Source organism: Terrapene carolina, unplaced genomic scaffold (genome assembly GCF_002925995.2).
Source record: "Terrapene carolina triunguis isolate 2854851 unplaced genomic scaffold, T_m_triunguis-2.0 Scaffold419, whole genome shotgun sequence".
NCBI classification, from domain to species: Eukaryota; Metazoa; Chordata; order Testudines; family Emydidae; genus Terrapene; species Terrapene triunguis.
Window position 1 is genome coordinate 411,385 of NW_020664770.1, and position 72,089 is coordinate 483,473.

At 44.2% G+C, this 72,089-nt stretch overlaps 3 protein-coding genes across 3 annotated transcripts; all 3 read left to right on the plus strand.

Moving 5' to 3' along the window:
- Positions 1-11,454: 11,454 nt before the first annotated feature.
- LOC112116753 (putative olfactory receptor 2B3) lies at positions 11,455-12,390 on the plus strand. The gene is given in 1 exon segment (XM_026658226.1): positions 11,455-12,390. A coding segment is annotated over 1 exon segment (936 nt).
- A 10,636-nt stretch (positions 12,391-23,026) lies between these two features.
- On the plus strand, positions 23,027-38,589 carry LOC112116752 (L-amino-acid oxidase-like). The gene is made up of 7 exons (XM_024214447.2): positions 23,027-23,039; positions 28,223-28,446; positions 30,625-30,731; positions 33,149-33,350; positions 35,982-36,035; positions 36,934-37,067; positions 37,776-38,589. Exons 1-7 carry the CDS (start codon positions 23,027-23,029, stop codon positions 38,587-38,589), a joined length of 1,548 nt encoding a protein of 515 aa, XP_024070215.2.
- A 5,681-nt stretch (positions 38,590-44,270) lies between these two features.
- Positions 44,271-70,832, plus strand: LOC112116754 (L-amino-acid oxidase-like). The gene is made up of 7 exons (XM_026658231.1): positions 44,271-44,334; positions 63,125-63,348; positions 64,395-64,501; positions 65,825-66,026; positions 68,237-68,290; positions 69,181-69,314; positions 70,022-70,832. The coding sequence occupies exons 1-7, from the start codon at positions 44,271-44,273 to the stop codon at positions 70,830-70,832; spliced, it is 1,596 nt and encodes a 531-aa protein (XP_026514016.1).
- The last annotated feature ends 1,257 nt before the right edge of the window (positions 70,833-72,089 follow it).

Sequence of the window (72,089 nt, forward strand, 5' to 3'; positions counted from 1 at the left end):
ATAAGGTAGGAACAGTCCAGTGGGGACTTTATCTGTCTTGACCTGGGGACGCCCAGTGTCTGTCTGTTTTGACCTGGGGACGCCCAGAGTCTCCCTCAGTATGGGGCAGGGACAGAGTACAGCCGGCAGGGTACAGTGTACACCCTTAGAATGCATTCTGGTGAACTGGAAAGTGTTTGGATCTGATCAGTTGATTAAAAGTAAATTGAAAAGGTTCTGTACAGTTGATTGGCCTCAGTACCAGCTGGAGTGCCAAGAAAGGTGGCCACCGGAAGGATCACTTAATTACAGCATGATCCTTCAATTGCTTTTGCTTTGTCAGAGAACAGGTAAATGGAATGAACATCTCTATGCGTATACGTTTATGGTATTAAGAAATAGGACTGATATTTTACTCAAGTGCCATTTGACTCCGACAGGCTCGGTAGTATGTGCTGCTAAACCCCAGAACCCTCCCACTGTTGTAATGCCAGAATCGGTGTCCTCTTTGGCTCCTCCACCCCCACAGGCTTCAGAGAGTACCCCGCCCCCCGTGGGATTGTATCCGTTGATTACTGAGAGTGTGGTAGCCCGTCCCGGAACACAGGAACGGCCAGCACAGATAGTGTCAGTGTATTCTCATGTTGCTTTTAACATCTGGCTGCTTTTCAAGGCAGAGGCAGGAGAATTCTCAACGAATCCAAGCAAGTTCATTTCTATCTTTGAAGGTTGTCTAGCTAGCCATAAGCCTGACTGGGATGATTGTAATATACTTATGAGAACCCTGTTGTCTGAAGTGGAGCGAAATCAGGTTACAGCTAAGGCTAAGGAGAAGGAAGACAGAGAAGGCATTTAAGGTTTAAAGGGAAAGCTATTGGACACCAGAGGTTGTACAGAGTGGAATCCTCAGAAGTGAGTGTGCTCGTCCTGGTTTGTTGCTTCAAGGCTGTGTACAGAAGTTATGTTACTGGAAAGATGTATGATGGCAATGAGTATGTGTTAATGGTTGGAGGAAAGGTGTATGAGTGAAGAGTGGAAGGTTCCTTTGGAAGTTAGAAGAAGCTGAGAAAGGGAGAAGAGGAAAAAGCACAGAATGAGTTAACTGAGAGGAAAATACAGCTAGCAGGCTCATCCAAGGTCACAGCTAAGACTTGGCTGACCCCCAAGAGAAAGGGGGGCCTGAATGTGCCCAAGCAACTGTGAGATCTGCAAAATACTGCAAGGCATAATGAGGACAACAAAAGGGTTAAGAAGCAGTTTTGCGGGACAGTATTGGCTCAAGGATTTAAAAATTCCCGCACTCTGTTCGGCCAGGCTTTGGCCAGAGACTTGGAGGAGTGGGATAATTCAGACAGAGCCCTCCTGCTGCAATATGTAGATGACTTGTTAATTGCTGCTGTGGGTCTAATCCCTTGTCTCAGAGCTACTGTGAGTCTCCTAAACTTTATTGGACTGCGAGGATATAGGGTATCTCAAAACAAAGCCCAAATTGCTCTTTCAGAGGTTCAATATCTGGGATTTCACATCAGGCAGGGAGAGAGACAGCTCTCAAACGAAAGGAAGGAGGCTATCTGCCAAGTTCCCATCCCCAGCAACCGTAAACGGCTTAGGGCATTCCTGGGCATGGCAGGCTTTTGCAGAATATGGATTCCAGAGTTTGGACTGTGGGCTAAACCTCTGTATGAATGTGTTAAGGGAGTGGAACATGACCCCTTTCACTGGTCCCCAGAAGCGGACAGGGCATTTAAAATCTTGAAAAGGAAGCTAATGGAAGCTCCAGCCCTCGGCTTGCCCGATATATCTAAGCCGTTCCAACTGTATGTGCATGAACGAAAAGGGGTAGCTTTGGGAATGCTTACCCAGCTATTAGGTGCCTGGAAGCGTCCTGTGGCATACTTTTCTAAACAACTGGATCAAGTTTCAAAGGGATGGCCAGCCTGTTTGAGGGCGGTCGCAGCTACTGCTCTGGTGCTTGGGGAAGCTGTTAGAGAATCCTGAAGTCACCCTGCAGATCTGTCCCTCCCTTAATCCAGCTACACTGCTACCAGAGACAGAAAAGCAGGAACATGACTGTTTAGAAATCATAGATGTTCAGTATTCTAGCCGCCCAGATCTAAAAGATCAGCCACTCTCAAATGCTGACTTGGAATGGTATACAGATGGAAGTAGAACTGTTGTGGATGGGCAAAGGAGGGCTGGTTATGCTATTGTGTCTCTTCATGATACCGTGGAAGCTGAGAGTTTACCGGCAGGAACATCTGCCCAGCTTGCTGAACTAGTGGCCCTGACCCGTGCCCTTGAGCTGGCAAAAGACAAACGGGTTAATATTTTTACTGATTCGAAGTATGCTTTTGGGGTATTGCATGCTCACGCTGGTTTGTGGAAGCAAAGGGGAATGCTAACAGCCCAAGGCTCTCCGGTCAAGTATGGGTTTCAAATTTTCCGGGTTTTAGAAGCAGTACAACTCCCCTCAGCAGTAGCAGTGGTGCATTGCAAAGCCCATCAGAGGGAAGATCAAGATGTAGCCAAGGGCAATGCCAGAGCAGACAAGGAAGCTAAGCGAGCTGCTACCCTGAAATCACCAGAGGAGAATGCCCAAATGCATGCCCTCATCCCATCAGTGGGTGAGCTTGCAGCCCCTCAGTACTCCCAAGAGGACAGAAACCTGGCTGACAGTCTCGGTCTCCAGGAAAAGGAGGGATGGCTTTATTCCACAGAGGGAAAAATCCTCCTGCCCAAGGGCCTGATTCGACCAGTGTTGCAGAAACTGCATCAAACCACACACGCAGGCAGAGAGGCTCTTACCCAGCTCATGAATAAATATTTTCTAACCTCTGGACTTAAACCCCTAGCATCACAGGTACAAGCTGAATGTTTAATCTGCCAAAAGAATAACCCTCGACCAGGAGTAGCAGTGCCACCAGCCACCCTGGAACCTACCCCAGGCCCAGGATTGGTGTGGCAAATAGACTTTACTGAGTTTCCCAGGACCCAAGGGTACAGGTACCTCCTTGTCTTAGTGGACCGATTCAGCGGATGGCCTGAAGCCTTCCCATGTCGCAACAACACTGCCAAGACAGTGGCTCTTAAGTTTGTCAAGGAAATCATTCCTCGCTTTGGCCTTCCTCAGTGGATGGAATCTGATAATGGTTTCTTGGCTCAGTACATGTGCCCTCTGGCTGCTGTTCTTTCTTCTCTTCACAGGTACACCAAAGATTCACAGCCTCTTCTGCTGGAAACTCCGGTCCACTCCCTGCAGCCTGGTGACTCCGTTCTCATGCGGACCTGGAAGGACGAGGCTCTCCAAGAGAAGTGGAAGGGACCCCACACCGTCCTGCTTGTCACCCATACAGCGGCAAAGGTTGAAGGACACAAGAACTGGATTCATCACTCTCGACTGAAAGCAGTGCCCACTCCTAAACAGTGGACCGTCCAGCCTGCGGAGAAGACGGCTAATGACGATTTGGGACTTAAGCTGCTATTCAAAAGACAGTAAGGATCACTGGGAATGCGTTGTGATCTTTCTGAACAGTCACAGCATACTCCCCGCGAGAACCCTGGGCATTGGTTTTATTTTCTCACAAAAGGCAGACCTGGCCTATGTATTTGGTCTTGTTATTTTTTTGACTTGTTTAGTGTCAATAGTTCTTATTATCTTCTGGGTATTTGGGTTTGTGGTACTAGTGCCTACAAATGGCTTCCTAATGGTTGGCATGGTAGCTGTTACAAAGGCTATCTTGCTCCTCCCCTCCGCATTCTACCCAAGGCTCCCTCAGGTCATCCCAGGTACTATCGGTCCTTGAGAGCTACCTTAGAACCCATCAGTGAAGGAGACAGGTTTGGGATGATAGCCCTCCCTTCCTATGGGGTGGGACGGCTAGCCCAACTTTACAGAAGACTGTCTAAATTTCTCACCCAGTTTGCCAATGATACCCTAGCCATAGAGAAAAGCATAAGTTCTGAGCTGTACCAGCTTCGACTGCTGCCTTTGCAGAACCGTCAGGCCCTAGATTATGTGTTAGCCTCACGAGGCGGGGTCTGTGCCCTTATTGGAGAAGAGTGTTGTACCTATGTCCCAGAGTTTTCACAGGACAGTAACAAGCACATCTTGTCAGCTGAACGGGCCTTTAACCAGTGGAAGGCCCAGGAAGGGGAACCCACTATTTTGGATTCCCTTTGGGGTTGGATACCTGGTTTAGGGGAACTAGGGGATGTAGGGGGAAGCATTGTTCGCATCTTGCTCACAGGTGTGGTGATATGTTTTGTTCTTGTTCTTATGCTCATTTGCTGTAAAGTGCTCATAGGTAAGATTTGTACCTCCCCCTCCCCAGAGGTTCCTTTATACTCTCTCATTGATAATCCTGATTGTATGGAGCTTAATCGCATTTTGTCTTTCGAGTATGAGAAAACTCTGACAAAGGTTTGTTGAGTGTTCTCAAAGGAGGGATTGTTGGGGTCCACTAGGCATAGCTACCAGGTAACTCGGGAGAGTGGAAGGCCAAAGTGTCAATGAAACTCTTTTGCTCTGGGCCTATCTGAACCCCCAAACTCCATCTTGTGAACTCTCACCTACTTTTGTGTTTACTGCTTTATATGCTCTGTAGCAGGCTAAAGCAGAAATGTATTGGTCAGCGTTTCTAGCAGATGGCTGCAGTTTCACTCACACTAGCAGAAATAATAGAGATAAGGAGGAGAGAACAGAGGGGTAGTTAGTTTGCAGATTTCTAATTCAAGGTCGCAGAGACTGGGAAAGTTTTCTCACAAGCTTTTGTAGAGCTTATTGTAACAGTTGTCTGGAAGGGAGGGGTGGGGGAATAGCCAGACCAAGAGATGTATGCAACCAGTTTGGGGTATAAAAGGTAAAAGTTATTTGTATTTGTTGCACTGGATTTGAGACATGCTGGTCTCCTAGTGCCATTTCAGAGCTCTGAAATAAACTTGGCTTGCTTTCTCCCCTCGATGTCTTTATTGGTGCTAAGCACACCGGGCCACGGACCATTGAAGTCCCCTCGAGACCCTTAGGCAGTAACACATAGATTCCAAAGCCAGGAGGGATCACTTTAATTGTCTAGTCCAGTGGTTCTCAAACTTTTCAATAAGGCGACCCCACAACTGCATTTTCTCTTTTGGGGGGATCCACCCTTACCCCTGCTCCCCCCTCTCCAGCCCCATATTTCCCCCTCCCCTCCCCAGCCTCCTGCTTCCCCTGGCCCAGCCCCCAAGCCCTTTGCTTTCACTCTCCCAAACCTGCCCCTTCTTCCAGCACCGGCCTGATCCTCTCTCCCCATGGCCAGGGCCAGCTTTAGGCCAATTCCCCCGATTCCCCGGAATCGGGCCCCGCGCCTAAGAGGGCCCCGCGCCTAAGGCGCCTTTTTAATTTTTTTTACTCACCCGGCGGCAGTCCGCTCCGGGTCTTTGGCGGCACTTTGGCAGCGGGGGGGTCCGCTCCGAGTCTTCGGCGGCATTTTGGCGGCGGGGGGGTCCTTCAGTGCCGCCGAAGACCCGGATTGCCGCCAGGTATTCGAATCAGGCCCTGCAGGTCCTAAAGCCGGCCCTGTCCATGGCCAGGCCATGATCCTTACCAGGCTGCCAACCGTCCACGTGGCTGGCTCCAGCCACTTCCTCCACACTGCTGCAGCTGCCCAGATTCCGCTCCCCACTCCAGTGCCTGATGCCCAGAGGAGGTGAGAGTGGGGTCCAAGGCAGCCAGAGCCAGTGAGCGGACAATCGGCAGACTGTCCCCACCCTGCATGTGTCCCAGTGGTGCTTCCCCACCCCCTCAATCCACATGCAGCAGGTAGCAGTGTGGGGAACGGGATTCAGGCAACAGAGCACTGCTGCCTGCTGCCCAGGGAAACTGAGAGAGCAGGGGAACAGGGGACTGCCCCTGGGGCATGCATGACCCACCTAGCCCCTTCCCGTGGAACATTGATCTAGTCGGACTACCTGTAGAACACAGGCCAGAGAACTTCCCCCAAATAATTCCCAGAGCAGATCTTTCCGAAAAAACAAACCATCTTGATTTAAAAATTGCCTCTTTTAACCCTCCCCTTTTGTTATTAGTTTAGCGTCTTCCTGACAACTCTGGCCAGGCTGTCCCTGAGTAGATTAGCTCCCCTTCTACTATTTATCCTGCCTTTGTGCTTCTCCATCCCAGAGGCATAAATTAAAGTAAAAACATAAGAATGGCCTTACTGGGTCAGACCAAAGGTCCATCTAGCCCCATAGCCTGTCTTCCAACAATGGTCAATGCCAGATGCTTCAGAGGGAATGAACAGAACAGGCAATCATCCAGTGATCCATCCCCTGTTGCCCACTCCCAGCTTCTGGCAAACAGAGGCTAGGGACACCATCCTTGCCCATCCTGGCTAATAGCCATTGATGGACTTATCCTCCATGAACTTATCTAATTCTTTTTTGAACCCTGTTATAGTCTTGGCCTTCACAACATCCTCTGGCAAAGAGTTCCACAGGCTGACTGTGCATTGTGTGAAAAAATACTTCCTTTTGTTTGTTTTAAACCTGCTGCCTATTCATTTCATTTGGTGACCCCTAGTTCTTGTGTTTACTTTCTCCACACCAGTCATGATTTTATAGACCTCTATCATATCCCCCCTTACTCGTCTTATTCATCCCAACCTTATTCATCTCTCCTCATATGGAAGCTGTTCCATAGCCCTAAGAATTTTTGTTTCCCTTTTCTGAGCCTTTTCCAATTCCAATATATATATTTTTGAGAGGGGGGCAACCAGATCTGCACACAGTATTCAAGATGTGGGAGTACCAGGGATTTATACAGAGGTAATATGATTATTATTCTTATTACAGCAGCAGCTTCAGGGCTATTCTAAGCTATGCCATCTGCTATGCTCCATAGGGCTGGGGAAGGCATTCTAATGGCCAAGGTCACCAGAAAACAAAGCATTCCAAACCTGAGACCTCTTAATCCTAGAATATCTCCCCTCTATGGTGGGGAAGAGCAGGAGAGGATGGTACAGAGTTGGTCAGTTTGGCTTGATGCCACCTGAGGATCCCTGTGCATGAAGACAATTCCAGTGAGAGCTGTGTGAGTAACTGATTTTTTTGGTTCATTGGTCATTTTGAAAGATTGGGGGGAAAACATAGTTTTGGATCATCCCAAAATAATATTTAAAAAAAATTGGCAAAATAAATAGTCAAAAAATTTCTTTTGGGTCAAGCAAATCATTTCATCTGACCCCAAAAGCAAAATGTTTTGTTTTAATTCTGATCTTATTTTTTTAACACTAAAATTTTTTGAAGGGATCTTTGAAACAAAATCTCATTTTGAATCAAAAAATCATTTTGAAACTATCAAAACAGAACTTGATTTTTATTCAATTTTTTTCTTAATGTTGTAGTCTAGTTTTTGTGGTTTTGAGTGAAACAATTTGGCAAAATTGACATGAATATGCAAAATGTTTCACGTGATCCAAATTGTTTGTTTGGTTTTTTTAGTGAAAAAGAGTTTTGTCTGAAAAATTTTGCCTGTGTCTATTGCTATGATTGCTATCATACCAGCTCTCTGGCCTTTTGGCAAGCATCTGTTGTGAAATGCTGGCAGCAATGGGAGATGAGATTTCTCACATTTTTGTAAGATCTGTCCCCATAATTTCTTGGCAACTGAAATTAATTAATAATAATCCAGAATAAAAGTAAGTAAAAGTAGATTAAAGAAAAACCCCTTTGAAGCAGGATGGCCTTTTGGTTAAGACACTGGGCTGGAACTCAATAAAGCTGGGTTCAGTAAGGAATATAAGAACTGATGCACTGAGTGAGACCCATGGTCCATCCACTCCTGCATCCTCTCTGCTTCCAAATCCCTGTGCTACACTGAGCAAGTTACTTCATCTCTTTGTGCCCCATCTCCCCATCTGTAACGTGAGGCTAATAGCCATCTCTTTTCCTGCCTTTTCTTTGTCTTGTCTATGTAGACTAAGATCTTCAGGGCAGAGACTAAAGCAGGGCCCAGCCCAGTGTGCCTTTAGGTGTTTCAATAATCCATATAATAAATGATAACCAGACAATACTCTTGAGTGGTGTCATAATTTAATTTCATCCTTCAACTCTTTCTCCTCTCCCACCTTTTGTCTGTTCTGCTTATTAAACTGTAGTTTCCCAACACAGGGACTCTGCTCAGCATCATCATCATCTGGGTTTGTACAGTGGCTTTTACAATGGGGGCTTGCTGTTGATTAAGAACCCTGTTCCACCATCTCTCTGTGCCTCAGTTTCCCCCATCTGTAAAATTTGGATAATAATCCTTACTTACCGAGCAGGTAATGGTGAAGATAAACACATTAGTATGTTTTAAGCAGTCATATCCTGGGGACATGGGGTGCAGATAAGTAACTTTTTACATTGTGTATATTTTCTGCTAACAAGTTTGTTTTAATTGAATGGCTAGAGGACAAAACCCCTGAGAGACCTGAAAAATAACAAGTTGTTTTTGCCTTTGTTGACTTTATTTAAAAACAAACCAAAGAAAGGCCTGGGATTTAAAGCCACCTTTGAAATATCTCAAACCTTTTTGCAGGCAACCCTTGGAATCTTTGGGTTTATTCATAGGGCAGTGGACCTGAGAAGTGAACGAATCACTCTTAACCCTTATTCTTTTAGTTTATTGATCTTTTCCACACAGTGTTATATGGACATTTTTATTATTTTAGCCTTTGCTTATGTCCAGTGTATTGTGTTTACCTTTTTGAAGCTGGGACAGTGAATCAGATTTACATCATGGGACAAACAGCAAATACTCTGTAATCTGCTGAAGAAAAATAAATTAACAATTGCTATGCGTGCATACACGACCAAAACTGTGGTTCACAAAAACTCCAGCCCATTTATAGTCTAACCTAGTGAAAATCTGTAACAATGTAGCATTGTAAATTCATGCCTCCTGTATCATATCAGCTTCAGTTCAGTTAGAAACACATTTTCATTAAATTTATCATACACTGGCAAACTATTTAATTTATCTTTGTTTTATTCGTTTTTTTCCCACCACACCTGGAGCCAGTGAGAGGTACCCAAAAGTCTTCTACAATACCTGGCACTGTTCTGCAACTTTGCCTGAGGAATTAGCTTAAGTGATCCTTTTGATTAATAAATCCGGATCCTGTACTTTTACAACTGAAGACACTATGTTGTTCTCTCACAAATGAAGGTAAGTGGATTTTATAATGAATGTTGTGGTGATGAAAATACCACACTGAGGAATTTGTATATATATTGGTGAGAATTAATGACCAAATGATTGGAAAGGATATAAACTCTCAAACTTTGGAACCTAAACTAACTTCCAAGTCTTGGGGTTTAGGAGGGAAACTTTCCTTGTGGGCTGGTAATTGCATAATTAACCACTAGGGGGCTTCCTACACTTTCCTTTAATTCAAAGCTGATACTGGCCACAGCTGTAGATAGGTGATTGAACAAGATGGACAAGTAGTTTGTTACAGTCTGGAAATGCCTATGTTCCTAGAAATAAGAATTAAGAGACTAGAACAAATGGACTACTGGTTAAATCCAGAATGAGGGGAGGACTAGAGAAGGTTTTGTGGCTAAAAGAACAGGAGTACTTGTGGCACCTTAGAGACAAACACATTTATTTCAGCATAAGCGTTCATGGGCTAAAACCCACTTCATCAGATGCATGCAGTGGAAAATACAGTAGGAAGATATATATATACAAGGCACTGGACAGAGATTCAAAAACAGAGATAGAAAAAAAGATGCATAGACGCAGCCCCTACCCCAAGAGCTTAAATGTGCATATTGATGCCCCGCAAACACACATTTTTGGATTGTTTGGGAATCTATATAAAATACTACATAATACCAGGGTGGAACTGATGTTCTTCTTTAGCGATCACTGTTTAAATTGGCAATGTATCAGATTTAGACTGAGATTTAATTTTAAGCTGTTGCATTCTTTTCTGCTCCATCGTGGGCTATATTAATAACTTCCTCTCACTGGTATGTTCCTGGCCAAAGAAAAGAACAGTGTGCACCAGAATCACTGGTACGCTGGGCGTGCTTTACAGCACTCTGCAGCAAAACGGGGAAAGCAGCCAAGGAAGCCATACAGCTCGTTCACCTGTCTGTTTAAGCCAGGTTGATGGCTGCTTTGCACGACTGGACCAATGCAGCTCTGGACCCCACAGCATAGCAGTAAATCTGGGGAGGTGATTGTTCCACTCTGTTCAGCGCTGGTGGGGCCTTGCCTGGAGTATTGCATCCAGCTTGGGCACCACAGTTAAAGAATTTGTGAGCAAATTGGAGAGAGTCCAGAGGAGAGTAATAAAAATGATAGGCTGTTTAGCAAACATGAGCTGTGAGGAAAGGTTGAAAGAACTGGGCATGTGTACTCTAGAGGATAGAAGTCTGAGGTGCAGGGGGAGCATACATAATAATGGCCTTCAAATATGTAGAAGGCTGTTACAAAAAGGACAGTGATCAGTTCTTCTCCACATCAACCTAGGATAGGACAAGAAGTAATTGGCTTAGCTTGCAGCATGGGATATTTAGGTTGGGTATCAAGAAAAGCTTTCTGGGGCTATGGCTACACTAGAGAGCCTACAGGGCGTAACAGCAGGCAGCTAATGACTGCAGAGATAACTGCGGTGCCAAGTGGCACCAGACTACAGCATCAGCAGCATTGGTCAATGTCCTTCCCCTCTCATTTTCAGGGATGAGAGGTGAACACATCTCCGGATCTTTGCTGACCAAGGACAGCCAACCGTGAGCGGGGTGCAGCGGAGGGAAAGGGAGTGGCGTGTTAAAGGGACTTTCGTTCGTCAGATTTTCTCTCCACACAGTGGGAAACTGAGGCAGAAGATACTGCCCAATGCACTGTGAGGTGGGTGTTTGCTTGGGGTTACATGCTTTGGAATCATGGTTGTGGGTGTTTCCCAAAATTAATGCCAGGTTCCCTTTCCCTTGTAATAAAAGTTCGCTTTTGTTACACACAGACTCATTGCTTGCTAGTGGGGCAGTTATTGCCTTTTAGAAGTGCCCAGGGGTGGTGTTTAGTTTTCTCAGATTATTGGGTGGGGGCTGGAGCCAGCTCTGTTTTGTATTGTTAAGAGGAACCTCTAGATATTGCTGCCAACTCCACCTGGTAGAAGGGTTACATGTACAAACAGAGCCTAGTATGATGCTGCCCTGATGTTATCTGGTTAAAGAAAAGATGTCCTTGAGTAAATGACTTAATCTAACTTTTGCCTCAATTTTCCCAACTGTAAATTGGAGATAGTGTCTGCTTCCTTCATGCACAGGGCTGTCATGAGGCTAAAATCCATTGCTGACTGTGAGGTGCTCAAATACTACTATGATGAAGATCACATATGTGTGGAGATAGATGGAACCTATGAACCTTCTGTGCTTTATCCCCCTTGAATGTGTTTTTTATCATTTGTCTCTCCCCACCCCATCCCACCCCCTGTCATGTAAGACATGATGAGAAATCTTACATGGCAGAACAGAAGCTCCGTGTCAGAGTTCATCCTGCTGGGATTCTCCAGCCAGCCCGGGATGCAGATGCTACTCTTTTTGGTCTTCCTGGCGATCTACCTAGCCATCCTCTTTGGGAACAGCCCCATCTTTGCCCTTATCAGGATCGACTCTCGTCTCCACATGCCCATGTACTTTTTCCTGGCCAACCTCTCTTTCCTGGACATCAGCTACACCACCACCACTGTGCCGCAGATGCTGCTCCACCTCCTCTCCAAAAAGAAGAGCATCTCTTACACAGGCTGCATCATCTAGATGTACATCTTCCTCTTCCTGGGGATAACTGAGTGCATCCTCTATGCTGTGATGGCCTATGACCGGTACGTGGCCATTTGCCACCCGCCGCACTACACCCTCATCATGAGCAGGTCGGTCTGTGTCAAGATGGCCGCCAGCTCTTGGGTGGGTGGTTTCTTCTTTGCCATGGTGCACACCGGCGTCACCATGAGGCTGCCCTACTGTGACCCAGATGAGATCAACCACTTCTTCTGTGAGGTGCCAGCCATTTTGAAGCTGGCTTGTGCAGACACACGGGTCACTGAGGTGGTGCTCTTCGTGATGGGCGTGATACTGCTCATGACCCCGGTCTTCTTGATCCTGGTTTCTTACGGGTTCATCCTAGCGGCCATCTTGAGGATCTCCTCAGTGGAGGGGAGGTTCAAGGCCTTCTCCACCTGCACTGCGCACATCACCATGGTTACACTCTTCTATGGTGCTGCCATGTTCATGTACATGCGTCCTGTCTCCAGCTACTCACCCGAGAGGGACAAATACTTCTCTTTGTTTTACTGTGTGGTGTCTGCCCTCCTGAATCCTCTCATCTACAGCCTGAGAAACAAGGATGTCAAAGGAGCTCTGGTCAAATTGATGAGTAAAAAATGACCTTTGCATCAAGGGGGAAGAAGAATTGTCATGTGGTTCAGGACTCCTGGGTTCTGGTCCCAGTTCTAGGACAGGAGTGGGGGATAGTGGTTACAGCCAGTAGGAGTAGAAGTCAGGACTCCTGGGTTCTTTTCCCAGCTTTCGGAGGGGAGAAGTGTCCAGTGGCTGGACCAGGGAGGGGTTGGGATTCAGGACTCCTGGGTTCTATTCACCATTCCGGGAGGGAAGTGGGATCTAGTGAGTTAGAGCAGTGGGCACTAGGTATCACAACTCCTGACTTCTATCCCTCGCTGTGGCCCAGAATAACTGTGTGACACTGGGAAAGTAAGGCACGGAGAAAGGGAATGAGCTGTGTTCAAAACCCAGGACTCCCCCTGACTGCCTGCCATACTGCCTCTCAATTTTGAGTTGTTTAAGTTAATAGAGCTGCCCTGTTATACGCCAGGGAGCTAATGACAAGACATTTTAAGTGAAGGCTCCTTAACTATAGAAATCACTGCTCCATCCATTGCATTTGGACTGACATCCTTAGATGGTTTAAGGCAATACAAGGTGTATCTATTCCCTAAGGTGAAATTCACTCCTGTGTAAAGATCCAGCAGAAGACCTATGTACCATGAAAGGACAGAATTTGCATTGTTTTAAAACTGGTGCAAACGCCTATGTGGACACATTTATGTTGGTTTATAAGGCAGATGTATACTAATAGAATGGTGTCAATACACAAAAGTAAATGCAGAAGTAAATGCTTCATTAAATTATGTGCCAATCAGAATCATAGAATCATAGAATATCAGGGTTGGAAGGGACCTCAGGAGGTCATCTAGTCCAACCCCCTGCTCAAAGCAGGACCAATTCCCAACTAAATCATCCCAGCCAGGGCTTTGTCAAGCCGGGCCCTAAAAACCTCCAAGGAAGGAGACTCCACCACCTCCCTAGGTAATGCATTCCAGTGCTTCACCACCCTCCTAGTGAAATAGTGTTTCCTAATATCCAACCTAGGCCTCCCCCACTGCAACTTGAGACCATTGCTCCTTGTTCTGTCATCTGCCACCATTGAGAACAGCCGAGTTCCATCCTCTTTGGAACCCCCCTTCAGGTAGTTGAAGGCTGCTATCAAATCCCCCCTCATTCTTCTCTTCTGGAGACTAAACAATCCCAGTTCCCTCAGCCTCTCCTCATAAGTCATGCGCTCCAGACCCCTAATCATTTTTGTTGCCCTCCGTTGGACTCTTTCCAATTTTTCCACAGAGCTTAATTGAACTTAAACTCTCAAAATAGGATGTAAATGATGCATAGGTATTTTCCTGGCCCTTTGCTTGGCTGTGAGTTTCAGCCCAAATCTTTGGGAAAAGGTTGATTTTGTGGAGGATAAGTGGGCCAGTTATTAGTAGGGCTGGATTGCATGGGCAGGGACACATTCATTAACAATGGACCAATCCAGTTTATGTTTGTTGGCTTGTATGTTTTTGTTAAATATGTATATAGAGACAGAGACACTTTATATAAATAAAACTAATTAATTAATATCAATGACGAGATCCAATAGGGATCTTTTTCATCCCTACATGTCAAAGCAGGTAACTATTATTAACCACCTTTTACAGATGGGGAAATTAAGGCACAGGGCCCTGCGGTGTCTAGCTCTAGGCAAATCTACCAACCAGTCATATAGCCAGGAATAGAACCCAGGGCTGTTGAGACTAAGTTCAGTGCTCAATACATTAGGTGACTTTGCAAGTATTTACCAGTGATTGAACAATTTTGATTTATTGCCACACTTACCAAATAATTCCATTTAACTTTTCTTCAAAATTGCTGATCTCCCTTCAAATCTCTCCCCAGGCAAGTCTGTTCTGCAGAGTTCACTTGACTGACTGGCACCTGGGTCTGAGCACAATATGAAAAGTAAAATAAAAATTTAAAAAATGTAAACGTGACCCATTTTTTTTCTTTTTCATAATTTACCATTTGGAACAAAGAAAAGAAGTGTGAAAGAGTATGGTTGACCTACTTTCTTACATATTTTATATATTCTACCTTTTGAAGAAGTAAAAAAAGCAAGGTAGGAGCTTGGGGAAAAATGAAAATTCAAAATCTGAAAACAGAAAACAAAAATTTGGCAGGTTCCAAAAGTCAAAATGAAATGATATTTTTAATTCCAAGTTTGGAATGTAGGACATTATTCAAAATTCGCAATTCATAGCAGAGCACATATTCTCTTTCAAGAATATGAGTGCTAACAATAAAATAAAAAACATCAAATGTTTAGAAACTCAGGAAATGCAGTTTTAAAGTTGTGTTTCTCAAACAAGGCACCCAAACGGTCTAAATTCTGACCCACTAGAAATGCCTGCTGATTACATTCTCTTCTTTGTAGAATATAAAATGTATGTATAACAGAAAATTGGCTTTGCTACTTGTTTAATATAAACTTGTCTCATGCTGAATGTACTGCAAATTCACTGCACTAATCTTTGTTATTTACACACATTTGCTCCACTTTCATGATCTGAATTATTGGCAGTATATGCAGCCAATCTAGCTTTTCCTCATATGACATTTAGACAATCGGAAGCATAGCGCCAGAAGGTGTGATGCAATGAGGTACTTTGTGTCATGAGCACCTTGCAGGACAGATACCTTAATAAAGACTGGGTATTGTGTGCCTTTGTTATGCTGCTCATCTAAGCAATTTCTTGTATGCTGCGTACTGTCAATGTCTGTGAGCTTGTCTACATGTATAGTGCTGCACCGGTTCAGCTGCATCGCTGTAACGCTTAGTGAAGATGCTAACTATGCTGACGGGTGACCTTCTCCCATACTCCACCTCCCTAGATTGACCAATTTAGGTTGGACATATTCCTGGAGGTTTCATCACATGACATAATCTTTAATTAAAGCTTCACCTTTAATTCCTGGAGACTCCAGGACAGACCCCGAGAGACAGTAGCTGTGTTGACGGGCGAAGCCCTCCCGTAGACCTAGTGCAGTCTACACCAGGAGTTTGGTAGGTATAACTGCATCCACACCCCTGAGCAATGTGGTTATACTGAGATAAATCCATATTGTAGACTAGGGCTAAGAAAAGGGCCGTAAAGCACCATGACCATTATTCAATTCAGCAAAAGTGGCGTAAAAGACTAGAGGACATGAGGAAATGGTGGGGAAAGTGAATGCTTTTCAAGGAAGAATAGAGGGCAGCCAGATTCAGATGTGTCTGATGGCAGATGAAAGGGGCAGGGCCTCCCAACACCCTCTTACAGCCGCAGCAGGTCTCCCTCTGTGTCTCTTTACAGCAAGTCCAGCCAAGCCAGATGGAGATGTATTCTGGTTTCTGATTATTCTGGTCTCCAATCAGCTGTCCAACCTTGTCTCCTCCCTTTGCACTCAGTGCATAGCCGTAAAAAGCACCGAAGGAAACTGAGGCACATGACTCACAAAAATATTGCCAACATTTCCACATTCATCACACACCCGTACTTCCCTTGTTCCCAAGTCCCAAGTGTCTGGAAGTTGTTGACTCCACCCAGAGCAAGCCTGGACTGTGCTCAGCATATCCTAAAATAATGCTGATGATTCAATGTGTCAGCCAATTCCCCATATTTCATCAGTCACACAACTAGGACTTCCTTGTAGGAACACCCACACTACCTTTGTTCCCAAATCGCACTTATGCTGCACCTGGCCCCTGTTGTATTAATGACGATGGAATAAATGGGTCCGAAGAGCCAAAGGTGTCAACATGACCCTAAAACTGTCCAACATTAAACAGCTTTAAACAAGGTCTGGGGTTTGGTATATAAAGACCTTAGTTTGCTTAGCACCATGTCAAACACACCATTAAACAGCCTTTTGACTTTTTACAGCAGTATTGCAAAATATATTGTCTCAGCCAGCTAAGCCAGACTTTTTATAAACAGAAGACAAAAGATGGGTAGGAAAAAGAAGAAATGAGGTGGAGAAGGTAAAGGACACACGGGAGTGAGGGTGGTCATGGGTCCACAGGATTGGTGCTACACCCCCAGCTTTGGAACAGTCTCTAGGAGGAACCCCTTCAGTATGCCAGACCCCAAAGGGTTCTCACTCCTCCCACACAGGGTAGGCCATGTGGCCTCATTACCTCCTTGATAGAACCTCTGATCTTCAGCCCTCCTGCTTCCCCCTGTGAGTTCTGTACAGTGAGTCCAACGGAGACAGACTCCTCATCGAGACCTGTCCACTTTTTGGGGGTTAATGCACATCATCCAACATTTGCAGTGACACTCACACAGTGACACTCAAAACAGTCGGGTTTATTAATGAACTGGAACACAGCCTAGGAAGTCCTTAGATTAATTAAGCCAGTGCTTAATTTGTGCCAAGGCTGAACATAAGAAGAACATAAGAACGGCCATACTTGGTCAGACCAAAGGTCCATCTAGCCCAATATCCTTTCTTTCGAGAGTGGCCAATGCTGGGTGCTTCAGAGGGAATGAACAGAACAGGGCAGTTATCAAATGATCCATCCCTTGTCGCCCAGTCCCACCTTCTGGCAAACAGCGGCTAGGGACACCATCCCTGCTCATCCTGGCTAATAGCCATTGATGGACCTATCCTGCTGAGCTCTAGGCTTGGCAGTTCATATCCCCAGCTCCTCTGGCATTGCTGTATCAGTTATGAATGTAAAAAAATTGCTTGCGTCCTGGCACCTCTTTCATTACATATGAAGCACTGATTAAAGCCTAGTCCATTCTGGTGAGCTCAGAGCCCAGACAAGCTGTAGAGAACCCCATTTTTCAAACTCTGTCTGTCTCTTCATCTGACTTCCTTGGTCAGATCCCAGGTGAGAGCCCCAACTCCTTCCAGCAGCCAACTCATCCTCTCACCTCACACCTTCACAGTTCTTGAGCTGAGGGATGTTGTTCCATTTCCCTGCTGAGAGGTGGGAAAATCCATCTCCTTCTGGGTCCTTGGCTGCAAAGTGTCAATGTCCTGGTGATTGGCTTTGCCATTGTCTTCTCAGATTCTCCATTGGCAAGGGGTTGGCCTTGGCCAGTCCTTTGCAATGATTCTTTCAGTCTCAGACAGCTAGGCCTCATTCATACCTATGTCTCTTAGTCTGTCCTGAGAGCAAACCATCCCCCACCCCACATGGTAACAATGCAAAACACAGGGGAAACTGAGACATGTCTAGGATTCATAAAAAATATTACAGAAAATTTCCACTTTGTTGGTGGGGGAAACACAGGCTCACCTCACAGATGGTTTTCAGGACTTATCAGGAGCCGGTGGAGGTGGTGGTGTCATCTGGGTCCCTCTCCCTAATCTGGTCTGGTCAGGACATCTCACAGGATCTGAATGACAATGGCCCAGTGATGTTACATCTTTCAATCAGCCAGCATCCCTGACCCCGTCTTCTAATTTTCATCCCAATGTCTCTTTTTCTAAGGACTCCAAAGGCGAGTGATGGATGGAATAGCTGGTCCCCGTCGTTATTTTGTCCATCAATTAGGCCTAATTTCTGACACACCAATTTTGGTTCATTGATTTCCTGTCCCAAATTTCTCTTGTTTACCAGAAATGATCTTAACACAGTCCTTGAGCTGAATCAGTATGCCTTTTCATTTGGACTAGTTCAGTCATTCCATCTCCCTTTTTGCACTGTTTCCCATCTACATATATGTGATTGGAACATTTTGTAAAGTTGTATCCACTTTTCCACAGTTGAGCTCACAATCACCTTAAATGTGTAGGCGCATTTATTACAACACATCCCCATGTCAGTCTTGGCACATTACGTACAAAAGTATGCAAGACGATTTAGATAATTAGAGAGTAAGTAGAAGACAGTAATTGTTGAGAGCATCAAAGCCTTTAGTTCAATTGCTTGGAGTTCTCACAGTGCCACTGAATATACATAACATACATTCATCATTTTGCCCAGTTGCTTGCAGAAGCTGCAGCATGGACAAAAATATTGGCATGGAACTCAAACTGAGATGGAGCAGCAAATTAAAACTGGGATGGTCAAAATTTGTTAACCCTCTGGAAAAAGAAGGGCTTGGTGAAAATGAAGTTTATCATTTTTTACTAAATATTTCAACTTTTTATTGGAAAAATTCAAAATGGAATGAAACAAAAATATCTTTTCATTTCCAATTGGCATTTTAAATATGTCAACATTTTTAATATTTCAAGAATTTAGATTAAATTCTCAGTTTGTTTTGGCTTTTAGAAACTAAAATTTTCAGTTTTCCGCCTTTGTTTTGATTGGATTTTAAATTTCTTGCTTGCTTCCCCACTCCCTCCAGGGAAAAATTGTGGAAAAGATACAAACAAGAGAGAGGGAAGGGTAAAACCCAAATGTCTGGAAAACATATTTTTAAAAATATGAGAAAGTGGTGGAAATACATTTAGCATTTTCTTTTTATTAATTGGAAAAATGAAAAAGGTTATTTTTTAAATAATAAGTTAAATAAGGTTTAAAAGACAACAAATTTAAAAAAATGTTTTCTTATCTTTTCACTTGGAAAATAGTCAAGATGTAGATGTATTTTGACCTATTTTTTAAACATTTCCTTCCTTTTGAAAAAATGGAAAAAAAGAGAGAAAGGGGATATTTTTTTTGGTCAGTTTCCAAAATCCAAAACAAAATGATATTTTAATCAAAAATGTGGTACATTATCCAAAATTCACCATTCATGGTTCTTGCATATTACCTTTCAAGAACATTAGAGTGCAACATCAAACAAAATAAAACTTAGCGTGTGCCTTTGCTATGCTGCTTGTCTGAGCAGTAATTTGTATGGTGTGTACTGTGAATGTCTACAAAGAAGGCTGTAAAACACTACAATCACTGTTCAGTTAAGTAGGCATGACTTGCAGGACAGAGAGGCTATGAGTGTAGGAGGAGATGGCAGGAAATGTGGGTGATTTCCAGGGAAGAATCATAGAGTTACAGCATTTAAGGCCAGACGGGCCCACAAGATCAGCTTGTCTGACCTCCTGTATATCTCAGGCCACCAACACTACTCCCGCTCCCACACATTAAACCCCAACGACCAAAATGACACCCAAGTATTACAGCCCTCAGGAGACTAGACTATTATGTGCCACGGGCAAAGAATAAAGGGACCAAGGTGCACCAATGCAAAGGCAGGGAAATGATTAAGTGAGATACACCCAAGTAATCCTGGGTTATGACCCACACCCACTTGCTATCGAGGAAGGTGAAAAAACCCCAAGGTCACTGCCAACCTGACCTGGGGGAAAATTCCTTCCCAACCCCACATATGGCGACCAGTTAGACCTTGAGCCTGTTCACAAGAACCAGCCAGCCAAGCACCTGAGAGAGACAATGCTCAGTGCCAACTCAGATCCCTGGCCCACTCCACTCAAGGCCTCATCTCCAGCCATGGCCCTCTCTGATTCTTCAGAGGAAGGAGATTTTTAAAAGTCCCTTCTTGACCCCTGCCAGTGGCCATCTGAAACCCTGAAGCATGAGCTTTGGGAACAGAAGACATAAACCAGAAGTGAGTCCTGGGTTTGCTGAGCCCTGCCTCCCACCATCACATGCAACCCCATCATACAACTGCACTCTTAAATTTGGCCAGCTCTCACTTAAAACCAATTACGTTGTTTGCCCCCACAACTCCTATTGGGAGGCTGTTCCAGAACCTCACCCCTTTGATGGTTAGAAACCTTCTTCTATTAGAAGTCTGCATTTCTTCATGATCAATTGATATGCATTTGTTCTTCATCCTTTAGCTTAAATAACTCTTCACCCCCCCTGGTATTTACCCTCCCCCCCCCCCCCCAATATATATATATAGAGAGAGTAATCATGCCCTCTCAGCCCTCTTTTTGCTAGACTAAACAAGCCAAGCTCTTCCAGTCTTGTCTCATAAGATAGGCCTGCCATTCCCCTGATCATCCTAGTAAATTTTTTCTGCACCTGTTCTAGTTTAAGTTGAACATGGATGACTAGAAATATACACTATATTTCAAATGAGGTCTTGCCAGTGTTTTGTACAATGGCATTAATACCTCTCTCTCTCTCTCTCTCTCTCTCTCTCTCTCTCTCGGAAATGCCTCCTCTAATGCATCGTAGGACCACATTTGCCTTTTCATAGCCACCTCACTGGTGGCTCACAGTCATCCCGTGATCAGCCCATGTACCCAGTCTCTCTCCTCCACTGTCTCTTCCAACGGATGGTCTTATTATTAGGCCTAAGTGCATGAGCTCACACTTTGTACTATTGCATTTCAGCCCACTTCTGTCACTCCAGTCTTCAGGGTCATCCAAATTTTCCTGTATAATAGTCCAATTCTCCTCTGTATTGATGATGCCTCCCAGTATGCATCATCAGCAAATTTCATTAGCACACTCCTACTTTTTGTGCCAAGGTCATTAACAAAAATTTGGGATAAGATTGGTCCCAAGACAGATCCCTGAAGAACTCCACTAGTAACCTCCCTCCAGTCCAATATGTTTCAGCACAATCCGTTGACTTCTCCCCTTTAATCAATTCCTTATACTACTTACAATTCTTATACTAATCCCCATTTTCCCTAACTACTAATTTCCCATGTAGTACAGTGTCAAATGCTTTACCGATGTCCAAGTATGTTAGATCTACTGCACTTCCCTATCTAAAAAAATTAGTTATTTTCTCAAAGAAAGAAATTAGGTTAGTCTACCTTTCGTAAACCCATGTTGCGTTATATCCCTTTACCTCTATGAATTTAATTATTCTTTCCTTCACAGTTGGTCCTTCAAAATTGCATACTACTGAGCTCAGACTAACAGGTCTGCAATTGTCTAGATCTTTTTTCCCCCTTTTCTTAAATATAGGCACAGTGTTAGCTATTGTCCAGTCATAAGATACAACCCCCGAATAGATAGATTTATTAAAAATCCTTGCTACCAGACTCATGTGCCAGTTCTTCCAGTATTCCAACATGGAAATTATCCATTGCCCTCAATTTGAGTACATTAAGTTCTTTAAGTTTTTCTTGCATCTCAGATGTAGTCATATCCAGTTGTAGGCACTCATTTCCACCAGCCATACTGCCTTCATGTACATTTTCCATATTATTGAAAACCAAGGCAAAGTATTCATTTGGTTTTTGGACCATTCCTAGATTATCTTTAATCTCCTTCCCATCCATACTGCATAGCACCCTGATCTTCATCCTTCCTTTTCTTTTTTTTATTTACATAACTAAATAACTTATTATTATTTACTTTAATTTCCTTGGCAAGAGCAAATTCAGCATGACTTTAATCAATTCTCACTTTGTGCCTACATTTTATAACATACATGATGCGGCTTTCTTTGCTGGTCAACCCCTTTTTCCAGTCCCTTGAGGTTCTCTCCTTATTCCTAATAATTTTTTTTGAGATGGTTATTCATCCGTATGGGTCTTGGCCTTTCCCTACAAGTTTTTCCCCCTTGTTTGGGATGCAAATTTTAGTTGGTTTTTGCACAGTAGCTAATTTAAAGAAATTCCAAGCCTCCTCCACAGTTAAGTCCTTGAGCAATTCAGGCCAGCTGGCTTTCTTGACTAATTCCTTCAATTTCCCGAAATCTATCCTTTTCAAATCAAAAACATAGTTGATGATCTGGGTTTGATTATCCTTCCATTTAATTTAAACTGAATCAACCTGTGAGCACTCTATCCAAGGTTATTTCCAATGGCCAGCTCATCTGTGATGTACTCACTATTTACCAAAATGAAGTCTAAAATTGCATCATGTCTTGTTGGTTCAGTGACGATTTGATGAAGAGAGCTGTCCTCTGTCACATCCAGGAATAATTGAGCCTTACCATTATTAGTTGGATGTATTTTCCAATCTATATCTAGGAAGTTAAAGTTTCCCATTATGACACAATTCCAAAAAGTATTTATTGTTCTAATTATATTAAAGAGATCACTATTCATATTGGAATCTGACCCATGAGTTCTATGAGAGAGACAAGAGACTGAAGGTGGGCGAGGTAATATCTTTTATTGGACCAACTTCTGTTGGTGAAAGAGACACGCTTTTGGGCTACACAGAGTTTTTCTTCAGGTCTGGGCTTCTATAGCAGACCCATAACGCTATCCGAACAGAACCTCTTTTACAATCCTTCAGCAAAAAGGTTTTGATCCAAACAGTTTCTGTTTTGTCCACAGTATCACTTTGTATTTCTTTACAGTTTACCATTTCATGGATGTACGATATCATCCCACCAACTTTGCCTTTATTGCTATTTCTCCTAAACAGCACACACCCTTCAATGCCTGTATTCCAGTCCTGAGTGCTATTACACTATGTTCCTATGATCCCTGTAATAGCTACTCTGATCTCCTGCACCAGTAATTCCAGTTCCTCCAATGTGGGGGAAGTTACCAGATTCAGAGGGCAGTAGCAAAAGATTGCAGAGGCAGAGCCTTCCAATACCAATATATTTTTTCCCCCGAGGCCAATGTGTGATTCAATCCAGAGTAACCCACAAGCTGTGCTGAGCAACTCATAGGAAGAGGCCCTATGAGTCCATATAATAGCCATCTCAGTGTCATTAGGCTCAGAGCCAACAGTTCCTACCAGGAACTAGCAGAGTGTATAAAGTGAGAGGGCTCATTGATGACTTGAGCTGCCAGCTGAAACATGGACAGGTTCTGTGAGTGAAACTTCTTGTCTTAGAACTTTTGCAGTGGGATGTGATGGGTTGCAATTCTGGGCACAGAAGGATGGGACAGTTTGCCCTTTTGGGCCCATCTTACTTTATCAGTTAGCTGATGATATTCAATTAGCTTTATTATTTCACATCTTTCTCTCCCTCTGGTTACCATCATTGTCTTTTTCTTTTTCTCCCTCTTTTACAGTTGATTTTCTCCCAGAATCCTTTACTCCTTTTTAACCGTGGAATTTGGCGAACACAACACCAATGGTGTATTTTTGTTTGTACTTGGCTTCAGCTACACATTAAGTTCAATTTTATTGTCCAATGCTCCGGTACAGAGAATGTGTTGGGGACAAATTAGGATTTCAGGAGATGGAGGAAGTTACTTGTGGGGCAGCTGTTTTAGATTTGATTCAGACTAATAGTGAGGAACTGGTTGAGAATCTGAAGGTGGAAATCTAAGTTAATTTTACAGCTGCTGGAAATGTATCATATGAAAAATAATTCATGGAAAATTTTTATTTCTATAAAAATCATTTTTAATGAAAAAATGAGAACTGAATTTATTTTTCAAAAACCAAAATATTTTGGAAACAGCAGAAAAACGATTATTTGTGGAGCTTCTTTTTTGTTTTTGTTTTTGTCACTTTTTGCTTGCTTTTTAGTCAATAAAACAGAAAATTTCAATGAGAATTTTTGGAAAAAATGAAATCTGTGCATTTAAAAAAAATCAAAGGAAAAATACCATTTTGTGTCCAGTATTAGTTCATTTTATTTCTGCACTGGGGAATTTTTATCTGCAAAGCCTTCACTTATGTTAGATGGAAGATTCTAGCAGTCACATGACTTTTTCTGTTACTCCTCCATAGTCCAAAATACTTGACTTCATGGCATGGAATTTGGATGGGACTGATGCCAAACCCACACTGCATGGATTTAGCTGGAGGGGCTGGTTAATGAGAGACTCACGGTGTATGGTTATGAGGGAGACTGGAGAGGAAGAACATGGGGAGACTGCGAGAGCTGCAATGTATTTAGTGTGCTGGTATCTTGTTCTTTGTCAAAATTCTGATTTGCCCCTCGCAATGTAGTAGAACTGAACATCCGATGCTTGCTGGAGATCAGGGCATTTATGAGGATTAGCTGCTTGAGGTTCACTTCAGATGAGCAAAATAATGTTGGTAGATTGGAGAAAGCAATTTGAAGAATTACTGAGCCATACATCAGCCCCCACAACTGGGTGGGGCTGAGCATGATTTGAAATAAATGTTAGGGGTTTTGGTTTGATCAAAGATTACTGCTGGATGCTCAGGGGGAAGTCATCACCATGATACAAATTTCTTTCCATCTTTGGGTGAGCATTCCCACTTGCCTGCAAATTAATTTCAAATCCATCAGTAAATCCCAAATGAATGTATCACATAAGTCCCAAGTACATTAAAGGTGGTTATAAGAAGCAATGGTCTTAAATTGCAGCAAGGGCTGTTTAGGTTGGATGTTAGGAAAAACTTCCTGTCAGAGTGGTTAAGCACTGGAATAAATTGCTCAGGGAGGTTGTGGAATCTCCATCATTGGAGATTTTTAAGAGCAGGTTAGACAAACACCTGTCAGGGATGGTCTAGATAATACTTAGTCCTGCCTTGAGTGCAGGCGACTGGACTAAAAGACCTCTTGGGGTCCCTTTCCAATCCTACATGTTTATGATTCCTCCAGGAGTTCCATGCAGTGCAGAGAGTTCCACACCCTTCTCAACACAGCTGTAGTTTTTAGGAACTGAACCAGGAGCATGGAACTCATGTGGTGTGTAGGACCTTTTCTGACCCAGGACGAATTCCACCCTAAATTGTTTTCATGACCCCAGATGAGCTTTGGAAGTGATTACCCTTGCTAACCTGTTGCTAGATCTACCCTCTGCAAATTAATCGCTGTTTGGCATGTAGCTCTATGGAAATTAACCTACAGAGAGTATTTCCTGTTCTGTAGTTTAATTGCAGAAACAGCAGGTATGGCAACTCCGATCTCCAGCCCACGCATCCCTTTGGAAATCTTAGCATATCACGTACAGAACATGCAAAAGATGTAGATAATTACAGAGGAAGAGCATAGTAATTATTGAGAGCATCAATGCCTTCAATTTACTCCTTCCTGGTTTCACCTATGAAAATGCATTACATAAACATATTTCTGGTTGCGGTGATCATAAACAATTTCTGATTTCAAAAGATGGGATGGGTATTGCACTCAGGTTACTTTCAGTGATTCTGAAATATATGGCGTTGGACTCAGATAGAGTTGGGAATTTAAAGGGCAGACAGTACTGGATTTTAGGGGAAAAATAGTGTCTTATTCTTCCAACACCAGGAAAAATTACACTTTGTACTTTTAAAATTATTTTTCATTTCTCCAGAAAGGTTCTTGGAATTTGGATTTCTCCCCTCAACCTACAAGGCTGTGTCTACACTACAGTTGCTACCATGTTGGGAACAAAGTTAGAATACATTTGTTCCCAGATCTGTTTGTACACAGGTCCATTTTGTACTGGAAATGGGACCTGAAATATGTCCCCTAACTTGGAACATAGGCCTCCATATCATTAGCGACTCAGTTTTTGAACTGAGTCAAAGCTTGGACTGAGTGTAGCTTGGTCGGGTGTGAGAAAAAGGAGATTTTGCATCCCTGATCTGGGGGCTCTCTGTCTGCCAGACCAGTCACTGGTACAAATTAAAGGAGGCTCAGAGATGCTCTACTTTGTCATAGAAATCATAGAACAGTAGGGCTGAAAGGGATCTCAAGAGGTCATCTAGTCCATCCTCCTGCTGAGGCAGGAACAAATAAACCTAGACCATCCCTGACAGGTGTTTGTCTAACTTGTTCTTAAAAACCTCCAATGACGGAGATTCCACATAGTTAACCTGTTCTGGTGTTTAACTATCCTTACAGTTACACATTTTCCCCAAATATCTAAGCTAAATCTCAGTTGCTACAAATTAAGCTAATTACTTCTTGTCCTTCCCTTGGTGGATATAGAGAACAATGGCTCATCATCCCCTTGATAACAATATTTTACATATTTGAAGATGGTTATCATGTCCCCCTTCAGCCTTCTGTTCTCTAGACTAAAGATGCCCAATTCCTTCAACCTTTCCTCTTAGCTAGTCAACCAGTGGAACTTCTTGCCAGAGGATGTTGTGAAGGCCAAGACTATAACTAGGTACGTTCATGGAGGATAGGTCCCATTAATGGCTCTTAGCTAGGATGGGCAGGGATGGTGTCCCTAGCCTCTATTTGCCAGGAGCTGGGAATGGGTGACAAGGGATGGATCACTTGATAATTACCTGTTCTGTTCATTCCCTCTGGGGCACCTGGCATTGGCCACTGTCGGAAGACAGGCTATGGGGCTAGATGGACCTTTGGTCTGACCCAGTCTGGCCATTCTTGTGTTCTTAGCTCATGTTTCCTAAACCTCTTATCATTGTTATTGCTCTTCTCTGGAGTGTAGTTCCTCATACTGGTCACCGTTGAGGCCACAGAGCCAAGTAGAGCAGAGGAGTTGCCTCCTGTGTCACACATACAACACTCAAGTTAATGACATTTGTCTTTTCACAACAGCAGCACATTCTTCTTTTTCCTTGCAACAGTCCCATCAAATAGGGTCAGCTCTCCGAGTCCTAGCCCTCTTGTCAGTTTATGCCATGTTTTTAATGCCAGCTGTCAGCTTGACACCAACCCTCCTCCTTTTTCAGCCAGGCTTGGGACCAGGTATGGTTGACTCATGCAATTTGTGATCCACTATTAACTCCCAGATCCTTTTCAGAAAGACTACTTCCTAGTCAATCATTTTGTGTTTGTGCATTTGATTTTTCCTTCCTAAGTGCAATGCTTTGCATTTGTCTTTGTTGAATTCTTGTTATTCATGTTGGACCAGTTCTCCAATTTATCAAAATAATTTTCAGTTTCCAATCCTGTCCTCCAAAGTGCTTGCAACCCCTTCCAGCTTGGTCCAAGTGCTTGCAACCCCCCAGCTTAGTGACACCTACAAATTTCATACCCACATGCTCTACTCCATCATCCAAACCTTTGATGAAAATATTACATAGTACCAGACCCAGGATAGACCTCTGTCGGATACCACTAGATACATCCTCCCAGACTGACATCAAACCATTGATAAACTACTCTTTGAATAGAGTTTTTTAACCAGTTGTGCACCCACCTTATATTCATTTCTCCTAAACCACATTTCACTAGTTTTCTTATGAGAATGTCACGTAGGACAGACTGTGTGAAAAACCTTACAAAAATCAAGCTATTTCATGCCATGTCTTGCAAGATATATTTATTTCAGCAGCCAGTGGCCCACAGGGGCAGTCAGAGATCTCTGGGATATAAAGTTAACCCCTTTTTTACCAGGCAATGCTACCTATGTTAGCATGGGAAGGAAGGGTGGTGTGGGTGCTGCTAAGGTTGCTCTGAACCATACAATAGAATTTAGATGGTGAAATTGATCTTTTAAAGCTCTAAGTGGAGTGGGAATTGATTCTGTGATGACCCACATGGTTCTCCATGTGACACTTCCATAGTTGTGCTCAACAGAAGAGACAGTGCCTTCACACTCAATGAGGGGAGAATCATGGAAAAAACAAAAATTTATTTTGTCTAATGGAAAGGAACAACATACCTGAGTTTTTGAATGACATAAAGCAGACTCTGGTTAGGTCACTCAATTCAGCTCATGAGGCCAAATCTTGAAGACCTCATTCAGAGTCACATTGTCCACTATACATGATTTTCTCCTGCATCATTCCCTCTGAGAATGGCCAGCCCCCAGATTGTTAGATCCCTGTGGTACACACAGATCTAAGTGTATCTGTGATGGTGGGGCCAGGAGCCTTAATGGTAGATTGTGGTTTGAATAGTCCATGTGATATTTTACAGTTTATAAGACAACTGTGAGGATCTGAGTATTCACTTTGCTGCTTTCAACTTATATGCTCATTGCATTTGATCATAATAAAACTCCTTGTTTGTTAATATATCTGAGCTCCACAGCTGAGACTCTTAGCCTCTCCCTACAGCTCAGATGGATCATATCAATGACATTACTGAGCTCTGTGGTCTAAGAGAATGAGTTTGCTTCACCATTTGTGTCATCTGTTTTCTTTCCATCTCTTTCTCTCTAGTACTCCTCCAGATCTTCCTCCTGGTGGTAGTCCCAAGTTTACAGATTCTCCCTGGCATAGAGACGAAGTGGGAAAAATGCTTCATTGACCCTGACTATGAAGAACTGGTGGCTATTGCCAAAAATGGACTGGAAAATGGGTGTCGTTCAAAGAAGGTGGTGATCGTTGGGGCAGGAATAAGTGGACTCACAGCTGCCAAACTGTTGAAAGATGCTGGTTGTAAGGTAATTCCATGGGTGGCATGTAATGGAGGCTGGGGGAGGCTAAGACTCCCCAAACCTCGCATCACTGGGGGGGAGGGCAGTGGTGGATTGCCACATGGGTCCACAGGGCCCATGCCCAGGGGCCCCCAACCAATTTAGGGCCACTGGAAAAATTTCCTCGACCACAACCCCGGGGCTGGAGAAGCTCTTGCTCCCCGCTGCAGCACAGAGCTTTTTTGGTCTCAGGGTCACAGTGGGGGGGAGGGTGCGGAAAGGAGCAAGTGGGTGTGGGCCCTCGGGGGGAAGATGCAGAGTGGGGGCAGTGCTGCAGGGAAAGGGGCACTCCCATCAGGGGCTGAGAACTTGACCCTGGCTGGGGCTGAGCTCTGAGCTGCTCCCCACCCCAGCCGGGGCTGTGGGTGGGAGGGACTGAGCTCTCAGCCCCCTGCCCTGGCCAGGGACACGGGGGGCTGAAAGCAGCGACTGGGGGTGTGGCCTCAACCAGAAAAGGTGGGGCAGGGAGTTAGCCTCCCCAAGAGGAAGCTTCACCCACTGCTCACGGGTAATTCTATTAACTGAGAGGAGCCAGAGACAGGCCAGGGAGTAAGTGCTCCCTTGAAACGGTCTTATTATTTCTTTTTCATAGAGTAGACAATGCTGAAGAATAAAACAAGGTGAACTTAAGTAAGCTAACTGTGAAAGGAAGGAAGCAAGAAAGCATAGTGCCGTATATTATTGCCATTTCCAGGGAAAAAAAGTTAATTAACTTAAAGTTAAGGTTGCCAGAATATTAATAACATTGTCATAAGAAAACTTAAATACCAAAAATGTTGCAGGTAAAAAAATCCCAATCCCTATATTTAATGGAAATGGTGATTAGTTAAGGGAATATTCTCAAAGGTTCATGTATTTCTAACAAAATTCTATACGCGTGAAAATTCATATTCACTATCTCATAACAACCTTAACTTTGCCCTTTGCTCTTTTTCTTTATTTTGTTTTTCCATCGAAGGTGCTACTCTCTTGGCTTGCCTGTGGGCCTTGAGAAAGACTGGAACCCATTATCCCTACCCATAGCCCATATATCCGCTACTTCCCCTCTCAGTATCACCCAAGAAATACAGCCCCCAGAGCTGCAAAAGTCAACAGAGATCGCTTGGGCACTTATATGAGAAGGGCTTAGTTGTTGCATTAAAGACTCTCTCATTGAAAACCTGTTTTCTGTAATACACGGGAAAGGATAATATCTTCCATATTAGAATCTGTTTCTTGAGAGCCCAATTCAGGAATATATCTCTATTCAGGAAGAATGCTTGAGTACATTCTTAACTTTAAGCACATCCTTCAGTCCCATGGAGTTCAGATTCATCTTAAGCACATGCTTACACGGGTTCCCAAATCAAGGATAGAGTGCGTCCATAAATTGTCCAAAATTACTTTTATAAAATAAGCATTTTCTTTGTGTGGTGACCGTTTGCAATAGAAATGACAGGGGATAAATCAGTTGTTATCATTCAAGAGAGAAATATACAGTAGAGGTTTTCAAACTCTTTGTATTTGTGACCCCTTTTGCACATCAAGACTCTGAGTGTGACCCCCCCTTATAAATTAAAAATGGGGGGTTAATTTAATTTAATGGGGCTCGGAGCTGTCAGCCCCACAGAGCTGACAGCTTGCAACCTCCATGTAACCACCTTGCGACCCCCTGAGGGGTCATGACCCCATGGGCAGCTGGTGACCTGGCCAGTGGGAGAGGCTAGCCCCCGGCCCCTTCCCTTCTGTCCAAGACCCTGCCCCTCCTTTTTTGCCCATCTCCCCAGCAGGAGCCCAGAGCACCCCCACCGCAGCCCTGGGGCGGCCAGGTGATGCGGCAGCAGCGCCCCCAGCCCCAAAGCACCGGACAGCGCAGTCTGAGCACCGGACAGCCAGCTCGGCCCCAGTGCCAGCCACCCCGAGTCCCCATGACAGGCCAGCAAGCCCCAGTCCCAGACAGCATGGGCTGGGGCAGAGCACTGGGAACTGCAGGAGGGGGACTGGAGGTGGAGGGTGGGCAGGGCCACACCAAGCTGTTTGGGGAGGCACAGCCTACCCCAGCCTATGATACCCGCTGCCCGTGCATGACCCCCAGTTTTAGAACCTCTGATACAGTCACCAGGTACCGGCAAGGGATTGAAAATCATAATCTGTATTTCGTCCCAGGTTCTCATTCTGGAAGCCAGTCACCGCTTGGGAGGACGCATCATGACCCACAGAGAACAAGATTGGTATGTGGAGTTGGGAGCCATGCGTTTGCCAGGACATCACAGGTAATATACTGTTAACCCTCCTCAGCCACTAATCTTGTTCAGAATAGGGGAAGCCCTATTTTTAAAACTTTGGTGATAATTCCTGGGGGGCGGGGGACCTCATTAAAGGCTCAAATTTGAATAGGCTAAAATGCCCCTTTACTCCATGACATCACGCTGTCAGTCTGTGTGCAGAGGGGAAAGAAATATCCATGGAGTTGTCACTTTTCCTGCATAGGTGGGCTGAGAGTAGGTGGGTACAAGTAGCTAAACCAGCCTAGAAGACACAGGGTTTAGGGCTGGACCAGATTAATTCCCCACCCCACCCCCGCAGCAAATGGGGAACTGGATATTAGAATCATAATTAGGTCCCAGGTATGTTCTTGGACTATGCAACTACACCACAACGGAGCGTTAAAGTGAAGTTACAACTGGGAGCATGTATCAGTGAATGAAGGACAAAACTCCACCTAGAACACTTCAGTCAGCAAAACAACAACAGTTTATAACCCAGGAAATCAACAGTTAAGGTTGAGCTTACAAACCCCCCCACATATTGGAAGGTTTGGACCTTATCATATAAAATACCAAGCTACCAATGCTCTGTCCCCATGGAGACCCCAGCCATCTTCCAGCCACGATTTCTTTCATACCTTCTTTGTAAAATGTGCTGTTTTTGTATTATGGATTTTTTCAAAGGGATTTCTGAATATTTATTAGTTGGAGCGAGTCAGGGTTTCAGACTGACCAGCTGGTGACCACATAGGTCCTCCAATTTTCTGGGTCCATGTTGCTTATTGAAAAAAATGGGACTCAGGATAAGTTTTATAATTAAACAGCAAAAAACTTAAGACAGCATTGAAGTTGCCCTGTGATTGCTCATGCCCTCCCAAAACATTGAGTTCCGCAAAACTCAAACCATCTAGAAACCAGAAAATACAGAGTCAAAGTAAATGCCCACAGAAACTTAACTTGGCCACTCTAAAACTGGCAATACTTACTGGGCAGTACCTGCATGCACGCCAGCTGCATTCACTGTGTTAGGTGTAGCTGTATCGTAATGGTGGAGGAATATGTTGGAGCAGGTTGGAAAAGTGGTGGTTGCGACCTGAGGAGGCCGAAGAATTTGTTTCAGGAGCATCATAGAGCTGTGGTTATGATATGAGGAGATCTGGTTCCGAATCCGCCCATGTGTATTATCAAAGGAAAGAGGTGTATATGTACCTTGAAGTTCCAGACCACTTTTAAATGTTTCAAAAGGTCAAGTAGCAGCTCCTGTCCCATGGGGCTGGCTGGGCTCACCTCCCTGCTCCAGACACTGCAACCTCTGGTGTCCCAGTGCCACTCAGGTTTGGCCCAGCTGTCATGACAACGGGAGTCTGGTTAGGCCAAATCTGAGTGAGTGATCCTGCAACCCCATGAGCCAGGTCACAACTCCACTCAGACAAACATGTTTTGACATTTCCGAATAGACATTGGCATTTTTCATTCCATTTTGGGGTGGAAATAATGTCAAAATCTGTTATTTTGACATTTCCCACAGGATAAAATGTACATTTGTCCAATCAGCTCTATATATGAGTCTACTACTACCTTCGGACAGCTCCATCTGGTTCTTTAGCTCAAGTACTAGTGGGCTTTGTTTTAAATCCACAGGTCCCTAAATTCAATCTGTGCATTTATACTAACTAGGAGCATTGTTAAAGATGCATCTATATCACCAGCCTGTTTTTGTTTGTTTGTTTGTTTGTTTGTTTGTTTGTTTGTTTCCTGTTAAGAATTTTAGGAAGGGGCAGCTTTTGCTATCATGTCTCTTGTAATAATCAAGGAAAAGTCTGATTTTACAATTAGTAGAAGTAATACTTGCTCATGGGTTATCCTGGAAGTCAATGGAACTGTTCAGGGAGCAGATAATGTTGGGAGAGATGGTCTAAATTTCTCAAACAAATAGTCGTTTTCATTGGGGAAAAAATGACATTTTTCCAAATGTAAACTGTTTTGTGAATTTTTAAATTTTTTTTAGTTTTGAGCAAAATTTTTCATTTCACTAAAATTTGTATTCACTAAAATTGTAAACATACTTACAATCATTACTGAAATGGTTACCAACGTGGTTCATTTTCTGCAAAACATGGTTTGCAGTAAATACATTTTTTGATATTTTGTATTAAAAAGCTTGTGAAAATGGGTCTGATGCAAATGATCCCAAACTGAAATAACTTCCGTATTTCAAAAGCTTTCACAATTAAAAAAAGTGACCAGCACTAGCTGCACGATTGACTTTTGGTAAAGTGTGGATCTGGAGTCATTACACACAAATTATTTCAGTTACATAGGTAGGAGTGTGGCATTTGTGTTAGCGGATCATATGCAAGCATATAACTTTCTTTCACATTTTTGAAATTTTCTCTTTTTTCCCCCCTTCCCTTTTTCTTTAGGCTTGTGCGTGAATTTATTAAAAAACTGAAAGTGAAACTGAACCCGTTCTATAATAGTAATGACAAGGGCTGGTATTTCGTTAACAACGTCAGGGCAAGAGCTGGAGAGGTAGAACGAAACCCTGATATCTTGCAATACCCCGTGCTTCCCACAGAAAGAGGAAAATCTGCCAGTGAGCTTTATAATCAGACACTGGATAAGGTATGTGTGATGTGGAAAGGATTCGTGAATGTTGGTATGTTCTCACTAAAGAGTTAACTTGGATTCTCGCTTGGGTGTTGGCCCTAAACCCCTAAAACTTAGTGGTCTTTTCAGCCCAGACTCACTGGCACATTGGAGCCTGGACTTTGCTTTCACTTGCACTAGTAACCCACCCACTGTGCAGTGAAGATGGAGGATAAAACCCTTGAGTGCTGATAGGCCTCCAGTGCCTTCCCACAATTCCCCCTGGGTGGCGGTGCTCAGGAGGACAAACAAGTTCCAGGGATGCAATATAAAGTGACTTTGCCTACTGCACCATAGAGAACCATGGAACGTGCCTCTGGAAGTCCTAGCGACACACATGGGTCAATGTAGCACCATAGAGGGGACAGTCCCTTGTCTTCGCAGTGTGGCAGCTCATGCCCGTGGTAGGCTAACCAGATGCCGATTTTTTTGGTTGTTGAAAATTTGAAGTTAACCACTGTTAGAGAACTGTTCATTTGAATAGGCGGCGGCTTCTCACTTCTGAGAGTTTCGCTAGTTTTCTTTGTTGATTTACACACACAAAATTGCTAAATTATAGTTGTATGCATGAGACTTAGGCTCTCAGGGTGTGTCTACACTGCAATAAAACACCAGTGTCTGCTGACTTGGGCTAATGGGGATATAAAATTGCAGTGTAGATTTTTGGGCTTGGGCTGGAGCCTGGGCTCTGGGAACACACTTACTTAATGTGTTCCCAGAGCCCAGGCTCCAGCCCAAGAGCGTATGTCTACACTGCAATTTTATAGCCCAGCAACCTGAACTCCGTGAGCCCGAGTCAACTGACACAGGCCAGTTGCCGGTGTTTTATTGCAGTGTAGACATACTCTTAAAGGACAGATTTTCAAAGGTATTTACCATCTAAAGAATGCAGAGAGGCACCTGGGGCTAGATTTACAAAGGGACATAGATGCCACCAGAGCGATAGACTGAGAATGACTCTATAGTCTAGTGCAGTGGTTCTCAACCAGGGGTATGTGGAGGGTGACCAGATGTCCCAATTTTATAGGGACAGTCCTGACATTTGGGGCTTTGTCTTATACAGGCGCCTATTACCCCCCACCCCCTGTCCCAATTTTTCACACTTGCTATCTGGTCACTCTAGGTACATGTACCCCTGGGGGAAAGCAAAGGTCTTCCAGAGGGTACATCAACTCATCTAGATATTTGCCTAGTTTTACAACAGGCTACATAAAAAGCACTAGTGAAGTCAGAACAAACTAAAATTTCATACAGACAATGACTTGTTTATACTGCTCTATGTACTGTACACTGAAATGTAAGTGCAATATTTATATTCCAATTGATTTATTTTATAATTATAGGGTAAAAATGAGAAAGTCAGCAATTGTTCAGTAATAGTGGCTGTGACACTTTTGTATTTTTAGGTCTGATTTTGTAAGCAAGCTGTTTTCAAGTGAGGTGAAACTTGAGGGTATGCAAGAGAAATCAGCCTCCTGCAAGGGGTACAGTCAGGGTTGCTGGGACAATTCGTATAGTGGGGGTGCTGAGAGCCATTGAACCAAACTGTAAACCCGGCCAGGGAGTGCAGCAGCACCCACAGAACCTATGGGTACAGTAGTCTGGAAAAGTTAAGAACCACTGGTCTAGTGGTTAGGACATTCATGTGGGAGACTCCGAATCCAATCCCCCTGCTCCACTGATTATTTATCCAAGCTGGGACAGCTTTAACAGGAGAGACTAAGGAAGGCCCCCATGAGGTGAGGTGGGAGACTCCTCCTTATCAGCTAGAAGGGGAACATGAACTGGTGGTCTCCCACATTGTGGAAATCCCCTAACCACTGGGGTAAAAGCTATGAGGGCTGTACTGTGCTGCTTGCTAGAAATGCTGTAGGTGGGAAGAGCTCACGGCTTAGAATCCAAAGCAGAGATAGGTGCTGAACTCCCTAAAATGGGGGGGAGGGGAAGGGCTTAAGACACAACACTTTCCTTGGTGTCTCCCATTGGCTGGCTTAGGTGGTTCCGTGTGCTGGCTTTTGTGGATTCTGTTCTTCAGCGCTTAGAGCACGCTATTCATTGTAGACAGCCTGAGCACATGACTCAGGCTTTGTGAATCCCAGCAGATTTCCAGGCAAAGAAAGTTAGGCATTGTGATGCTGAGTGCTGTAACTCCTAAGTCCCATTGTGAATCTAGCCCATAATATTCCATGAGATTTAGGCACTTAGGTGCTTTGGAAATCCATGTAGCTGCCTATCTGCATCTTTAGATGTCTAAATACCTTTGAAAATCTGCCCTTAAGTACCTAAGTCACTTCTGGAAATGGGAGTTAGGCCCTATATTCACTTTTGAAAATTTTACATTTAGTCTATTTATTTTTGTTGTTTAGAGTGTCTCAACGAAAGCAGTTCAGTCAGCTGGAGAATTGTAGGAGCAGAAAACAAGAGCACTGTTAAAAAGATTCTGTTAACAGCTCTTTCACCTGGGCAGTCATGTCATGTCCTGCCCCCTTGTGCCTATGCCCTAGAATATGGCCTATAAGTACATTGTCACATACAGGGAAAATAATAAACTTTAAAGGTAAAGCCATCAGCATGAAACAAACAACTGTTTTCTTGTTTGCTCCCCAGGTGACAACAAACTGCAGTGCTCTGAAAGAGAAATATGATTCCTTTTCCACAAAGGTAATTGAAGTTGGCATTCCAGTATCTTTAAATCTAAAGGTGCCGATTTTCTAAATCTTTCCTCACATTAGCCAATGGAACTCCTTGTGGGATAGATCTTGCCAGGTGTACACAGTCCATGGTAGGAGATAATGCATCAGAATCCTCCTAAAGATTTTGGCTGGGCAGAGTTCGCATGCTCACTTCATGAGTCTTCCTGGGACACCGCATACTTCCCCCTTGGGTCTTCCTGGCTCTGATTTGTGGCATGGGGAGGGCAGGGACATGGATCCATGTTATCTCTGTTTTTCCCTACCCAAAACTTCAACCCATAGAAAGTGAGCAGTCTCAGTGCTCCCATACTCCCAGTGTGTGTGTCATGAAGACACAACCCTATTCCAGTCCTGTGCAACCAACTTGGCATCTCTTCTTCCTATCCCAGCTCGCTGTGTGACATCCAGCTATGAATCTTCATCCACAGTTATTTCTATGAGATAACCTTCCTCTGTGGCCCTACCAATCATTATTTTTACCCCACAGGAGATTTTGGTCTGGACCGTAGTTCTTTAATCAAAGACAATGATATCTTAGTAGGGACACTTTGGGTGAAATCCTGGCCCCATTGAAGTCAATAGCAAAGCTCTGATTGACTTCACTCGGGTCAGGCTTTAACCCAGTGACTCAAAAGGGATGAGGAATTGGGTCTTGAATGTGAGCATCAGCCTTACTTCAATGGCTGGTAATGAGGAAGAAGACAAATCACACTGGAGGGTAGTGAATGGGTTTGACACCTCCCCTGCCTCATTGATATTGAATAATTCCTGTGTTCATTTGAAATGAAATATCCCTTTGACTGTCATTTCTCAATGGGGATATAATATGCATGCGCCTTCCACCGTCTCTGCTTTTCCCCACCCAGGAGTATTTGATTAAAGAAGGAAATTTAAGTAGAGGAGCCATTGACATGATTGGTGACGTGATGAATGAAGATGGTCTATTCCACATGTCATTTCTTTACTCTGTCATGGTCTTTTCCACCTTCTCTGAGAAGAGGTGAGTAGAAAAGCATATTTATTTACTTGCTTTGTATGTGGAAGCACAATGTGTCTATGGTTATTCAGTACATCCATCTGTCTGTCAACCTCCTACTATCTCATCCATTTGTCATCTCATCTAGCAGTACAGCTGGCTGCCTTCTCTGAAGTAGGCACTGATGGTCTGAATTGTCATAGAGGGTAGGTGCTCATTACTATAGATTTATAGCCACGAAAGGCCGGGGACACTTTCACTGGGGATGAGGTTGGCATTACTGAAAGTGTCCACAGCTACTAACTGAGTGAGTTCTGATGGGATGGCATTCAATAATTAACTCCATAGTGCGAGTATGTGTCAGGGGTATATTGGACCGTAGCTGTGTCGTATTTCAGGAAGCCCTTGATCAAATGATCCCAAATCATGGCTCACTAATTCCACCCAGCGCCTCCATGAGGCACACCTACTTCCAAGGCAATCTGAGAACCAGGGGGATTTTAGAGCGTTTAGAAGAAACAAGCTTTAAACTGAAAGCTGGCCTTAAGCTTAATTACCACAGACCTAGCATTCCACTCTAATAAAACAAGATAGAGTTGTACAGTCACTGGTGGCTAGATTCTCTCTCCTATTATGCAAGCTCTGCCTATTACTCTTGTGACATTCTCTCAGATAACTGTGGTCAGATGCTGTAACTGTTTGATTATCATCTTTTCCCCACCTTTCTTTCAGTTATGATGAGATCACGGGGGGATTCGATCAGCTTCCGCAGGCTTTCTACCAGGATATTCACAGGAGCGTTATATTTAACTCCCCGGTAGTGAAGATACTACAAGACAATGACCAAGTGAAAGTGTTTTACCGCAGACCACACACCTCATTCCCCTTATCTGTGACGGCCGACTATGTCCTTGTCACAGCAACGGCAAAAGCCACACGGCTCATTAAATTTTCTCCCCCTCTTTCTGCTAAGAAGACCCATGCCCTGCGCTCCATTCACTACGCAAGAGCCACTAAGATATTCTTGATCTGTTCTGAAAAATTTTGGCAGAAGGATGGAATCTATAACGGGAGGTCAATCACTGATCGCCCATCTAGAGTCATCTACTACCCCAGCCACAATTTCTCCAGTGGGGCAGGGGTGATCCTGGCTTCCTACACCTGGGTGGATGACGCTGAATTCTTCATTCCCCTCGATGACGAAAAGTGTGTTGATGTGGTGCTGGAGGACCTGGCAGAAATCCACCAGGTGCCCAAGAATTATATCCAGAAGGTCTGCAATAAACACGTAATCAAGAAATGGGGCCTGGACAAATATACGATGGGAGGATATGTTTCATTCACCCCGTACCAGTTTGTCGACTACTCCAAAGCTTTGTTTCAGAATGAAGGGAGGGTCCATTTTTCAGGAGAACACACCGCCCAGCCTCATGCCTGGATCGAAACTTCTATGAAATCTGCTGTGAGAGCAGCCAGGAACATACATGGTGCTATAAATGCATCGCCCTGGCGACAGCAGAAGAAGCTGAAAGAAAATGAATTGTAATTAATAGTAATAATAATTATAATAAGGGTGATTGGGGACGCATCAGCTACTGACTGGGGAATTAGAAATTGCACCGCAAATCACCAGGCATCACTAGATTGTGACTTTATGTGCAGCCCTGAAGTGGGGGTGCATAAGATTCCTGCACCAGGAATAGACTGCTACACTCATACTGCTGCACTGCCTCGGTCACTGTGCTCAGCCACCAAAGGGTGAAACCCAGGTTGTGCCCAGTCCCCTAACTCCCCCGTGCTCCAGAAAGGCAATTTGTGAGCAGATAGCCTCAGTTACTCCTAGGTGTCCTACTCCAAGGTCTGGGTAGCCCATGTAGGAGTGTAAAGGGGGTTTCTACTCCCTCCGATTTCCCTGATCAGGCACATAATCTGAACCACATTCTAACCTCCTGTCTAGGTTGCATGGAAACTGTGGTTGTTCTGCCTCCCGCTGCTGGAGCCAGCCACAATTCCAGCACCCTTGCAGATCCCGTCAGCCACCCCGGCACTCCCCAAAGCGGACAAGGTGCAGAAGTGAATGGCTGCACGGAGCAGTCTTCATCTCCAAACGGATGGCAAAGTCACTGCACGGCGTTGAAGATCCCTGAGGAAAAATTGTCTCATAGGGCTCCTCCTGAGATGGGATAGATAGCTCTGCACCCGAGCCCATTCAGGTCTGTGCCTCAAAGATACAATCAGTCCATCGGTGATATATGGTGCCCAATAGGAAGCCATTTAGCTCATCTTCAGCCTTGATTATGGTCGTGGTCATTCCATGGTCTACTTGGATGGAAGCTGGCATGATGTATATAGATGTTGACTATCCCTTGGATAGATTGTTAATAACTACATGCCATTGTAGTTTGCAAGGGTAAAATCCAAATTCATTTTCCTCTCAATGCCACAGGAAAATCTTACACACACCTCTGTTTACCCCAAAATCATGCCTTGCCACTTCTAACTCCAGCTAGAAAATTAAAACTATAGGAGAACATCAATCCACATCCCAAGGTATGAATCGCATTGTCTAAGGAATCCCCCCAATTTGAAATTGCTAGCTGAAGCACCCTCCTGGAAGATTGAAAAATAAGGGTAAAAACCTTATTTCCTAAACAGATTGGCCCATTGCATCACTGATTGAATCATGTCCCAGATATATGAGTGGAAACTGCATGATTGAACTAACTAGGGAAAACAAAACAAAAACCAAAAACCCTTGTTGTTCATCCCCAAAAAACTGAAGGATGAAGGTCTTAATACCCCCAGAATATGAACCACCTGCCTTTCACCACAAATTAAATCCCGAAAACTTGTACTCATGTCTGCCTTATGAATCTGATATACCATCTCTCTACACGTGACTAATCTGTTTTATTCCTCCAATAGTATGTCTTTTATTTTGTTGTAAATCCCAAGAGAAGGTGAAAGGAAATGTATCAAAGAATGTAAAAAACTTGTCTATGAATTGTACGGAAGAAGAAGAAAAAAAGCAAACAGTGAAAGATGTAAATATTTAATATGTATGGCTTTCGACTATTAAGAGGAATTACTTAAAAGGGGAAATTCTAAATAATAATGGGGGCTAATAGAGAAATACAATCTCTGAAATGAATAAAACCTAAAAAAAATTTCTGACAAGAAAAAAATCCGATAAGTGCCATGAATGCCTTCTTCCAGCAACTGAAGGAAATAGCAGAGAAACTGAAGGAGCAGTAATGTGAGAGAACAATGGTAAGTTTAATTTAAAAATAAGATGATAACCATTCTCCAAAGAATGCAGGAAAGGGCATGAAACATGGGACCATTGAGTGGAACGTCTGAGGTCCTGAATGCACCAAAGAGCTGCTCATCCTCAAAAATGTGACTGGATACTTCAGACCAGCCAGTGTGGACAACCTCTCTCCTCCTCCCATGGTTACCAGGACTAAGAGGAAGTGGCAAGAGACTGTATTTCTCTTTGCTTTATTAAATATAAGTACCTGCAAAGTTAGCTGCACTGAGTCTGTGCTCTCTAATTACCCCTAGAAGAACTGAATTTTAGGATTTTGATTGAGTAATGCTACATGCTGGTTTATTCTTTACATGTCCAAACTGGTTGGCTGAAGGGAAATCTCAAAGAATAACTTTTAGGCAGGGTAGGTCAGCACAGAGTTCTATCAGAAAATGCTGGTTCTAAGGAATCAAGGTGTTCTGCAGCATAGGTGCTGGCTTCCTCATTTGCCCAGGGGTGCTTGATCCCCGCTCTCCAGACCTCGCTCCCACTCGACCCCTGCCCCCCCTCTTCCCACCCCATTCCACCCCCTCCCCTGAGCGTGCCCTGCCCTTGCTCCTCTCCCTCCCCCCAGTGCCTTCTGCATGCCACTGAACAGCTGATCATGGCAGAGGGGAGCAGTGGGAGGAAGGGGGAGGAGCTAATTGGTGGGGTTACCAGCAGGCAGGAGGCGCTGGGGGGAGGGGGAGGAGGTAATCGGCGGGGCCACCGTTGGGTGCTGAGCACCCACTATTTTTTTCCATGGATGCTTCAGCCCCAGAGCACCTACATAGTCAGCTCTGCAGGAATGTATTAGTTCCATTGCCATTTTCTATGCTAGCAGACACATGTCAAAAACTAGGTCACCCACCAGTCAGCTAAATGGTAGGTGAGCTATCAGGGTCTCAGGGACTCCTGGTTCTGAAGCAACTTGTATGGCTGACTGCCTGGGAGCCTCCTGAGCAGCCAGGAAAACCACCTACCTTTTCTGAACTCTTTCAAGATTTATTATGAAATGGAAAATTCCATTCCCATGTAGGTCTACTTTTATGTGATTCCTTCTGATGTTTTAAACTAGTCCCTCTCAAACTAATCAGCAGGAATTAAGCATATTCATCAAAAGCAGGAGACAAAGTGCAACTTTCATTCCTTTAAGAGTTATATTAATTATGTTAATTGTATTAGAAGTTCAAAAGAATTGATAACTGATTATTATAAAGTAACTGTTGTAAGAAAGAACTGTAGACAATTTGATTGTTCTGTGCTTGGCCCCAGCATTAGCCTATGTCAATTGCTTTCGCAACTGTATGTTGTATTCAGTATGTGCCTGGAACTGCTAGCATCCAAACTTAATCTACAAGTCTTCTTTAAACTGTTGATTGTATACACATAGACTTGATGGTGAATTAATAAAACTGTTTGCTTAAGAATAGCAAAATGTCCTGATTTGAGAAGAACTGTCCAAGGTAAAAGTTGTCCTGAGATGATCCTATCATTAAAATTAGTAAGGTAACCATCTCTGGATTTGGGGTGGCTTTATTAAATTTCATACACATATGAGCTATAATATTTACCAAAAATAGGCAAATCGTATTTGTTACATTTGGGCTTTAAAATCGAACTGGCACCTGGCAAATTTATAAAAGTTGACCCCCATTTATGCTTACACCAGTAGAGACTCTTGCAGAAAACCCCTTGGCAAATAGATAGAGGGTCCTTGTCACGGGCAGCACATAATGGAGACCAGGGGAGGCTAAGCCTCCCCAAACCCCATGACACTGGGGAGGGAGGGGCAGTGGCGGATTTGGGACCTCCTGAAAAATCTCCCCCACCATAGTCCCAGGGCTGGAGGAGAGCTCGCTATGTGCCTTCGGAGCCACTTCGGGGGCACAGAGCTTTTCCGGTCTGTGGGGTCACAGCGGGGGAGGGGGAAAGGAGCACACAGGGGAGGGGCCTTGGGTGGGAGAGGCGGAGTGGGGGCAGAACGGGGGCAGGGCCGCGGGGGAAGGGGCAGAATGGGGTGGGGCCATGGATGGGGCCATGGGCAAAATGGGGGAGCCCCAGCCCCAGGCAGAGCAGAGAGCTCCACCGTGGTCCCAGCTGAGGCTGAGAGTTTGACCCCAGCTGGGGCCAAGCTCTCAGCCCCACCCTACTCCGGGGCCCCGACCAAGCTCTCATCCCCCCCGCCCTGGGCCATGGGCGGGGGGGGGGAGCTGAGAGCAGCAAGATAGGGCAGGGTCTCGGCCAGAAGAGGTGGGTCAGGGGGGTTAGCTTCCCCAAAGGGAAACATCACCCACCACCCATGGACCTTGTCAATAAGTTCTTGCAAATGCTCACCCCATCTATTCTGGGGCGTACAAAAGAAAGGAGTTTGGCCACAGACATTCATCCCATGTCCTGGAGTTCCCATACAACAGAAACTTAGCCTTCAATGGGATAATCAGATAGGTCCATATTGTCCCTTCAGCTAAGTATGGCTTTCCATGTCCTTCTGCACGGCCATGTAGACCCTGCCTGGATGCCAGCTCCAAGTGCAAAAGCTCCATGTTAGATTTTAGCCTTCTGGGATTCTCTCCATCTATTGGAGGATGGAGCTGCTGCTGTTTTCAGATTTCCAGGCCATCATCCTGGAAAACCTCTTTGGGACTCCCATCTGTAACAATGCTGGCTTTGGTGGGACCCAACAGAGTGTCAATTCAGGACAAATTGCTTAAAGCTGGGCAGTTACAGCCCAAGGCTGAGGTTCCTTTGCATGCCAAGGCAAACCAAGCCAGCCAAACAGAGAAGAGCTTCAGTTTGTAGCAATGTTCCTCCAGAAGTAAGAAGCAGGATTGAAGACAAGATGGAAATGAGGCAGCTGCCTTTTATAGTCTCTTCCAGGTGGTAGGACACTTCTTTGTTCTTACTGTGGAAAATTACAGCAAGATGGCTTTTGGAGTCACATGGGCAAGTCACATGTCCATGCATGACTCAGTTCTTTACAGGCCGATGCCATTGTTTACAATCTAGTTTGAACATTCCCAGGAAAGCTCAGATGTGGATTGGCATCTTCCAAAGTCCATTGTCCGTTAAGTGTTTCTTGATTGGGCACTTACTGAGAATAGTCCCTTCTCAAGAAGCTGACCAAATGCTTCGCTGAGGCTACTTAGAATCAAAACATATTGAGATAAAAGTACCTAGCCAATATTCATAACTTCAGCTACAAAAATGATACACACATACAGATAGCATAATCATAATCAGCAAATCAAAACCTTTCCATAGACTCCTTACACGACAACCTTTGTACAATATTTGCTGGAAATATATAACAGTGGTTGCAACAATGATCTATACGGTCACAGGTTATGTCAGTAACATCACACCATCTCCACATACTTCTTACTGGCTAACCAGTGATTCCTGGACATCAGCTACACCATTACCACTATGCTCCAGATACTGCTCTACCTCCTCTCCAGGAGGAAGAGTATCTCCTATGCTGGCTTCATCACCCAGATGTATATCTTCCTCTTCCTGGGGATAAGCGAGTGTGTCCTCCATGCCATGATGGCCTACAACTGATACTTAGCCAATTGCCACTCTCTGTGCTGTACCCTTATCACGAGCAGGCTGATCAATGCCAGGATGGCAACTGGCTCATGGACATGAGGTTTCCTCTTTGCCACAAGGCACATCAGCTTCACACCATGAGTCTGGTCTATTGCAGCCTGATCAAGATCAACTACTTCTTCTGTGAGGTGCTGGCCATTTTGAAGCTGGCCTGAATGGACATACGAGTTAGTGAGGTGGTAGACTTCATTGAGGGGCTGATACTGCTCCTGATTCAGTTCTTCTTGATCTTGGTAGCTTAGGCTTTCATCCTAATGGCCATCTTGTGGATCTATCCAGCTGAGGGGAGGTCCAAGGCCTTCTCCACATGCACCTCACACATCACCATGGTGACGGTCTTCTATGGTTCTGACATCTTTGTGCCCTTGGCCTCCAGCTATTCTCATGGAGGTATAAAAATCTATCCATAACCTTCCGTTAAGTTCACCCTAAATCATTTTCGTGCTCCCAGCTGGGAGATGGAGTTAAGTACTCCTGCCTGTCTGTTGCTGGACATAATTTCTGCAAATGAATCCATGCTTGGTATTCAGATCCATGGAAGTTAATCTACAGGGAACGTTTTCAGATTTGCAGTGTGATTGCAAAAATAGCTGTGGTGGCAATTCCTCTCTCCAGCCCAATCATCCTTGCGTCTCTCTTAGCATATCACTTACAAACATTTGCAAGGAGATGAAGATAATTGCAGCGTAAAAAGAACAGAGTAATTATCAAGAATGTCAATGTCTTTAATCCAGCCTTTCCTGGTAATGCTAGGAGTTCCCACACTACCACTAAAATTCATTACATTACATACATACATACATGAACAGCCACCTTGTAGAGCTAGAATGTCAGAATATAGCTCCAGCCTGGCCAAAAATATTAGCTCAGACTGAGTCAGGGAAGGAAACTTTACCTAGAGCTGGTCAAAATGTGTCAACCAAACTCTTTTCCCACTGAAAACAGTGCTTGTGTTGACTACACAATGTTTAATGGGAAAATCTCTTTATTTTTTACTAAATAATTTCCATTGTCTCATGGAAAATTTACCAAATTGAATGATGAAAAAGTTTCATATGAAATAGAGATTTTCAATATTTTTTATATTTCAAGGATTTGACTCCAAATGTCAGGGTTTTTTTCTGGTTTTGGAAATTGAATGATGTCAGTATCCTCTCTTTGTTTTATTGCAATATTGGTACTTTCCCAACTTTTCTCTGCCTTTTTTTCCTTTTCTCTCTCCTTCCAATGGAAAAATTGTAGGAAAGGTACAAAAGTGAAAGAAAGTATTGAAAAACCCAAATTTGGTGGGGCTGGGGGAGGAGTTTTAGAAAGTAATGGAAAATAGGGGAAATAACATTTTTTACATATTTATTACCAACTGGAAAAGGGTGAAAAAACAAAATATGTAAAATAATTTTTTTCACAAACAAATCTTGAAAAATCTTTAAGTGATGTTTTCACAATTTATAACTTGGAATACAGTAAAGACATAATACAAAGAGTAATTCTCAACCTACTCTCTCATATGTTTTATCTTTCCTCCCTTTTGAAAGGGCATAAAAGGGAGAAATCTGGAAAATAATGAAAACTGAAAGAGGAAAACTTTTTTTCTCAGTTTCCAAAATCCAAGCCAAAATGATGTTTTAATTCAAAATGTGAGACATGAGGCAAAATTCACCATTCATTGTTGAGTGCATATTACCTTTCAAGACCATTAGAGCTCAAAATGAAATAAAATTTCAAATATTTTGAAATGGATGGCCAAGCATCTCAAACAGGTGATTAAGAGAAAACAGAAAGCTTACAAGGAATGGAAGAAGGGATGAATCAACAAAGAAAGCTACCTGGATGGATAAAGTGACAATTGCCAAAAGCCAAACAGAGGTGGACCTTGCAAAGGAAATTAAAACAAATAAGAAAGGTTATTTAGCTAGCTAAATAAAAAGAAAGCAGGAAAGAAGAAGTGGGACTGCTAAACATTGAAGACGGGTGAAGATTAAAGATAATTTAGGTATGGTCCACACCTAAATGCTTTGCCTACGTTTTTAATAAGGGTAATGAGGAGCTTAGGGGCAAGGCCAGAATGACACATGGGAACAAGAATATGGAAGTAGAAATTACCACATATGAGGTGGAACGCAGACTCAAACAGCCTGTTGGGACCAAACTAGGAGCCCCAGATAATTTCTGTGATGCTGGCATGCCAGAGGCCAGCGCTTGCCAAGGCTGCAAGCATTAGCTAAGAACTGACAAACTCATAGCTGAAGATCAGACCAGTTCACTTGCGTGTTAGTGTTGCTCAAAAGAGGTATTAGTCTTATAAGAATGTATTCAGTGTTTAGACTCTATAGAATGTTTGTAAGTTGCTGCATGCATTAATCTTATTTATAATGTCTGTATTTCATGCTAGCAGGAAATATGTTAGTTTTGCTTTACGACTTTGAAAATGTTTACTCTAAACTTGTGAATCCAGATGGTAAGAGTGTTCCCTTGGCCCCCATCCAGAGGAACTATCAAAATCAAATGGGCCATCAAGGAACACAGCAATACAAAGGACTGGTTAATGTCCCTATCACACCTTGGAAATGCTACGTGCAAGGAAGCTCATCCTGTGGACTGGGAAGCTGAACGAAGGAAATCAAACAAAGACACAGAAACATTTTCCATCTCTTTGCTGTTTGGTCTCTCACAGGGCCAGAGGTACCAAACTGAAGCCAGACCCAGAGGCTACCTCCTGGGTCTGCTCTGAAAGATATTTTGAATTAACAAAACATTACAACGCTGTCTCTCTTAGGATTTAGATTGCAGCTCATTTTGTGTGTACGTTTGCTTGCTTTAACCTGTAAATAATGCTCTTATTTCTTTTTTCTAGTTAATAAACCTTTAGAAAGTTTATTACAGAATTGGCTACTGGTGTTGTCTTTGGTGTCAGATCTACGGTACCAATTGATCTAGAGTAAGTGACTGGTCTCTTGGGACCGGAAGCAACTTGAACGTGGTGTGATTTTTGGTGTAAGTGACCATTTATCACTAAGTCCAGTTTGCCTAGGTGACAAGACAGACTGGAGAGTCTCAGGGGACCAGTCTGCGACTCCATAGTAAAACTGTTATAGTGATCTAGGTATTCACATTTGTTATTGGCTTGTTAAAATGTAATTATAGACCATATCACCAGTTTGGGGTGTCTGCCCTGTTTTTCACAGTCTGCCCTGAGGTAGGCATGCACAGTTGTGAAACACTCCAGACAGAGTGACAATCTCTATTGAAGAATAAGAAAGGAACTGGCTCATAAAATTGAAAGCCCAATAGCAAGGATGATTAATGAATCTGTAAATTCGGGGGTCGTATCCTATGACTGGAGAATTGCAAATATAGTACCTATATTTAAGAAAGAAAACAAAGCGATCCAGGAAATGACAGGCTCGTTAGTTTGACCTCAATAGTATCCGTGGTGGTAGAATAGTGGTTCCCAAACTGTGGGTCATGACCTCACATGGAGCCACTCCATGAGCAGATGGGGTTGCGGCAATCCCAAGTATGCGAAAGATGCTATTTAGTAAAACATGCAGCATGACGTTGCAAACACCAGACGTGTGCAAGCTCACACTGTGTGGACGATGCCATTTTTCTAAAGCAACATGGTGTCCTTGATGTGGCATGACCTTGCACATATAGTGCGTGAGAAGCCAAGCTGCATGGAGGACGCTATTTTTGAATGGTATCCTCCATGCTATCTGGGGTCACAGGAAGCAATATATCCGAAAATGGGGTCATGCAGGGAAAACGTTTGGGAACAACCATCTTAGAACAAATTTAGAAAGAGAGAGTAATTAAAGGCTTAAAAGATAAATGGCAATAGGGATAAAATACAACATGGTTTTACATGGTTTTACAAAAGGCAGATCATGCTAGACCAACCTGAATTTTTCGTTTGAGAAGATAATTATTTTCTAGACAAAGGAAATGCAGTAGATCTAATTTAACTTGATTTCAATAAAGCATTCGATACAGTTACACATGAGAAAATTTTCATTAACTTGAAGAAGCTGAGGATTAATACAAGAATTGAAAGGTGAGTAAGGATCTGGATAAAGGGGAGACTACAGCGGGTCATACTGAAAGGTGAACTATCAGGCTGGAGGAAGGTTACAAGTTGAGTTCCTCAAGGATCAGTCTTGGAACCAATCTTATTTAACTTTACCTCAATGACGTTAGCATAAAAAGTGGGAATGTGTTAATAACATCTGCAAATGACACCAAGTTGGGAGGTATTGCCAATGTGGACGAAGACAGGAATATCATACAATAAGATCTGGATTACCTTGAAAACTGGAGTAATAGAAATGGGATGAAATTTAGTAGTTCGAAGTGCAAGGTCATGCACTTTGGGGCCAACAACAAGAATTTTTTCTGTAAGCTGGAGACTTACCAGTTGGAAGTGACAGAGGGGAGAAAGACCTGGGTCTGCTGGTTGATCATAAAATGACTATGAGCTACCAATGTGATGTGGTTGTGCAAAAAGGCTAATGCAGTCCTAAGATGCATTAGCAAGGTATTTCCAGTAGAGACAAGGGAGTGTACGGGTTCTGGTATCCCATGTTTAAGAAAGATGAATTCAGGTTAGAACACGTGCAGAGAAAGGCTACTAGGATGATCAGAGGAATGGAGAACCTGCCTTATGAGAGAAGACTTAAGAAGGTTGGCTTGTTTAAAAAAATGAAAGTTGAGGGGAAATAGGATTGCTCTCTATAAATACATCAGAGGGACAAACACCAGGGATGCAGAGAAGTTCTTTAAGTTAAGGGCCAATGTCAGCACAAGAACAAATGGATATAAACTGGCTATCAGCAAGTTAAGGCCTGAAATTAGACAACTATCATATGAATGAAGTTCAAGAACAGCCTTCCAAAGGAAGTAGTAAGAGGGAGGGGAAGCTAACTTGTTTCAAGACTGAGCTTGATATGTTTATCGAGGGGATGGTATGATAAGGTGTCCTACAGTGGCATATGGCCCATCTGTGACTGCTATTAGTGAATATCTCCAATGCCTGAAGATGGGATGCTGAAGAGGGAGGGCTCTCTGTTAGTATAAAGAATTCTTTCCCAGTTTAGCCTACATACTTAGGGTCTAACTGAACACCATACTTGGGGCCAGGAAGGAATTTTCCTCCAGGTCAGAGTGGCAGAGATCCTGGGGTATTTGGTTTTTTCCTGCCTTACTGTTCAACATGAGGCATGGCTCACTTCCTGGTTTGAATTAGAATCAGTGACGGATTCTCTGTAATTTGAAGTCTTGAAATCAAAATTTGAAGACTTCAGTAACTCAGCCAGAGGTTAGGGATCTATTACAGGAGTTGGTGGGCAAGGTTCTGTATCCGGTGATGTGCAGGAGGTCAGACTAGATGATCATGATGGGCCCTTCTGGCATTAAAGTCTATGAAACTGAGGAAATAAAGATTTGAATTGTGCTTTTCAAACAAGGCACCAAAACGACTTTAGCTCTGCCTGAATAGAAATGTCAGCCAAACATCTTCCTTTCTCTGTAGGATATAACAACTATGTATCACAGACAATTGGCTTTGCTCCTTGTGTCATGTATAACTGTCTCTGATACCAAGTGCACTGTATATTCCTTGTACTAATCCTAGTTATTTACGTGGATTTGCTCCAATTCCATTATCTGGGTGCACGGTAAAACTGGAATATGGAAACACTCGAGCCGTTTGAAATTCAGAGAACTGGGTGCTACCCAGAACCATAAGGTCTGATCCAGTGAGGTTCTGAGTGTCCTGAGCAACTTGCAGGACTGGATCCTAAATAAAGACTGGGGAGTTTGTGCCTTTGTTATGGGTCTAGTCAAAGCCATAATTTGCATGGTGATTAAAGTATATGACTATGAAAAAGGCTATAAAGTATCACATACACTATTGGGTTCAGTGGGCATGCTATGGAGCACAGAGGATCAAGGGAGGCAGAAGGAGATGAAGGGAAAAGAACATGCTTTTCCGGTAAGAATGGAGGGCTACCAGATTCAGAGGGACGGAAAGGGCAGAGCCTCTCAACACCCACACATTCTTTGATCCTGAGTCCCATGTATCCAGAACGTGCTGATTCAACCCACAAGCTGTGCTGAATACATCACAGGAGGAAGCCCTTTGATCTCCAAGCTTTATTAGACATGGAGCTAGCAGTTCCCTAGAGGCTATTTATCAGCCAGGCTAGTTGTATGTATAAAATGAGAGGGTTCCCTTGATGACTTGAGCTTCCACTTGAGACATGGACAAGTTCTGTGAGTGAAACTTTTCTTAAAACTTTTGCAGAGGGATGGGGATAGATTGTCGTTTTGGGAACATCTTACTCTACCAGATATTCAATTAACTTTCCTGTTTCACATCTTTCTCATTCTCTTGTTATGGTGTCTCTCTTTTTGTCTTTTTCTTTCTCTCTCTCTCTCTCTCTTTCAGTCACTGTTCTCCCATTATCATTTACTTCTCTTTAAGTGTGGCAGACAACAGCACTAATGGCATATTTTTGGTTGCACTTGGCCTCAATTACACAGCAAAATCAATTGTATTGTGGTACACTGGTGTAATAGCTCTGCTCTGTCCAAACTGGAAACCATTTTTTGTTTCAGAAGGTGGAGGAAGTATCTGGGGTGGGGGGCAGTTATTCTAGGCCTTGTCTACACTACATGGGGAAATTCGATCTAAGCTATGCAATTTAAGTTACGTGAATAGTGTAACTCAAATCAACATAGCTTAAACTTACTTACCACAAGGTGCACACTACACAATGTCAACGTGAGATGCTCTCCCATCGACTCCCCCTACTCTTCTCAATCTGGTGGAGTACAGGGGTCGACGGGAGAGCGATCTGCGGTCGATGCATCGATCGCTGCTTGTCGATCTCTTGGTAAGTGTAGACAAGCCCTTAGATTTGATTTTGACCAAGGAAGAGGAACGAGTCGCGAATGCAAATGTGGAAATCTAAATTAATTTTACAGCTCATGAAAATGTATCATATGAAGAATTACTCAGTGGAAAATTGATTTGCTTTCCAAATAAAAAACGTTCATGGAATTTTTTATTTGTTTAGGAAGTCATTTTTAATAAAGACTGAATGCTGATTTGTTGTGGGGGGTGGGGTGTTCTGTTTGTTTTCAAAAATTGAAATATTTTGGAAAAAAATGAAAAATGATTATTTTCCAGGGGTTTTGGCTTGGTTTTTGGTCAGTAAAACAGAACATTTCCACAAGCATTTCTGAGAAAAAAATGAAACCAGTCTATTACAAAAAAATACAAATAAATAACAAAAAAGAAGGAAAATACAATTTTCTGTCTAGCACTAATTCACTTTATTTCTGCACTGGGAAATTTTTATTTGCAAAGCCTTCACTTGTTTCAGCGGGAAAGTTCTGTCAGTCGACTGACTTCTTCTGTTACTTCTCCATAGTGCAAGATACCTGACTTGGTGGCATGAAACTTGGGAAGGGTCAATGCCAGATCCACACTTTGAGTGAGACTACTTGTATAGACTTAGTTGGAGGGGATGATTAGGCTGTGACAATGAGAGGCTCATGGTGTATGGTTACAGAGGAGAGGGAGAACATACAGCACTTGTAAGGCCTTGCTGATGATAATGTGTTGATGATAATCCCCTCTCATTTGACCCTTGACAATGCAGTGAACCTGATGATCCCATGCTTGCGGGAGATCAGGGCATTTATGAGGATTAGCTGCTTGAGGTTCATTTCAAATAAGAGAGAAATAGCTTTGGTAGGTTGAGGGAAGCAAACATAGGAATTGTTCAGCTGTATATCACCGCCCACAACTGAATTGAGTTGGACATGACTGGAAAAAAGTAATAAAAGAAATTGCAGGTGTTTCCTTAGATCAAAGATTGCTGCTGGATGCTTAGCAGTCCAACATAGCCATTATATTTGTTTTCCTTTCCTCTTCCACCTGCTTCACTTGCCTGCAAACTAATTTCAAATCCATCAATAAAGAAAAAATGAAATTATGGTGACCATTCCCAACCCACGCATCCTTATGTCCCTTCCTCCAGGAATACCTTCTGATGTAGAGGGCTCCATACCATCCCGAAGATGGCTGTTCCTTTCAGGAGCAAGTGAACATGGAACTCATGTGATGTGTAGGACTTTATTCTCCACCAGGATGAATTCCATCCACATTGTTTTTATGTTCCCAGCTGAGCTCTGAAGGCAAGCACTCCTGCTTGCCTGTTGATGGATATAACCTCTGCCAAATAATCTCTGGTTGGTGTTTAGCTCTGGCAGACATCTCTAGTTCTGCAATGTAATAGCGAATATATCGCTGGCATCAGAACTTCTCTCTCCAGCCCCATCATCTCCATGTCAGTCCTATCGCAGACAAAAGATAAGGAAAAGAATGCTGATAATTTCAGAGTAAGAAGAACCTAGATGTGACTAATATAGCAATCTCCTGCAATATCCTAGACAAACCTTACGAAATTAAGCATCAATATTTTAGGAGTTCACTGTATTAAAAATGCAAATATTTATCTATCATTGTGGGATTGTAGGGGACATTTCTAGGGAGGAGACATGGCAAATGAAACTTTGATAAGTGTTATGATCTTAAAAGGACTATTTGAAACAATGTAAATGTTTAAAGTTAAGGGAATTTCCCAGGAAATCCACAGGAGGAAGGGTATGCAAATGTCACGCTTCCAGTTGGGCACGTTCCTAGCCTTTTGAAGCTAAACCCTGAGGAGAAAAGTGTTGCCTGCAAATTATCTATTTTGTAACCCTTCTGCCCATCTGAGTTGGCAGCAACAAGGGCCAGGTTCAGTATCTAGGGGTTCTGTTTCAATAACGCAATGCAAAACCGGCTTGAGCCCCCACCCAGTGACCTGGGACAATTATATACCATCCCCTGGGCGCCTCTAAGAGGCAATACTTCCCCTCTTGCAAGCACGGAGTCTGAGTGTAGCAGAAAATGTTTAATAATGAGGAAAACGACATCAGGAAAACAACATCAGCATTAAATTGGAAAAACACCACAAACAGGATTCATAACACAAACCCTGAGCAAAAGACCCACCCCAGCAAATTGGGCCGTGTCCTTTCCCTTTGGTTCTTGAATCCAGCAACCCAAGAATCACCCAAAGTCCCAAAAGTCCAACAACCCCCAAAGTCTCTGTCCCTGGTCAGTGCAGCCCCAGAGTTCAAAGGGGGAGCACACAGGGTGTTAAGGGGCACCTTACGTGATCCGAGGCCTAACGGCTGCCTCTCCATGGGCTTCCGCCGCAGCCTTCACCACGAGCCAGTCCACTTCCACCAGCCATCCCGTGAGCCGCTCCTGCCGTCCAAAAAACTGCTCTGCTCTACCAGCTGCTCCGCTCCGCTCACCGACCTGTGAGCCGCTCCAGCTGTCCCCACAAATGGCTCCACTCGCCGTTCCTTGGGCCCCTCCAACTGTCTCCACAAGGCTCCGCTCCTCCAGCCGTCCCCGCAAACTGCTCCGCCAGCCGCTTAGCAATATAGCTTCAGGCTCCCCCACTAGTTAACACAATGATCTCAGCTCTTAGTAACTTTAGCTCTTTTGTGATTTCAGCTCTTAATGATTGCAGCTAGTAGTAGGGAAGCCCCAGTGCTGGTGCACCCTTGGCCCAAAGTGAATTCTGCATAGCAGCCTGTAACTAGAATCTCAATAGAATCAAAATTAGCTCTGCTATTCCACAGTGGTGGTGCAATTGGTGTTTCAGGCCCTTAAAGGGGACCTATACCATCAGGTACAAATACCTGTCCCTATCCTCTCTCAATTCACTGGGTTTTGGAACCCATGCCCCTTGTCTAGCGAGTGCTACTTAGGTAATGGTGAGTCCCTCTGGCATACAACAATTCCACTGGCCTTGATTCACATAATCAGGGTAACAACACTTTATTCTTCCTGCCCCAATAACAGAGAAACTGGGGATCCCACACCAGCCAAAGTAACCACTTTCGGTTGCTGTGGGCTTATGCTAGGCATGTGGGTGTGCCTATGCAAATAAGATCAGCCTGAGGTTCTTTTCCACACTCGCCATAATTCACCACCAGATGTCAAGGTAGAGCTCATCCTGACTCTGCTTACATCTTACAGATCAAAGACCCTGGCTGTATAAAGGAGGGACTAAACTTTTAATGAGGGTGCTTGTCCTGAGGAACAGCTGTTATGAACTTGTGATCACAGAAAGCTGCCTTGGTGGGGTTTGTAGGGCTGTTCACTTGCCCTGGCTGGAGTTAGGGTGGTCTCTGGTAAGCTTACTGGATTGCGTGTCTAAGTTCTTTTATTGTTTTTAATAGATTTTCTCTGGCTATTTCTACACTGGCAATTGCACGACAAAACTTTTGTCTTTCAGAGGTGTTTAAAAAAAAAAAACCCTGAAAGACAAAGGTTTTGGCGACGACAAGAGCCAGTGTGAACAGCACTTTGTTAGCAGGAATGCTCTCCTGCCAACAACACAAATGCCGCTCCTTGGGGATGGAAGTTTTTTGTCGGCAGGAGAGCCGACAAACAGCAGCTACGCTGCGCGACTTTTAGTAACACGGCTGTAGCGACACCGACATGTCGCTAAAAGCTGTGTAGTGTAGACATAGCCTCTGTAACGCTTTCACCTTAAGAATGAATGTACTTGTTTCGAAAGAGCTTTGTGGTGAGAAGTGGACAGTTATGCTGTTTATGATGTCTGAGGAGAAAGCAAAGTAGGCCTGCTGGAGTAGTCTGACTTGCTAGGGAATTTGCAGTGTAGGTTGGCAGCTGTGCAGCCTGGAAATACCCCAGTCAGGAAGGAGGGAGATGCAGGTCTCCACCCAAGAGAGGTGATGGCTGGGGAGCTGTAAGCCTAAGGGTGGGGAAGGGGAAACACAGGTGCAGTTGCCCTGAACTGTGACACACAATGTTCAGTGCCTTCAATCCAGATCTTCCTGGAGTTCTCACACTGTCGCAGGAAATACATTACATAAGTGTGTTTCTACCTGTGGAGACCCTATATAATTCCTGGGCTCAAAGGGTTGGATACATTTTGTGCTCAGTTACTTTCAGTCAATCTGAAATATATGGCTCTGTCCTCACCCAGAGTCGTGGATTTAATGGGCAGACAATACTGGCTTTTAAGGAAAATTTAAGAGTGCCTTATTCTTTCAATACCACAAACCAAAAATTAAACTTTCCATTTGGTACTATAAATGAGGCACTAACTATGTCTCCAGATATGGCAGATAGTCCCCCTCCATCTCTTCAATCGCTCCGTTCTTGGACTGAATTGCAGCTTGGACCAAACGTAGCTTTTTGCCTCCCTGATCTGGGGGATCTCTGTCTGCCAGTGGTGTAAACTAAAGGAGGTTCAGAGTTGCTCCACTTTATGCTAACTGCCAAAGGAAAACTAGAGGAGGCTCAGACATCCTTTACTTCATCACAGAAATTACAGAATTGTAGGTCTGGAAGGGACCGAAAGTGTTCTTCTAGTCCATCATCTCTGTGCTGAGGCAGCACCAAGTATACTTCGGCTATCCCTGATAGGTGTTTGTGCAACCTGTTCTTAATAACCTACAATGATGGGGATTCCACAACCTCCCTAGGTAACCTATTTCAAAGCTTGACTATCCTTACAGTCAGGAAGTTTTCCTGCTATCTAACGTAAATCTCTGTTGTGACAAATCAAGCTGATTATTTCTTGTCTTTTTCTCAGGGTATGTCTACACTACGAGAGTAGTTCGATTTTAGTTAAATCGAATATGTGCAATCGATATTAGAAAGTCGAACGTGTGTGTCTACACTAAGGACAGTAATTCGACTTTGTCAGTCCACACTACCAGGGAAAGCGTCGACATTGGAAGCAGTGCACTGTGGGCAGCTATCCCACAGTTCCCGCAGTCCCCGCTGCCCATTGGAATTCTGGGTCGAGCCCCCAATGCCTTCTGGGTAAAAAAATGTGGCGAGGGTGCTTTTGGGTAACTGTCGTCATCCGTCAGTCACTACTGCCCTCCTTCCCTCCCTGAAAGCGCCGGCGGGAAATCAGTTCGCGCACTTTTTGATCAGTGACAGCGCGGACGCCACAGCACTGCGATCATGGATCCCGCTGCGACCATCGCTGCAGTTGTGGCCGTTCTCAACGCCTCGCACCTTATCATACACCTTTCCCAGAGGCAGATGCAGAGAAATCAGGCGAGGAGGCTACGGCAGCGGAGTGAGGACCTGAACTCCGAGAGTAGCACACGCCTGTCAGAAACCACGACACCCAGCGCCGAGGACATCACGTTTGCAATGGGGCATGTGGATTTTGTTGAACGGCGATTCTGGGCCCGGGAAACAAGCACGGACTGGTGGGACCGCATAGTGCTTCAGGTCTGAGATGAATCCCAGTGGCTGCGAAACTTTCGCATGCGGAAGGGGACTTTCCTGGAACTTTGTGAGTTGCTGTCCCCTGCCCTGAAGCGCAAGGACACCCGCATGCGAGCAGCCCTGACTGTCCAGAAGCGAGTGGCCATAGCCCTCTGGAAGCTTGCAACGCCGGACAGCTACTGGTCAGTCGCGAACCACTTTGGCGTGGGCAAATCTACCGTGGGGGTTGTTGTCATGCAAGTAGCCAAGGCAATCGTCAAGGTACTGCTGTCAAAGGTAGTGACCCTGGGAAACGCGCAGGCCATCATAGATGGCTTCGCTGCGATGGGATTCCCAAACTGCGGTGGGGCTATAGATGGGACTCACATCCCTATCCTGGGACCGGGCCACCAGGCCAGCCAGTACATCAATAGAAAGGGCTACTTTTCAATGGTGCTGCAAGCACTGGTGGACCATCGGGGACGGTTTACAAACATCTACGTCGGATGGCCGGGCAAGGTTCATGACGCTCGCGTGTTCAGGAACTCTGGTCTGTTTAGACGGCTGCAGGAAAGTATTTACTTCCCGGACCACAAGATAACTGTTGGGGATGTGGAGATGCCTACAGTGATCCTCGGGGACCCAGCCTACCCGCTAATGCCCTGGCTCATGAAGCCCTATACTGGCGCCCTGGACACAGAAAAAGAACTGTTCAACTACCGGCTGAGCAAGTGCAGAATGGTAGTGGAGTGTGCTTTTGGCCGTCTCAAGGGGAGATGGAGAAGCTTACTCACTCGCTGTGATCTCAGCGAAACCAATATCCCCATCGTTATTGCAGCTTGCTGTGTGCTCTACAATCTGTGTGAGAGCAAGGGGGAGACCTTTATGGCGGGGTGGGAGGTTGAGGCAAATAGCCTGGCTGCTGATTACGCCCAGCCAGACAGCCGGGCGATTAGAAGAGCCCAGCGGGACGCGCTGTGCATCCGGGAGGCTTTGAAAGCCAGTTTCAAGGCTGAGCAGGGTACCCAGTGACTTTTAAGTTTGTGGACACAGAAGCTGAACTTGCCCCCGTTTCTTTACCCAGTTGCCGTCGACTATCCTCTCCAATTACATACCCCCTTCACCCCCTTCCCAAAAAATAAAATCTGTTCTGTTTTGTTAATGGACACTGTTGTCTTTATTACTGTTTTCGCGGGAATGTTTTAAACCTGGGACGCAGACTGTGGCGGGGGGCGGGTTTAGGGTTGTGATGCAAATGATGCTTCTAAACTCCAGGAATGACAGGCTCCGCGGTGGTGGACTGGTTGTTTCAACGGAGCCTGCCAGCCCTCCTGGCCGGGACTGCGTGTATGTGTCGGCTATGTGACTGTCTTGCAGGGGGAGGAGGGTTACAGATCCCCTGCTGCGCGGCTCTGTGATCCAGGGTAAGGACCGCTGCATAAGATCTGTAACTGCCCTCCCCCGCCACCAAGTCACAGAGCAACACCACCCCCCCCACCACACAGAACATGAAAACCACCTCCCAGACTGACCAGGATAACTAGTCACTGCACTGTATATGTGCCCTGCTGCTGCACCTGCCCCCTGCTAAAGGTGACTGTCCTGTCCAATTACCAAGCCCCTTCCCCCCCTTCAGACAGACTCTCCTCCAAAAGAAGAGGATGGAAACAGTAATGAACAGAAACGTATTTTTTATTAACAACCGCACATGGAACGGGGGGGTGAAACTTGGACGGGGTCTTGTGTGAGGCGGGTAGGAAAGGACTTTTCAAATTTTGGGGAATGAGAGCCTTCTAGTGGTAGAGCAGTCCGCAGGGGTGGAGTGAAATTTTTCACGGCCCCTTCCACCCCTCCGTGTTTGGACTTTGGGTGAGGGGGGTATGGGACTTGGTGGCGGGGCAGGGCAGTTACAGAGAGACTGCAGCGGGGCTCTCTCCTCCTGCCTCCGGTCCTGCAGAACATCCACAAGGCGGCGGAGCGTGTCCGTTTGCTCCCTCATTAGTCCAAGCAGCGTTTGAGTAGCCTGCCTGTCCTCCTGTCGCCACCTCTCCTCCCGTTCAATATTTGCCCGGTGCATTTGGGACAAGTTCTCCCTCCACTGTGTCTGCTGGGCTGCCTGTGCTCGGGAGCATCCCATTAGTTCAGCAAACATGTCTTCCCGTGTCCTCTTCTTCCTCCTCCTAATGTGCGCTAGCCTCTGGGCAGATGTGGCTGTGGGAATTGGAAAAAGGGAGTGAATTCCTGAGACAGATCAATGTATCTGTGAACAGAGAACATAGTCTTTCTCTGTGAACAAGACCATGCAGAGCACCTATCACATGCGCACTGAGGACAAGGTCGAATTTTCGGCCCTCGCCTACAGTGCCTGCGGTCTTGCTGTGGCGAGCTGAGGAGCAGGGCAGGACACCGGACTTTGTCTAGATGGCAAACATGGTAAGCCGTAGACTTGTGGCCGCTTAAAACTTTAAGAGTGGCACTGGCCTCCTTTCACATAGAAAGCAATGCGAGTCTCTGCTGGCAGCAATCCTGCAAGCATGAACTCTGGCCCTGTCCCACCCCCTCGCGGCTGTAAACCGCGTGGCTGTAAACCGGCGGTTGCAGTTCTGTAAAGGGACGGGCAAGCAGTCCCAATACTAACTTTCCCCTACCTAATTCACAGCAGGGAGTCATGCCAGACATCACCCTCCTGAAGGTCTCGGAGAGCCAGAAGGAGAAGATGCTCCGGGACAGCCTGCAGAAACCGGGGCCATTTGCTGCAATGCTCTGCAAGGCCATGATCCCCGAGTACCTGCTGGCGTTGTGGCAGGGAAACGTGTCCTACCACGGGGGGCCTAATAAGCTCTCCCTGCCCAGGAACCTGCTTATGAGGCTGGAAAAACACCTGCAGGAGGCCTATGAGGAGTTCTCCCCGGAGGATGTCGCCTCTATCCCCGGTTACATTGACCAGTTTTTGGCTTAGGTGCCCTTGGAGGGACAAATGAGTGCAGCGTTTTGGGCACTATAATCATGAAGCGGACATTGTGAAATTTTTTGAAAATAGTTCGGACTATATATTGAAGCGCCCAAAGACAGACTAATCATGATACACTTTGCACAGATTCCCGTTTTGTTTGACTTTCCTGTTTACATGTTTTGAAGCACTTTACCCACTGTTAATATTTTAAATCTTTCTGTTTTGTTGTAAATAAATGTTTACATGTTTTAATGCACTTTAGCTATTGTTAATATTTTAAATATGCCAGTTATGTTATAAATAAATGTTTAGATATTTAAAACACTTACTGCTTGATCCTTCCCCTGAATCTGTGTCTGGGATAACGGCTGGGGAGGGTTGGTAGGGGATCTCTGTCAGGGTGATGAAGAGCTCCTGGCTGTCGGGCAAATCAGCGTTGTAAGCGCTGTCTACTGCCTCGTCCTCCTCATCTCCTTCCTCCTCTTCCCCGTCCGCTGAAGAACCGGCCGCGGACAATATCCCATCCTCAGAGTCCACGGTCAGTGGTGGGGTAGTGGTGGCGGCCGCACCTAGGATGGAATGCAGTGCCTCGTAGAAACGGGATGTGTGGGGCTGGGATCCGGAGCGTCCGTTTGCCTCTTTGGTCTTCTGGTAGCCTTGTCTCAGCTCCTTGATTTTCACGCGGCACTGCGTTGCATCCCGGCTGTATCCTCTCTCTGCCATGGCTTTAGAGATCTTCTCATAGGTCTTTGCATTCCGTCTTTTGGAGCGCAGCTCGGAAAGCACGGACTCATCTCCCCACACAGCAATGAGATCCAAGACTTCCCGATCCGTCCATGCTGGGGCCCTCTTTCTATTAGATTGCACGGCCATCTCTGCTGGAGAGCTCTGCATCGTTGCCACTGCTGCCACTGCTGCTGAGCTCGCCACGGTGTCCAAACAGAAACTGTGCTTCAAACTGCCCAGACAGGAAAAAGAATTCAAATTTTCCCGGGGTGTGGCTGGTCAGAGCATCCGAGCTCGGACTGCTGTCCAGAGCGTCAACAGAGTGGTGCACTGTGGGATAGCTCCTGGAGCTATTAGCATTGATTTCCATCCACACCTAGCCTAATTCGATATGGCCATTTCGAATTTAGCGCTACTCCTCTCGTTGTGGAGGATTACAGAAATCGATTTAAAGAGAGCTCTATGTCGAACTAAATGGCTTCCTGGTGTGGACGGGTGCAGGGTTAATTCGATATAACGGAGCTAAATTCGACATAAAAGCCTAGTGTAGACCAGGCCTCAGTGGACGTGAGAACAATTGATCATCATCTTCTTCATAACAATCTTTTACATGTTTGAAGACTGTTATCATGTTCCCCTCAGCCTCCTCTCCTCTAGAACAAACATGCCCTGTTCTTTCAACCTTTCCTCATAGCTCAGTATTTCTTAACCTCTTAGCATTCTTGTTGCTCTGCTCTGGACTCTCTCCCATTCATCCGAATCTTTCTTAAAGTGTGGTGCCCAAAACTGGTCACAATACTCCAGTGGAGGCCTCACCAGAGCCAAGCAGAGCAGAACAATTGGCTCCTGTGTCATACATCCGACATGCCTGTTAATACAGAACGACATTTGCCTTTTCACATTGTTGACTCATACTCAGTTTGTGATCCACTATAACCCCCAGATCTTGTTCTGCATTATTGCTACCTAGCCAGTTATTCCCCATTTTGTATGTGTACCTTTGATTTTTCCTTCCTAAGTATAGTACTTTGCAGTTGTCTTAATTGAATTTTTTCTGTTGATTTCAGACCAGTTCTCCAATTTACCAAGATCATTTTCAATTTCCAATCCCATCCTCCAAAGTGCTTTCAAGCCCTTCGGTTTGATGTCACCTGTCAATTTCATAAGTATAATCTCTATTCCATCATCCAAATCATTGATGAAAATATTATATAGTACCAAACAAAGACCTCCACAGGACTCCACTTGATACAGCCTCTCAGTTTGACAGCAAACCATTGATAACTACACTTTAAGTACAGTTTTTCAACCAGTTCTGCACCGACCTTATATTCATTTCACCTAGACCATATTTCCCTAGGTTTTTTTTAATGAGAATGTCATGTGGGATTTTGTCAAAAGGCTGACAAAAGTCAAGATATATTATGCCGCGTCTTGCAAGATATATTTATTTCAGTGGCCAGTGGCCCACAGGGACTGTCAGAGAGCTCTGGGGTATAAAGTTCACCTCTTTTTTGTTCAACAATGCTGCCTACACAAGCATGGGAAGGAAGGGTGGTGTGGGCGCTGCTAAGGTTGCTCTGAACTATACAATAGAATTTAGATGGTTGATTTGATCTTTTAAAGCTCTAACTGGATTGGGAATTGGTTATGTGATGAACCACATTGTTCGCTGTCTGACACTTAAACAGCTGTGCTCAGCAGGAGTGGGAACTCCTTTGTGCTTTGTGAGAGGGGGAATCAGGGATTTATATGTTGGAAAAACAGAAGAAAAAATTGTCCTGCACCATGGAAAGGAAAAGCAGAACTGAGTTTTTAAATGCTGTGAAGAAGACTCTGGTTAGGTTCTCAATTCAACCCATGAGGTCAAGTCTTGAAGACCTTATTATTGTAGTCGGCCGTGGCCCCCATCCATGGCTTGGCCTCTGCCAGGCAGGAGCAGCTCCTGCTCCATGGGGACAGCCCATGGTCCCCCTGCATCTGCCTTTTCAAGCAGTCTCTGCCTGTGTCTGTGTAGACTTCCTGTCATGTCCTTACCTTGCTTTTGAAGTGCAGTTTACACAGCTTCCTGTCTGAACCACAAACACCAGTGGAAGTCCTCGCTGATATGAGGGGCTTGCTTAAAGCTATATTACCAATTGTATTCATGCTTATGAATATGTAATTAATATGTAAGGAGTGAGTGAGATAGTATGAGTGTAAAAAACCAATTACAAGGCTTGAACCGAAATATTACCATGTAAGGATAATCAAGGTGTATATGGGACTGTATATACACCTACGGCAGTAGTGGCCAGAGAGAGATGTAACCCACGACAGCAAGAACTCAGGACCGGACCAGAAGAAGTAGCGCCCTCCCGCAGATCCAAAGGGATTCCGCGGGCTCTCATCACCTAGTGGTTCGATCTCTGGGAAGCTGGAACCTGGCCAGTCTCAGTCACCTAAGATCGAAAGCAACACTTGCGTCGAAAGCCTGTCACCAGTATGCATGGAATGTGTGTGTGAGTATAATTGTGCAAATAAGGGAAGCAAGCAATACACTAACCCTCAGTACTGCTTCAATTTGACCTTTGTTTGTGGTTATTTCTTGCCCTGAGCATTGGCCTGCTAAACCCAGGGTTGTGAGTTCAATCCTTGAGAGGGCCATTTAGGGATCTGGGGCAAAAATCTGTCAGGGATGGTACTTGGTCCTGCTGTGAAGGCAGGGGACTGGACTCAATGACCTTTCAAGGTCCCTTACAGTTCTATGAGATAGGTATAACTCCATATTAATTATCAGTTACATCATATGAATTTGTCCTGCGCCATTCCCTCACAGGACAGCCAGCCCCCATATCATCAGTTCTCTGTGGGATGCACAGATTTAAATGTATCTGTGGGGGGCAGGACCCTCAGTGTAGAAAACGTTTTGAATGGGCCATGTGATATTTTAGTTTAGAAGAGTGCATCAACTCTTAGAGGATTTGAGTATTAACTTCCCTTAGCTTATATGCTCACTGCATTTGATCATAATAACTCTCCTAGTTTGTTCACACAACTGAGCTCCACATTTGAGGGTGTTAGCCTCTTCCTAAAGCTGAGGCGCATCATGTCAGTAACATTACTGAGCTCTGTGTTCTCAGAGAAAGAGTTGCCTTCACCTGTGTCATCTGTTTTCTTTGTATATCTGTCTCTAGTATTTCTTCAGCTCTTCCTCCTTGTGGCATTCCCGAGCTTGGAGAGCCTGCCTGGCAAACTGAAGAAGTGGGAACAATGCTTCAAGGACCCTGACTATGACGAACTGGTGGATATTGCCAAAAATGGATTGGAAAAAAGGTGTAATTCAAAGAAGGTGGTGATTGTTGGGGCAGGAATCAGTGGACTCACAGCTGCCAAATTGTTGAGAGATGCTGGTTGCAAGGTAATTCTATCGACTGAGAGGAGCCAGAGAAAGGCCAGGGAGTCCGTGCTCCCTTGAAATAGTCTTATTGTTTCTTTTTCATAGCATTAACAATGCAGAAGAACCAAAGGAGGTGAACTTAAGTAAGCTGGGTGAACTAAGAAAAGAAGAAAGAAGGATGGCAGATTTTTTTTTTCATTTCCAGACAAAAAGTTAATTGACTTAAACTTAAGATTGTTAGAGAAATAACAACATAATCAAAAGAAAAAATAATAATGTTGTAACAAATAAGCCCTGCAATCACTGTATTTTATGAAGATGGTGATTAGTTAAGGAAATGTTCCAAAAGACTCAAACACTTCATCATAACCCCTTTACAGTCCACATGTTTCTAACAAAATTCTCTATGTGTGAAAATTGATATTAGCCATCCCATAACAACCTTAATTTGCAACCTGGTCTTTTTTGTTTGTTTTGTTTTTCCAAGGAGCTACTCTCTTGGTCCTCCTGTTAGCCTTGGGAAAGACTGAAATCCATTATCCCTATCCACTGCCTACACATCCACAACTCTCCCTCTAGAGAGCACCCAAGAACTACAACCCCCTAAGGCTGGAAAAATCAACAGAGATCACTTGTGCACTTATACTTTAAGTGCTTAGTTGTTGTACTAAACACTCTCTCATTGAAAATCTGGTACTTACAATACATGGGAAAGGCTACTATTAATGTAAAAACTACCAGATTAGAATCTGATCCTTGAGATCTCAGTTCAGAAATACATCTCTATTTAGAAAAGCTGCTTGAGCACATACTTACTTTAAGCACATACTTATTTTGAGTACATACTTACTTTGAGCACGTGCTTAAATCCTAGGGAGTTCAAATTCAAGTTTAGCATATGCTTACTCATTTTCCTGAATAAATGCCTGAGTGCTTACTTACTGTCCAAAATTACTTTTATAAAATATTAATTTTATTTCTGTGATGACCAAATCAACCTTTACCATACAAGAGAGAAATATACTGACAAGGGATTGAAAATGATGGCCTGTGTTCCATGTTCCTAGGTTCTGATTCTGGAAGCCAGTGGCCACTTGGGAGGACGCATCGAGACCTATCGAGAACGAGATTGGTACATGGATCTGGGACCCATGCGTTTGCCAAAACATCACAGGTAATATACAGTTCACCCTGCTCAGCCACCAACCTTGTTCAGAATAGTGGAAATCCCATTTTAAAGATTTTTATGATAATTCCTAGGGGAAAAAATCTTTGGAGGTGCAGATTTGAATAGTTAAAATACCCCTTTATTCTCTCATGTGGACGACAAGCACTGCGTTGAATCATCAGCCTATCTGCAGGAAGGAGAAAAATTGGAGCTGTTACTCTTTTTGCACAAAGGGGCTGGGAGTGGGTGGGCTGAAGCAGAGAGTGGGTTAAGTAATGGCTTGCTACTGCACCAGCTAGTGCAGCTAAATGACCATAGAGATCCCAGGGCCCAGGACTACTCCAAATTAATTCCCCCAGAAGCAAAAGGGAACCAAAGATTTGGCTGTGGCTGCTCAGGCAGTCGCAGACAAACATTTCATTTCAAGTCAGCCAACCAAATTGAAACATTTTGATTTGCGAATGTCTAGATGTTTTGACATTTATGTTCAGAACCTTTCATCACACTCTGGGATGAAAACAACATGAAAATACCAGTATTTCTCTCGCAATAGAATACCAGTTTTCACAAACAGCTCTGCTTATGAGTCTGCTACTCCCTTACCCTGTAGCTCAACCACTGCAGGGTTTTGTTTTAAATCCTTAGGTCCCAGGTTCAATCCCTGCAGATACACCCCCTAGTAGTGTTATTACAAATGCATGTATATATCTGATCTTTTTTTGCTCTGAAGAATTTTAGGAACGGGCCGCTTTTGCTGTCATGTGTCTTGTAATGAGTGAGAAAGAGTCTGATTTTACAATTAGTAGATGTAATACTTGATCATCATGTGTAATCATTGAAGCCAATGGGACTGTTCTGATTGGAAGAGATGGTCAAAATTTTTCAAGCAAAAAGTATTTTTCATTGAAAAATGGCATTTCCTGTTTTTACCAATGTTTTTCATGACACATTTGCCTACATTTTTTATTGGAAACAAATCATTATTTAAATACTTATCAATGTTGCTCATTTACTGAAAACTTGGGCTTGTAGTACATTCCCCTCCCCCATTTTTTTAATTAAGAAGTTGTGAAAGTGAGTCTGATGTGAGCCCTGCAAAACTGAAATAATGTCAATATTTCAAAAAATTTCACAATTGAAAAAAGTTAACAGCACTAGTTGCATGATTGTTTTCAGGTGAAATATCTCTTTAGGGTCATATACCCACAAATAATTTCAATTACATAGGTAGGAGCCATCTGATTTTTGTTAGAGGATCATATATGAGCATATAACATTCTTTCACATTTTTGACATTTTCTTTTTGTCTCCTCTTTCCTTTATCTCTAGGATTGTGCGTGAATTTATTAAACAATTTAGACTTAAACTGAATACATTCTATAATATTGATGCGAATGCCTGGTATTTGGTTAACAATGTCAGAGCAAGATATAAAGATGTGGAAAAAAACCCTGATATCTTGCGGTACCCTGTGCATCCCGCAGAGAAGGGAAAATCTGCCACTCAACTTTATGAGCAGACACTGGATAAGGTATGTGTGTTGTGGAATGGACTCATGTACTGTAGGTAGGTCTTCACTTCAAAGTTAGCATGGGCTGTTCATCAGTTTTTGGCCCTAAACCTGTCTCATCCACAGACACAAAACCATCTCGCTCAAGTTGAAGAGTCCTTTCAACCCAGGCTAGCTGGCAGAGCTTGGGTTTTAGGTGCTGACCTGCCTGAGAGACAGTGCTTAATTTGTGCCAGGGCTTGCCAAAACTGAGCCCTGGCTCCTCTAGGCTAGGAAGTTCATAACTCCGGCATTACTGGGCTTGCTACATCAGTTATGAATGTAAAAAAAATTGCTTGAACATTTCATTAAAAATTAAGCCCTGCTGAGAGGAGTAGGGCTTAGGACACACCCCTCTCCTTGGCATCTCCCACTGGCTCATTTAAGTGACTTGGCATGCTAGCTTTTGTGGTTCCCATTCTTGGGTGTTATCTCCTTCCATTCACCAGGTAGGAACCTGAGCATCTAACTCAGACTTTGTGAATCCCAGTGCATTTCTAGGCACCTACTTGTTAGGTATTGCAATACTGAGCATGCAATGCCTAAGTCCCTGTGGGAATCTAGGCCCAGATGTTTAAAGATAACTGACTGAGGGGCCTACATCTCATATTTAAAAGGGATTTAGGCACTTAGGATTCCCATAGACAGTCAATGGGATTGAGATGATTAAGTGTGGGATTCACAAAGATATTTAGGCTCCTAACTCCAATCAATTACAAAGGGAGTTAGGCACTTAAATCGCTTTGTCAATTGCACCATCTCAAAATGAGACTTAGGGCTGGTCTACATTAACCCCCCAATTCAAACTAAGATACGCAACTTCAGCTACGTGAATAACGTAGCTGAAGTCGACGTACCTTAGTTCGAACTTACCGCGGTCAAGACGCAGCAGGCAGGCTCCCCCGTCGACTCCGCGTACTCCTTGCACCGAGCAGGAGTACCGGAGTCGACGGCGAGCACTTCTGGGTTCGATTTATCGTGTCCAGACAAGACGCGATAAATCGAACCCAGAAGTTCGATTGCTTGCTGCCAAACCAGCGGGTAAGAATAGACGTACCCTTAGTCTCCTAAATCAGTGTGTCAATGAGCACAGCAATGTCTTTCAAAATGTGGGCCCTAGCACCTAGTGTTTTTTTCACAAGACTGACGTACTTAACTCCCACTTATTTTAATGACAATTAGATTCCTAAATGCTTTGCGAATCCCAACCCAACATGCTTTCAAAAATCCCAGCAGATGGTTATTGGCATCTCTGGATGCCTAAATACCTTTGAAAATCTGCCCCCCCCCGAGTACCTAAGTCACTTATGAAAATGGGAGTTAAGGCCCCAAATTAATTTAGGCACTACTGAAAGGTTTCCCTTTGGTCTATTTATTTTTTATATTTTAGAAAGTCTGAGTGAAAGCAGTTCAGTTAGCTAGAGAACCGTAGAAGTGAAAAACAAAAAGCTACCTTACCCTTATTAAAACAATCTTGTTAACAGCTCTTTCACCTGAGCAGTCATTTCATGTCCCGCCCCCTTGTTCATATGCACTAGGATACAGTCTTTAATACGGCCCTACAAAATTCATGGTCCATTCTGGTCAATTTCATGGTCATAGGATTTGAAAATCAATCAATTTCATGTTTTCAGATGTTTACATCTGAAATTTCATGGAGTGGTAACCGTGGGGGGTCCCGATCCAAAGGAGGCCGGAGAGGATGGGGGGGTGTTGCAAAGCAGTTGAGGCGGGGTTGTGGGATTGCCACCCTCACTTCTGTGCTGCCTTCACAACAGCACCCTCTGGAGCTTTCTGCAGCTGCAAGAGGTTTCTGGAGGTGGAGCTGGGTCTGATCTCCCCTGTGCTGCTGGGAGTGCCCCAGCTGAGGGCTCCTAGCTGCTAGTCTCGGCCGGGCTGAGGGGGAGATCCTGTTGTAGATATCCAGAGGTGGGTCTGATCTCCCCCCCAGAGTGGCTGCACAGGGGAAGGGTAAGTCACATCCCTCCACAGCCCAGAGGAGACTAGCAACTGGAGCCGGGGGGCCGGTAAGAGCCCTGTCCCTGCCTCTGATTCCACTGTCCATGAATTTGGTAGAGCCCTTGTCTTTAAGTACATAATCACATAGGGGTGGGGTGAGTGGGGGAAGGGGAACCTTTAAAGGCAGAGCCATGATCATGAAACAAAGGACTGTTTTCTTGGTTGCTCTCCAGGTGACAACAGACTGCAGTGCTCTGAAAGAGAAATATGATTCCTTTTCCACCAAGGTAATGGAAGTTGGCATTCCAGTATCTTTGAATCTAAATGTTTCTAGTTTCCTAAACCTTTCATTATGTTAGCCAATAGAACTCCTTGTGGGATAGATCTTGCCACATGCACACAGTCATGGTAGAAGATAATACATGGGACTTCTCCTAAAGATCCTGGCTGGGCAGAGGTAGTACATTCTATTCATGGGTCTTCAGGGGACATACAGGGGACTTCCCCCTTGGGTCTTCCTGGATCTGCTTTCTGGCAGGAGGAGGGCAGGGACATGGATCCACGTTATCTCTGCTTCTCTCTACCCAAAACACCAGCCCATAGAAAGCAAGCAGTCTTGGTGCTCCCATACACCCAGTGTTTGAGTTGTGAAGACAGGACTCTCCTCCACTCCTCTGTAATAGATTTAGCATCTCTTTTTCCCATCCCAGCTGACATCCAGTTTTGTATCCTCATCCACAGTTATTTGAATGAGACAACTTCCTCTGTCTTCCTCCCACTCTTACTTTTACCCTATAAGATGTGTTGTCTGGACCACAGTTCTCTAATCCAAGGTAATTAAACTGTGGTATGGACACTATGGATGAAATCCTGTGCTCATTGAAGTCAATGGCAAAGCTCCCATTGACTTCACTGAGATCAGGATTTCATCCTGTGAATGGAAAGGGGTGAGGGATTGTGTCTTGAAAGTGAGCATCAACCTTACTTTAATGATTGGTTATGAGGAAGCAGACAAATCACACAGGGGGGTAGTGAATAGGTTTGACCACTGCCCATCCCTAATGCATACTGAATAATTTCTGTGCTCATCTGCAATGAAATATCTCTTCGGCTGTCATTTCTAAATGAGGATATAATATGCATGCACCTTCCACCCTCTCCACTCTTCCCCACCCAGGAGTATTTGATTAAAGAAGGAAATTTAAGTAGAGGAGCCATCGACATGATTGGTGACTTGCTGAATGAAGATGGTAGATTTTACATGTCATTTCTTCACTCAGTCATGGCTCATGTTACCTTCTCCAACAACAGGTGAGAAGAAATGAATCTATTTACTTGCTTTATATTTGGAAGAACATGTGCCTGTGGTAGGATCTGTCTATCTAACCATCCATTTTTAAATACCTCTGCAACCTCATTCTATCTCATCCATCTATCATCCCTTCTATCAATGCAGCTGGTCACCTTCTTTCACAAAGGCACTGTTGATCTCAGTAGTCACAGAGGGTATATGTATAATTCACTAGCCATGAAATGCAAAGGTCCCTTCACACAGGGTGAGCAGGACATTACTGAAAGAGTCCATGGCTTCTAGCTGGGTGGGTTCCTATGGAATTCAATAAGTAACTCAAGAGTGTATGTGCTATGGGCATATTGGGGCAGAGCTCTGTTGTATCTCACGAACCCTTTTGTTAAATGACCCCAAATTAGGATCACTAATTCTACCCACAATCCTATGAAACATACCTAATTCCAAGGCAATGTGAGTAATCATGAGGTTTCTAGAGCATTTGGAAGAGTGAATCTTTAATCATAGAACTGGTCTTCACCTTAACTGCAGCAGACCTGGCACTCTGCTAGACGCTGGAGCTGGAGAATCAGTGGAGGTTAGCTTGTATCTTCAGCTATGAAGCTCCTTACAGCTCTCCTCATAATTATTCTTCTTGTGAAATTCATTCAGATAACTTGTCAGAGGATGTCATTGTTTTACCATAATCTCTTTTCCCTCTTTCTTTCAGTTACGATGAGATAACGGGGGGATTCGATCAACTTTCTAATGCTTTCTACCAGTATATTCGTGGGAGTATTCAGTTTCACTCTCCAGTAGTGAAGATACTAACCAAGGGTGACCAAGTGAGAGTGTTTTACCGTAGGGCAAACACATCGGTACCCTTATCTGTGACGGCCGACTATGTCCTTGTAACAACCACTGCAAAAGCCGCACGGCTCATTAAATTTTCTCCACCTCTTTCTCCTCTCAAGACCCATGCCCTGCGCTCCATTCACTACTCAAAGGACGTTAAGATTGCTTTGGCCTGTACTAAAAAGTTTTGGGAGAAGGATGGAATCCATGGCGGGAGATCAATCACTGATCGCCCATCCAGATTCGTCTACTACCCCAGCCACAATTTCCCCAGTGGCCTGGGCGTGATCCTGGCTTCCTACATTTGGGGCGATGATGCTGAATTATTTATTTCCCTTAGTGATGAAAAGTGTGTTGATGTGGTGCTGGAGGACCTGGCAGAAATCCACCAGGTGCCCAAAGATTATATCCGGAGTGTCTGCAATAAATATGTGATCAAGAAATGGGGCCTAGACAGATATTCCATGGGCTCATATGTTTCCTTCACCCAGTACCAATATGTCGACTACTCCAAGGCTCTGTTTCAGAATGAAGGAAGAATCCATTTTTCAGGAGAACTCACAGCCCAGCCTCATGCCTGGATCGACACTGCTATGAAATCTGCTTTGAGAGCAGCCAGGAACATCCATGCTGTTATTAACGCCTCACCGAGGCAGCAACATGAGCTGAAGGAAAATGAACTTTAATCGATTCAATAACTGTAATAGTGAGGGTGTTTGGGGAAGGGACAAATGAACCAGCTAGCACTTGGGGAATTAGAAATTGCACCACTAATCACCATGCACTACTCGATTGTTACTTGAGGTTCAGCCCTGAAGGGGTGGTGCATAAATTGCCTGCACCAGCATTAGACTATTACTCACATTGCTGAGCTGCCTCAATCACTCTGCTTAGCTCCCAGAGGGTGAAGCCGAGGTTGTGCCCAGTCCCTGCCCAGTCCCCTTGCACCCACATGCTCTAGGAAGATGATAAGTGAGCAAGTAGCTTCACTTAGTCCTAGGTCTGGGTGTCCCATGCAGGAGTGTGAAGGGGGTTCTGACTCCCCCTGACTTAATCAGTCACATAATCTGAACCACAGCCTACATAGCATGGAAACTGTGGTTGTTCTGCCTCCCTCCTCTGGAGCCAGCCACAAGTCCAGCCCTTGCTGATCCCATCAGCCACCTCAGCATTCCCCAAAGGAATAGCTGCACAGAACAGCATATGTCCTGGTCTCCAAACCAGTGGCAAAGTCTCTGCACTCCCTTGGAGATCCTTGCAGAAAAAAATGTTTCTTGCATCACACCCCATTCAGATCTCTGCCTCACTGACCCAATCTGTCCATTGGTGAAAAGTGGTGTGATTATGGTCCTGGTCTTTCCATGATCTACCTGTGTGGAAGACTGTGTGATGTATATAGATGTCGACTATCTCTTGAAAATATTGTTAATAACTACATGCCCTTGTGGTTTGCAAGGTTAAAATCTGAATCCATTATTCTCTCAGTGCCACAGCAAAAATTTGCACCATCCCATTTTACCCCAAAATCATGCTTAGCCACTTCTAACTCTAGCTAGAAAATTAAAACAACAGGTGAACACCACTTCACACCCCAGGGTATGAAACATATTGTCTAAGGAATCCCAGAAAAATTGAAATTGGTACTGAATCATTCTCCATTCCACCCTCAAAGATTAAAAGATGGGATATTTAATTAATATTGTCAAACTACTGTTAGTTACTGGGACAGAAGAGTCTCAGAAATTTACATATGGATGAGATTCCTTTTTCTGCCCTGTAGTTAGTTGAAACACCCTCCCTGAAGATTGACAATTAAGCGTAAAATTCTGTTTTCCTAAATATTGGCCCATTGAGTCCTCTGAATCAAAGAAGTCCCAGATATGTGAATGGGAACTGTAGATCTGAATTGACTAGAAGAAACTTGCTGTTTAACCCCAGGAAGC

Excerpts from the sequence above, each read along its gene's own strand:
- LOC112116752 (XM_024214447.2), top strand. Across the intron at positions 28,447-30,624 it reads TGAAAGATGCTGGTTGTAAG|GTTCTCATTCTGGAAGCCAG; the intron begins GTAATTCCATGG and ends ATTTCGTCCCAG. Across the intron at positions 37,068-37,775 it reads TCCACCTTCTCTGAGAAGAG|TTATGATGAGATCACGGGGG; the intron begins GTGAGTAGAAAA and ends CCTTTCTTTCAG.
- LOC112116754 (XM_026658231.1), top strand. The coding sequence starts at position 44,271 with ATGGTGACGGTCTTCTATGGTTCTGACATCTTTGTGCCCTTGGCCTCC. Across the intron at positions 44,335-63,124 it reads CTCCAGCTATTCTCATGGAG|TATTTCTTCAGCTCTTCCTC; the intron begins GTATAAAAATCT and ends ATCTGTCTCTAG. Across the intron at positions 64,502-65,824 it reads CGTTTGCCAAAACATCACAG|GATTGTGCGTGAATTTATTA; the intron begins GTAATATACAGT and ends CTTTATCTCTAG.